This window comes from Pipistrellus kuhlii, unplaced genomic scaffold (genome assembly GCF_014108245.1).
Source record: "Pipistrellus kuhlii isolate mPipKuh1 unplaced genomic scaffold, mPipKuh1.p scaffold_m20_p_125, whole genome shotgun sequence".
NCBI classification, from domain to species: Eukaryota; Metazoa; Chordata; class Mammalia; order Chiroptera; family Vespertilionidae; genus Pipistrellus; species Pipistrellus kuhlii.
In genome coordinates this window covers 206123-273776 of record NW_023425433.1, presented here as the reverse complement: position 1 = coordinate 273776, position 67654 = coordinate 206123, and the positions used below count along the sequence as shown (strand labels likewise).

The 67654-nt window shown below is 56.1% G+C and overlaps 4 protein-coding genes and 1 pseudogene across 18 annotated transcripts; 3 read left to right on the top strand and 2 right to left on the bottom strand.

Moving 5' to 3' along the window:
* Window positions 1-6239: 6239 nt before the first annotated feature.
* LOC118716974 lies at window positions 6240-8434 on the bottom strand (annotated as a pseudogene).
* A 7840-nt stretch (window positions 8435-16274) lies between these two features.
* LOC118716976 (class I histocompatibility antigen, Gogo-C*0203 alpha chain) lies at window positions 16275-44110 on the top strand. 10 transcript variants are annotated; one of them, XM_045580409.1, is made up of 8 exons: window positions 16285-16399; window positions 18170-18454; window positions 18728-19003; window positions 19539-19814; window positions 19935-20039; window positions 20423-20455; window positions 20515-20610; window positions 20759-20967. In XM_045580409.1, exons 1-8 carry the CDS (start codon window positions 16342-16344, stop codon window positions 20761-20763), a joined length of 1134 nt encoding a protein of 377 aa, XP_045436365.1. In that variant the 5' UTR covers window positions 16285-16341; the 3' UTR covers window positions 20764-20967. The 10 variants fall into 10 exon arrangements, with proteins under 10 accessions (XP_045436370.1, XP_045436366.1, XP_045436368.1 ...); XM_036434509.2 differs by having other exon boundaries at window positions 16286-16399; window positions 20423-20459; window positions 20567-20610; window positions 20759-20966; XM_036434510.2 differs by having other exon boundaries at window positions 16286-16399; window positions 20563-20610; window positions 20759-20965.
* A 226-nt stretch (window positions 44111-44336) lies between these two features.
* On the top strand, window positions 44337-48712 carry POU5F1 (POU class 5 homeobox 1). Its single transcript, XM_036434517.2, has 5 exons — window positions 44337-44744; window positions 47152-47266; window positions 47556-47686; window positions 47964-48122; window positions 48262-48712. Exons 1-5 carry the CDS (start codon window positions 44337-44339, stop codon window positions 48523-48525), a joined length of 1077 nt encoding a protein of 358 aa, XP_036290410.1. The 3' UTR covers window positions 48526-48712.
* Window positions 48713-50321: 1609 nt separating this feature from the next.
* On the bottom strand, window positions 50322-53578 carry TCF19 (transcription factor 19). Its single transcript, XM_036434519.2, is given in 4 exon segments — window positions 50322-50776; window positions 50779-50813; window positions 51048-51600; window positions 52433-53578. Coding segments are annotated over 4 exon segments (1029 nt in total). The 5' UTR covers window positions 52671-53578; the 3' UTR covers window positions 50322-50573.
* Window positions 53579-53708: 130 nt separating this feature from the next.
* On the top strand, window positions 53709-67559 carry CCHCR1 (coiled-coil alpha-helical rod protein 1). 6 transcript variants are annotated; one of them, XM_036434503.2, is made up of 18 exons: window positions 53709-53790; window positions 54763-54829; window positions 54905-55106; window positions 56392-56692; window positions 59436-59599; window positions 59699-59834; window positions 59942-60052; window positions 60230-60379; window positions 60757-60867; window positions 60969-61075; window positions 64892-65004; window positions 65164-65209; window positions 65354-65490; window positions 65605-65793; window positions 65872-65973; window positions 66630-66781; window positions 66917-67037; window positions 67314-67559. In XM_036434503.2, exons 2-18 carry the CDS (start codon window positions 54814-54816, stop codon window positions 67478-67480), a joined length of 2325 nt encoding a protein of 774 aa, XP_036290396.1. In that variant the 5' UTR covers window positions 53709-53790; window positions 54763-54813; the 3' UTR covers window positions 67481-67559. The 6 variants fall into 6 exon arrangements, with proteins under 6 accessions (XP_036290396.1, XP_036290394.1, XP_045436362.1 ...); XM_036434501.2 differs by having other exon boundaries at window positions 66875-67037; XM_045580406.1 differs by lacking the exon at window positions 67314-67559 and adding an exon at window positions 67097-67176 and having other exon boundaries at window positions 66875-67063.
* The last annotated feature ends 95 nt before the right edge of the window (window positions 67560-67654 follow it).

Below are 67654 nucleotides of genomic sequence, written 5' to 3'. Positions count from 1 at the left end.
TTATTTATTTAATATATTTTATTGATTTTTTACAGAGAGGAAGGGAGAGAGATAGAGAGCTAGAAACATCAATGAGAGAGAAACATCGACCAGCTGCCTCTTGCACACCCCCTACCGGGGATGTGCCCGCAACCAAGGTACATGCCCTTGACCAGAATCGAACCTGGGACCTTTCAGTCCGCAGACCGACTCTCTACCACTGAGCCAAACCAGTTTAGGCTGTTCCTCAGATTTTTAATTCACTTAATCTCTTCTTCTTCTTAAAGAATATCTTTCAGCATTTCATATATTACTGGTTTGGTGGCGATGAACTCCTTTAACTTTTTATTATCTGTGAAGCTCTTTATCTGCCCTTCAATTCTGAATGATAACTTTGCTGGATACGGTAATCTTGGTTGTAGGTTCTCACTATTCATCACTTTGAATATTTCTTGCCACTCCCGTCTGGCCTGCATAGTTTCTGTTGAGAAATCAGCTGATAGTCTGGTGCTCCCTTATAGGTAACCAACTGTTTTTCTTTTTGCTTGTAAGATCCTCTTGTCTTTTGCCCTTGGCATTTTAATTATGATGTGTCTTGGTGTGGTCCTCTTTGGATTCCTCTTTTTTTGGGTTCTGTACGCTTCCTGTACTTGTAAGTCTATTTCTTTCACCAGATGGGGGAACTTTTCTGATATTATTTCTTCAAATATGTTTTCAGTATTTTGCACTCTCTCTTCTTCTGGCACCCCATAATTCTGTTGGTACGCTTGAAGTTGTCCCAGAGGCTCTTTACACTATCTTCTACTTTCTGGATTCTCTTTTCTTCTTGCTTCTCCAGAGTGAAATATGGTAGCACTCATACTTGGGTAAAAACTGCTGTTTGAATTTTAACCTTGCTATCTGACTTCGACCTTCGATTACTTGCTTGAACAATAGGGTAGTTGCAGGAGATTGACTCCCACTGACTCAGTAGCTTCAGGGGTAGAAACTGTAGATAACCTTTAGTTCTGCTTTTGTATTATGGGCAAGATAGGGCCACATTCCAATGTCAAGCAAGGTGTGACTGGGAACCGACCCTGCGGGCTGTCCCCAGTCTTTAGAATTTAGTCCTGAGGGGCCAATCAGGGTTAGCCGAGGCAGTGACATCACCGACCTGAGTAAAACCCCTGGACTGGGCGATATTTGCTCTCTTCCGCCATGCTGCCGGCATGAGTGGGATAGCCCATGCTAGCATGGAGATGGCTCTTTTGTTTATTGCTTCGGACTCGGCTCCCTGGTGGTCCTTGGGGATCATGACTGGAATCCCCAGCCAAGACCATGAGGGACCCCACTCCGGAGAGCCTGACTGGCCGCGGTAGGTGTGTGTTTGTCTGTGTTTTTGTGTGAGCGCTCTGGAGGGACTGCCCCTCCATCAGGGCTCTTACCTGGGTGTTTACCGGCTGCTGCGTCAGCCAAGGTTTGAGTCCAGATTCGAATCTGTAATAAATTCTAGCATGCTTAATCAAATTGGCTCCGGTGGTCCATCTCTTGGGGACTCGCTTCGTAACACAGAGGAGTGTCTTTTGGCTCTTTGACCTGATTCTTATGTTCCTTCATTCTGCTGTTGGATCTCTGCATAATATTTTCCAATTTAGTCAGTTTATGTTTAACTCATTTTTTATGTCTCATTAAATTTATCAGCCTTTTCTAGGATATTCTTGCATAACCTATAACCGTGGTTTTGAACTCTATATCCTTCATCTCTTTCGTATGAGATCTCTTTCCTTGTCTCAGCATTTTCGCTGCCTCCCTGAGTTGGTAGGATGGCTTTGTGTGCTTGGTGTCCTATATGGCCCAGTGGGTCAGCCTCCCCAGTTACCTGAGGTGGACACTCTTGGTGCTTCCCTTTGTGGACAGAATATACAGCCTTGTTGTAGCTAAGTTTATTGTTATTGGTATCAGCTTGGATGGGGCGGAGTCTCAGGGCTGAGCTGACAGTCTTGGCTTCCCGTCAGCCCTGCCCTTATGCATATGCCTCAGACCTCTGCCTTCCGTGGCTCCCGAGTTTCCGCCTGACTGTCTCAGCTTCCCAGAGCAAGAGCGTGGGTGCCTCAGGGGCTAGCCCGGAATTGGGTTGGGTCTCTGTAGTCTGGAGCTTCTGACTCCTTCCGCTATGGAGAGGCCACATCAACCGCCGCCGTCAGACCTCTGCATGACTGTAGACCCTGCCCGCTGTGGCTGCGGCTCCCGGCTCCCGGTCTCCCAGTCTCTGAGGCTCTGGGTGCCTTTCTCTACTGTCCAGACTCCACCCATATGCGCCTGGGTCCACGGGGTTTCGGCCGGGGTTGAGGTTCAGTGCAGTCGGAAAGGGTTCAGTGCAATCGGGGACTTCCTTTCCCCTCCCGCCAGCCAGGCATTCGGCCGCCCTTCCTCTCTGTGCAAGAGCGTCTCACTACCTCAGCGCTTTGCGGCTCCCAGTCCGATCCGTGAGCCTCTCTCCTTCTTTCTAGTTGTAGATTTCCCACTCCGCCAGCTTCCCTGTGTTTTTGGATGAAGTCCGTTCTGATTTTAGTTGTTTTTAAAATTGTTGTGTGAGGCGGCAGCTTAGGTGCTTACCTAGGCCGCCATCTTGGTTCTCCCTGAAATTTTCTTGTTTTTTATGAGATGGTATATACTGCTCTAACTATGGCCCATAGATTTTGTGTGTGTTTTTCATTTGTCTCAAGGTATCTTTTGATTTCTTCTTTGATCTCATTATTAACTCATTTGTTGTTTAGTAACAAGTTATTTAGCAATGATATGTTTGTGTTTTCTTGATTTTTTTAAATAAGTTTTTATTGTTCATATTATTACAAATGTTCCTTCCCCCCCCCCCCCCCCCGCCACCATTGCTCTCCTCCACCAGGTTCCCGCCCCACCCTCTGCCCTTTCCCCTCAGTATGTTCTCATCCATAGGTGCACAGTTTATGTTCAGTCTCTTCCCACGCCCCCCTCTCCCCTTTTCCCCAAGAATCGTCAGTTCACTCCACTTTCATACCTCTGATTCGATTATATTCAACATTTAATATTGTTCATCAGATTTTTTAAATTTCCTTGGTTTTTAGATTCACTTGTTGATAGTTACGTATTTGTTGTTCATAATTTTTATCTTTGTTTACTTTCTCTTCCGAAAGAACCCCCTTCAGCAATTCATATAATTCTGGTTTGGCAGTGATGAACTCCTTTAGCTTTTTTTTATTAGTGAAGCTCTTTATCTGGCCTTCGATTCTGAGTGATAGCTTTGCTGGGTAGATTATTTTTGGCTGTAGGTTCTTGCTATTCATCACCTTGAATATTTCTTGCCATTCCCTTCTGGCCTGCATGGTTTCTGTTGAGAAGTCAGCTGACAATCGTATAGGTGCTCCTTTATAGGTTACCTCCTTCTTTGCTCTTGCTTCTTTTAATATTCTCTCTTTGTCTTTTGCTCTTGGAATTTTAATAATGATGTGTCTCGGTGTGGTCCTCTTTGGATTCCTTTTGTTTGGAGTTCTGTGCGCTTCCTGGACTTGTAAGTCTAATTCTTTCACCAGGTGGGGGAAGTTTTCTGTCACTATTTCTTTCAGTATGTTTTCGATATCTTGCTCTCTCTCATCTTCTGGGACCCCCATAATTCTGATGTTGGTTCACTTGAAGTTGTCCCAGAGGTTTCTTACATTATCTTCAATTTTCTGGATTCTCTTCCTTCTAGCTTCTGTGGAGGAGTGTCTTCTGGCTCTTTATGTTCCAAATCTTTGACTTGATTCTTGCGATCTTCCCTTCTGTTTTTAGGACTCTGTAAAATATTTTTTATTTCAGACAATGTATTCTTTATTTCTTGTTGATCCCTTATCATTTCTTGTTGACTCCTTATTAATTCTAGTTGATCTCTTTTCATATCCTCATAGGCCTTATCCATGTTTTCTAGGAAATTCTTGAAAAACCTTATAAGCATAGATTTGAACTCTATATCCAGACACTTTTTGTCCTCCATTTCTTTCGTTTGTGATCTATTTTGTTGTCGCATTTTGCAGTTACAGATGGGACGGGGTTTCAGGGTGGAGCCTGCAGCTTTGGCTTCCGTCAGCCCCGCCCTATGCGGGTCCTTCAGTGCTCGCTGCCAGCGCCTCTGAGAGAAAGGTGCCCTCGATTTTCGCCTGCTGCCAAACAGTCTATGCTCTCCCCCAATGAGCCCGGTATTGGGGTTCAGTTCAGTTGGAAGTGGAGTTGGAGGTGGCGTTCAGAGCAGTCTGGAGCCCCAGTCTCCTTCCCGTCAGGGCAATCCTGCGGCACAGCCGACCGTCCCTTCTCTGCGTGCAATGTGTGCGCGTCGCCAGGACCTCCTTTCGCCACTTCCCCGGGGTTCCGCCTTACAGCCCGGCTCCCTATGGCTGAGCCTGAGTCCCCGGGGTCTGGCCCAGAACCAGGTTCAGAGCAGTTGGGGGCCCAGCACAGTAGGAGCTTTTCTCTCCTTTCCGCTAGGGAACGCCCGCCAGGCACTCGGCCTCCCTCCTCTCCGGCTCCGCCTCTCCACTCGCCGCGTCTCCGTACCTTGGGCTTTTCCAGCTCCTCCGCGCCTCCTTCTGGTTTTCTCCTTGCTTCTCGCTGTAGAATTTCCAGTCAACCTTCCTGTAGTTCTGGGCAATGTCCGTTTTATATTTTAGTTGTATTTTATTGAAATTGTTGTGTGCGGCTGCGGCTAGGTGTTCACCTGGGCACAGCCATCTTGGGTCTCTCTGGTTCATCTTGATTTTTTTTTTTAAATTCATTTCTAGTGTCATACCACTGTGGTCAAAGATGCTTGATATGACTTCAATCTCTCTATATAAAAGCCCAGCGACCAGAATGGTGGAATGACCAGAACACACACTGAAGCAGCCTACCAGCCTGATCCAGGCCCCCATTGGCCCCACCACCCCTGGCTGGCCCAGCCCCCAATCAGCCCCCCAAACCCCAGTTGGGGGCAGGGCTGGCCATACAACTGCCTGCGGCCCTTCTCTCCCCAGTGGCCCAGCCCAATGGGCCCCCAGTGAGGTGCAACCAGCTGGACCCCACCCATGCATGAATTTGTACACTGAGCCTCTAGTAATTTATAATTTATTGACACTAATGTTTTGTGTCCTAACATGTACACTTAAAAATAATGCATATTATGCTGCTTTGTGGTAAAATGCTCTGAAAATATCAATAAAAATCCATCTTGTCTAGTATGTCATTTAAGGCCATGATTTCCTTGTTGATTTTCTGTCTGGAAGATCTATACATGATGTCAGTGGGGCGATAAAATTCCCTAATCGGTCTGTATTACTGTTGATTTCTCCTTTTATGTCCAACAGAATTTGCTTTATTTATTTAGAAGCTCTTATGTTGGGTGCATAAATGTTTACAATCCTCTTGTTGATCCCTTTATCATCCTATAATATCCTCCTTTGTCTCTTAGCATAGCCCCTGCTATAAAGACTAGTTTTGTCTGATAGAAGTATTGCTACCCAGCTTTTTTTCCTGCTTCCATTTGCATGAAATATCTTTTCCCTTTCCTTTTGAGGAGGGTCTTTTGTTCTGTCTCAAACATTAAAAAATTATTTTTTATTTTATTAAAAAATATTTATTGTTGCCCTAACTAGGTTAGTTCAGTGGACAGAGCATTGGTTCGTGGTCAGAAAGGTCCTGGGTTCGATTCCAGTCAAGGGCACAAGCCCGAGTGGCGGGCTCGATCCCCAGTAGGCAGGAGGCAGCCAATCAATGATTGTCTCTCATTGATATTTCTATCTATCTCTCCCCTCGCTCCCTTCTTCTCTGCGATCAATAAAAATATAAAAACATATAGTATATTTGTTGTTGAAAGTATTTTTTTTTTGAGTGTGGAAGGTTTTATTTCTTTAAAAACATTGAAAAATAAACCCATGTCTGCATCTGTTCCTTTCTCTAAGCTTCCGGGTGGCGAGTGAAGTGGGCACTGAGCTCAGCACTTCCCTCGAGGCCTCTCGTGTGGCCAAAGCGGGGAGAGCTGCCCCTTAAGTCTCAGCTGCTGTCGAGGCCGAGGACCTCTGCCCCCGCCCCCTCCAGCCCCTCCCTACCTCACCCAGACTTATTGCTAAAAGAGGAAGAACCGCCAGCAGGCCAAATGTCCTCCCCCCGCCCCCCAAGCTACGATCAGGACCCCTCTACACCCTACACGGAGGGCGGGGTCTAAAGGCCACTCCCCAGACAGGAGGCAGCCACTGCAGGCCCGCTCAGAGGCCCCGGGCCCAGCCCCAGCTGGGAGGTGGCTCAGCTGCCAGAGGTGGCCAGGCCAGCAGCTGTGGGTCTTTGAAAGACCTTGCAAGAGCTCTAGTCCCTTCTGCCAGTGAAGCCAGGGTGCCCGCGCATCCAGCGAAGGCGTTCTGGAGCCACAGGGCTCAGAGCGACGGGGCTGGAGGCTCCAGGGGGGCTCCGATCAGGGTGGGCGGGGGCTGCGGGCCAGGGCGGGCACTGTGGCGGGAGGCAGCCACCGCCGGGCGGATAAGAGGTGGTGAGGCTGGTTGGGGGCCAGCCGGGGCTGGAGGAAGTGGCCCTGCTGTGGGGGGGAGGGGCGGCTGGCGAAGCAGGGTAGGAGCCGTGGGCAAAGGTGGCCTCAGCGGGGGGGCGGCTAGCACAGGGAGGAGGGGGGGGGCGCAGGGGGCACGGGTCGGAGCACAAGGTTGAGACAGATGTGATCTGGACCTCATCATCTTCCTCTAGGGCCTGGGCTGGCAAGGGAGCCCCTCTCCTAGCCTCCTCCATGGGGACCGGGGCTGCCGGGGCGCCATCCTGCTCAGCCTCCCATTCCTGCAGCACCTCCTCCAGATTGAAGCGGCGCCGGTAGCTCACAAAAAAGGTCTTCACCTGCGTCAGGGTCTTGTTCCCAATCACCTAGGCAATAGCCCCGAAGTCTTTGCCGTACCTGCGGATGGCTTGCACAGCCAGTAGCTGCTCATCCGTGGTCCAGCGGGGGTTGAACTTGGTGTTGACCTGGGGGGGGGGGGGCGCGGAGCGGGTCAATGCGGCCCTCCAAGGGCTTGGCGGAGGCTGCTGTTGGTCTGCTTCATGCTTTGCACCTGACGCTTGAGGGAGATGAGCTGGGCATCAAGGCCTCGGAGCGTGAGGTTGGCAAGGTCTGGGCTTCCTGACACGGCGGTGAGGCCCTCGGGGCTCAGGAACATGCCCTTGTGGGGGCGCCGGCGTGTCCTCAGCAGGTGGTGGCGATACTGAGGCGCCTGGGCCTCCTTCCCGGGGCCTGGACGGGCATTCAGGGGCCGAGAGGGCAGGGGCTCTCTCTCGGGGTCCCCGGCATCGGGCTCTCCCTCACTCACAGCCCCTCGTCCCTCTTCGAGCTCATCACTCTCCTCTTTGTCCTTGCGGCCCCCCAGCCGCCGAGCCTGTCTGTCCATCACGCTGGTGCGGCTCCGTGTCTTCTTCCAGGAGTAGTAATACTTCACCAGGCTGGGGATCAGCTTGTCGGGCAGCATCTGCTGGATCCGCTGGAAGCACTTGCCGTGGAAGCCGAAGGCCTGTTCGAACAGCACCTTGTCCTCCATGGTCCACTGGTCCGGGAACGGGGTGAAGTTGGCCAGGTCGGCCAGCGACTTCTCCACGTCGTGCTTGTGCCACAGGAGCATGCCCAGCGCCTGCTCGGTGTTGTAGCCATGCTTCTCCTTGGCCATCGCGATGTACTTGTCAAGCTTGGCATCCGACACGCAGTGGTTGGGCGAACACACGAGCATCCCCTTCAGCTCCTTGTTGCTGTAGCGCGCGGGGCTCTCAGGCTTGCACTCGGGGATTACGGCCTGGTAATTGTTTCCAACGCGGATCATGCTGCCGTGCGAGTGCTCCTCCTCGCTGCTGTCATCCTCCGAGTGCGGCTGCCCGCCGTTGGGCGCCGTCTTGGCCCGGCTGCGGGACAGGATCCCGGAGCCCGCGCTCGGCTTCTCCATCACCGAGGGCATCCCCCCGCCCGGCGGCCCCGGGGGGCGCGGGAGCCTCGGGAGAGCGGCCGGGGGCTGCGGCGCTCGCCTCGGGTGCCGCGGCGCTCGCCTCGGGTGCCGCGCGCGGCCCGGCCTGGAGAGGTCGCCACTGAGGCCGCGAGAGGCGGGAGGTCGGCGTGGCCCGGGTCCGGCGAGGCGGGGGCTCAGCGGGCAGCCCCGCGCTCCCCGCGACCCCCGCGGGCCAGGGCGTCGGAAAAGTTTGTGCGGAAGCGGGGTGCGCGGGGGAGGGAGCGCGGGGCCCGGGGCGGCGGCGGGGCGCGCTCACCCGGTGCGCTCCCCGGGCCGGGGGCTCCCCCGGGGGGAGGGAGGGCGCCCTGCCCTCGGGGCGCCCCGAGCCCCGCCGCCCTCCTACCCGCGCAGGTCCGCGCGCGGGCACGGCACAGCCACCGGCGCCCCCGCGGGCTCCGCGTCCCTCGGCTTCGCCGGGATGCCCCGGTGCCCGGCGGGCGCCCTGTCCCGGCGGGGCTCGGGGGCGGTGGGGCGCGCGGCGGGGGCGCGGGCAGAGCGGGCGGAGCGGAGCCGCGGGGCCGCCTGCACGCTCCCGGCGCTCGCTCCTCGGCTCGGCTGCCGCCCGCCCGCCCGCCGCCGCCGGTGGGCTCTCGCGCACACAATGTGTTGTTGAAAGTATTACATAGGTCCTCCTTTTCCCCCATTAACCTCTTCCAGCCCACTCCCGTCCCCTCTTGCCCCATCTCAAACTTCACTCATTTCTTCCCAAAGGTGAAACTTAAAGCATTAAAGAAAAATAATCAGATACAAAAGCCTTTGATTTCCAAAATTCTAAAACAATATTCAATTATCATTTCTGTCTTCACATTTATGTAAATTTTTATACTCCTCCCTTTAAGACAGGAGTAATTTTCTCCTCTTGCGTGTGGGCTGGATTTGTTGACTCACTAGATAGAGTAAGGCTGAGGTAATGGTATGTGGCATGGGCCACGAAGTTTCAGTCACACTGTCCGTGCACACCCGCACGTGGTATTTTGTGGAAGAGCCACACCAAGAGGCCAAAGAGCCCCATGTGGCTCCAGAGCTGCGGTTTTCGGACCACTGGTCTAGGGCAAGAGATTCAGTGCAGCTTCTGTCGTGGCTGCTCCCTCTCTGATCACTTGCTCTGTGGGAGGAAGCTCTGTATTCACTGCCTTCTGGCACGTCCACGTGGTCAGGGACTGAGGGTTCCTGGGACCAGCGGGAAGGAAACCGGGCCTCTTTCAACAATCTTGTGGGTGAGCCACGCTTCCTGCGAGTCCTCCGACCACGCAGCCGTGGCTGGCAACTTGATTGACGCCTTCAGAGACGCCTGAGCCAGAACCCGCCCTGGCTTCCGGACCCCGGAAAACACAAGCCCCTGTTTGCTGCTGTGTGCTGCTAAGTTTGGGGTAATCTGTTCGGCTGCAGTACAAACTAATACAGTATCCAAAGAGAGAATGAATGGTTGAATTTAACTTTTACTTGCTTTAAATTGGTTATAATATTAAACATGTAATTTGTATTTGAGATTTAGGAATTTGGGGAGCTAATAGGCAGGATATGAATTTTATTGTCATTCACAAAAATCTATTTCTTTGAATTTTAATTGACACCGTGACCTAAATAAACGTAAGAGGAAAAACAGGTGGTACTAGGCTGATCCTATGATGGCCCCCAATAACCACCCTAATTATTTATCTTTCCCAGTTATTCAAGCAAACACTAATGTAGTTAGGGATTTTATAGATATTACTACAGTCTCAAATCAGTGGACCTTAAGACTAGCTGGAGTGGGACTGTCCTATAGTTAGTGCTGACTGGGGTGCCTGCTGGGCAGAGAGGCTCCAATGAGAGAGGAGTTCAGTGTGAGGGGTTTTCTCCACTGGGGGCTTTGAGGATGGCAAAGACTATGGTGGGAACTTGGGCTTGGAGGCAGCTCTCCCACCCTCCAGCTCTTCCTTGTTGACTTGTCAAGGAAACAGGGACCTCATACCTACAACAGGAGAAAGCTCAATTCTGCCAACAATCTCTCTAAGCTCAGAGGAGGTCCTGAGCTTGGATGAGGACACAGCTTGTGGCCCTGACCAGACGACCCACCACACTGCACCTGCATCTCTCACTAAGCAACGGCGAGCAAATAAATGGGGGCTGTTTTCAGCCAGTAAGTTACAGTAATTTTTGTATAGAAACTAGAGGCCCGGTGCACGAATTCGTGCACCAGTGGGGTCCCTGGATCTGGCCTGTGGGATCGGGCTGAAACCGGCTCTCCAACATCCCCCGAGGGCGCAGGCCAGGCCACGGGACACCACCGTTCATGATTGGGACCGGGAGGGACACAGGAGGTTGGCCAGCTGGGGAGGGACTGCAGGAGGGCTCCAGGGTGTGTCCAGCCGGTCTTGCTCACTCCCAATCAGCCAGACCCCAGCAGCAAGTTAACCTACCAGTTGGATGTCTGCCCCCTGGTGGTTAGTGCACATTATAGCAATTGGTCAACTGTCTGCCCCTTGGTCATCAGTTCAAATCATAGCACAGCAGTTCTCAACCCACATGTGGGTCGTGACCCCTTTGGGGGTCAAATGACCCTTTCACAGGGGCCACCTAAGACCATTGGAAAACACACATATTTATATTATGATTCATAACAGTAGCAAAATTACAGATATGATGTAGCAATGAAAATAATTTTATGGGTGGGGGTCACCACCACATGAGGAACCATATTAAAGGGTTGTGGCATTAGCAAGGTTGAGAACAACTTCATAGCTAGTGGTTGAGTGGCCTTAGCATATCATTAACATATTAGTCTTTGATTGGTCGAATGGCCATCTGGTTGACTGGACACTTAGCATATTAGGCTTTATTATATAGGACAGAAAACTAATATACAGGCTCAACTGTGCAACAAGCACACACACATTTTTCCCACTGGAATAAATTTATGAACTGATGCCCTAACTGGTTTGGCTCGATGGATAGAGCATCGGCCTGTGGATAAACAAGGTCCCAGATTCCATTCCAGTTAAGGGCATGTACCTTGATTGTGGGCACAACCCCAGTAGGAGGTGTGCAGGAGGCAGCTAATCAATATTTCTCTCTCACCGATGTTTCTAACTCCCTATCCCTCTCCCTTTCTCTCTGTAAAAAAATCAATAAAATGTATTTTTAAAATTTTATGAACTGGGAGAATCTAAGATGGCTGCACAGGTAAACACCTAGCCGCAGCTGCACAGAACAATTTCAATAAAATACAACTAAAATATAAAATGGTCATTACCCAGAACTACAGGAAAGTCACGTGACTGGAAATTCTACAAGGAGAAGCAAGGAGAAAACCAGAAGGAAGAGCGGAGGAGCTGGAAAAGCCTAAGGTACGGAGACACATGGCGTGCGGAGAGGACGGCACCGGAGAGGAGGGGCGGCTGAGTGCCTGGCTGGCGTTCCCTAGCGGGAAGGAGATAAAAGCTCCGACTGTGCCGAACCCCAGACCCAACAGCACTGAATCCCAGTTCTAGGTCAGACCCTGGGGACCCAGGCTCAAACAGAAGGGGCCGGGGCTGTGAGGTAGAATCCCAGGGGAGCAGCGAAAGGCAGAGCCCCCGGAGGCGCACACATTACAGGCAGAGGACGGACTGTTGACTCTGCTGCTAGATTGCCCTGGTGGGAAGGAGACCAAGGCTCCGGACTGTGCTGGGCCCCAGTTCCGACTGCTCTGAACCCCAGTTCTAGGCCAGACCCCGGGGACCCAGGCTCACATAGAGGGAGCTGGGCTGTAAGGCGGAACCCCGGGGGAGCGGCAAAAGAAGGTCCCGGAGGTGCGCACATTACGTGCAGAGAAGGGACAGTTGGCTGTGCCCCTGGATTGCCCTGGCGGGAAGGAGACAAAAGCCCCTGTCTGCTCTGAACGCCACCTCCAACTCCACTTCCAAATGAACTGAACCCCAGTTCCGGGCTCATTGTGGGAGAGACTAGACTGTTTAGTAACAGGCTAAAATCGAGGGCACCTTTCTCTCAGAGGTGCTTGCAAGGAGTACTGAAGGACCCTGGGGATTACTGAGACTCAGGAGCCACATAGGGTGTGGCTGAAGGAAGCCAAGCCTCTAGGCTCCACCCTGAAACCCCGCCCCATCAGGGAAGCTGTGACAATGCCAAGACAAGAAAATATCAATAGATCACAAACGAAAGAAATGGAGGACAAAAAGCGACTGGATATAGAGTTCAAATCTATGCTTATAAGGTTTTTCAAGAATTTCCTAGAAAAGGTCCATAAGACCTATGAGGATATGAAAAGCTATCAACTAGAATTAATAAGGAATCAATGAAATAATAAGGGATCAACAAGAAATAATAAGGGATCAACAAGAAATAATAAAAGATCAACAAGAAATAAAGAATACATTGTCCTAAAAACAGAATGGAAGATTGCAAGAATCAAGTCAAAGAATTGGAACATAAAGAGCCAGAAGACACTCCTCCGCAGAAGCTAGAAGGCAAGAGAATCCAGAAAGTTGAAGATACTGTAAGAAATCTCTGGGACAACTTCAAGCGAACCAACATCAGAATTATGGGGGTCCCAGAAGATGAGAGAGAGCAAGATATCAAAAACATACTGAAAGAGCCGAAACCAGTTTGGCTCAATGGATAGAGCGTCGGCTTGGGGACTGAAAGGTCCCGGGTTTGATTCCGGTCAAGGGCATGTACCTTGGTTGCGGGCACATCCCCAGTAGGGGGTGTGCAAGAGGCAGTTGATCGATGACTCTCTCTCATCGATGTTTCTAACTCTCTATCTCTCTTCCTTCCTCTCTGTACAAAATCAATAAAATATATTTAAAAAACAAAACAAAAAAAAAACATACTGAAAGAAATAGTGACAGAAAACTTCCCCCACCTGGTGAAAGAATTAGACTTAACAAGTCCAGGAAGCGCACAGAACTCCAAACAAAAGGAATCCAAAGAAGACCAAACCAAGACACATCATAATTAAAATTCCAAGAGCAAAAGACAAAGAGAGAATATTAAAAGCAGCAAGAGAAAAGCAGGTGGTTACCTATAAAGGAGCACCCATACGAACGTCAGCTGATTTCTCAACAGAAACCATGCAGGCCAGACGGGAATGGCAAGAAATATTTAAGGTGATGAATAGCAAGAACTTACAGCCAAAAATAATCTACCCAGCGAAGCTATCACTCAGAATCGAAGGTCAGATAAAGAGCTTCACTAATAAAGGTAAAGGAGTTCATCACCGCCAAACCAGAATTATATGAATTGCTGAAGGGGGTTCTTTCGGAAGAGAAAGTAAATAAAGATAAAAATTATGAACAACAGATATGTAACTATCAACAAGTGAATCTAAAAACCAAGGAAATTAAAAAAGAAAAAAAGAAGAACTGATGAACAATATTAACTGTTGAATATAATAGAATCAGAGGTATGAAAGGGGAGTGAACTGCCAATTTGGGGGGAAAAGGGGAGAGAGGATGTGGGAAGAGACTGAACATAAACTGTGCACCTATGGATGAGGACAATGGGGGGTGGGGAAAGGGCAGAGGGTGGGGTGGGAACCTGGTGGAGGAGAGCAATGGAGGGGGGGGAAAAGAGGAACATTTGTAATAATGTGAACAATAAAAATTTATCTAAAAAAATAATTATGAACTGACATGTACAGTACTTATATGTAATAAAGTATTTCCTAACTTTTTTGTTTTTCTTCTATGGCTTTTAGGTAATGTAATTAAATTTTAACACAATTATCTTTCATTCATTCATTTGATAATAATTAATTTAATCCTTAGAATGTACCAGGAAATCGCTTCATGTGCTGGAGATACAGTTTTGATTTAAACAGTCCAAAGTCCCTGTGGTCACGTGCCTTACATTCTTCAGCGTTTATATGAATGACATGAGAGCCATTAGAGTTTTATACGTGAATAAATGACACAAGCTGACAAGTTAGCAGGATTGCTGACCCCTGTGGGGAGAACAGTCTCTGGGTGACAGGTGAGGTGGTGGCACTAGTGCCATAGTCGGAAGGTGATAGAGACAAAGCGGAGAAGAGGCCTGAGGGATGGAGAACTGGAGAAGCAGACAGGGAGGAAAGCAGCAGAGGTAGACATTCTAAAACAGTGGCACTCTCAGGTTTAAATATGTTGTTTTATAGACCTACTGGCGGTCTAGTGCACGAATTCATGCACGGGTGGGGTCTGGCCAGCCTGCCCCAACGGGGGCCGATCAAGTCGGGTAGTGGGGAGGAGGGCAGGGAAGGTCTGTGGGGGGCGATCGGCCCTGACCAGGCTGGTTGGCCACTGCAGTGTGCATCATTGGGACCCGTTGTTCTGGTCGCTTGGCTTTTATACATGTAGACGAGAGGCCCGGTGCATGAAATTCCTGCACGGTGCAGTCCCTGGGCCTGACCGCAATCAAAGCAGGAGGTCTGGAGTGGAAGGGCAGGTCCCAGCTGACCTCTGGGCCCTGGGCAGCACCTGGGCACCCACAGCCCCCTCCCCTGCCGGAGTCCCCATGCAGAGATGCAGTGAGCACGGCTGCACGCCATGGGCCGGGGCACAGTGTGGGCCTCTGGGCCACCCAGCCACACCGCACGGAAGCCGGGCGTGCAGCATGCTCTCACCAGCTGGCCTCACAGACCGGCTCCTATGGGAACCCACGGGGAGCCCCACCGGCCCTGTGGTCCCAGCGGCCGCCCAGGTGCAGGGCGGGCACCTGAGTGTGGGGCTTCCCTAGCACGTGTGTCCCGGGGAGGGAGCAGTGGGAGAGGGAGCTCGGTGGACACCCCACATTCTCACTGCACCTCCATCCCTGTCACCCCGCCCCCAGGTAGCCGGTGTGAGGTGGAAGAGCCACGGGAGGTTGGTGGCCACCACCCACCCCCAGATCCCCATCCCAGCCTGGGCCCAGCCCCAATCAGGTGGCCAGGGCCTGCCGGCCACTGGTTGCCATCTGCAGGGAGGTCAGTGGGGCCGCCCCTCCCCCTGCCCAGCTCCCTCAGTGCCCCAAGTGAAGTCTCATCCATCACCATTTCCCCCAATACTCTCCACGTCCTGTCCTCCTCCACTTCCACTGGTTCCCCTCCCCGGGTGGTTGGCGCACAGGTAACACCAACAGGAAACCCCGCTGTGGGGCACCGTGAAGACAGACTTTCAGCTCAGTTGTGACCATTGTGCAGCAGGAGGCTTCGCTGTGCTCTGGTGAAACTTCTGCTCCACGGGGAGGGAAGGGGATCCCAGAGCTAGGGCAGAGCTGGCTGGTGCACAGAAGGCCACATCCTGCAATCTCTACACGGTTGTCCAGTTCTCCCCCCTTTTTCCTTTTTGCTCAATCGCACCACATCACCGCCCTGCCAAACCCCTGCCCCACAGCTGTCCGAGAGCTCTCTAGGACAGTGTTTTTCAACTTTTTTTGGGCAAAGGCACACTTGTTTCATGAAAAAAATCACGAGGCACACCACCATTAGAAAATGTTAAAAAATTTAACTCTGTGCCTATATTGACTATATATAAAGTAATTCTCTTGAATAGGAATCAAATAAACACAAAGAAAGTATTTTATAATTACTTTATTATGAAATATTAAGTAAACAAAATAGTGAAAAATTATAAAATTCTTGTCTTGTCTGCACCTGCGGCACACCAGGCGGAACAGCGGTTGGAAAACGCTGCTCTAGGACTCCATCTGTCCTGCTCATTTGGCGCTGGAGCTGCCATCTCAGCCGACTCGGATCCCTTTTCGGCCAACAGGACTGACGCTTCCTCATCCACTAGGAGGCGCACACCCGGACCAACCAGAGTGGCCCTGTTCTGTTCACCCACAGCGGGGCTGGGAGTCCGCACACGAACCGGCTGCGCACAGCCAGCTCTGCCCGTGGAGAGGGGCTTCCGCGGAGCACAGCGGAGCCTCCTGCCCGGGCCAGAGCACAATGGTCACATCCAGCTGTTTGGAGCTGAAAGTCTGTCTTCGCGGTGCCCCACGGCGGGGTTTCCTGTTGGTGGAGCGGCGCGGTCTCCCGGGCTGGCTTCCTCACACTGACCCTGCGTCCGGCTCCGGAGCCAGGCGGCAGGAGCCCGTGCGCACGGGGTCAGGGCCAGTCCCCGGCGCTCTGCGCTCTCAGGGTGGAGGATGGGCTGGAAAGTCCTTGGTGTTTCACTTCCTCTCAACGCCCCAGTTTGAACTCCTGCCAGAACCCGTGAGCGTCCCAGCTCATTGGGTGTTCGTGTCTCAGCACGGCCCTCTCCCGACCAGAGCTGCTCCGGTTTGCGAGCCCGGCTTTGTGAGCCCGCCCAGCGGCGAGTCTCCCCGCCCGCCCTTCCCCTCAACTGTTCCACTTTCCGAACCCACCGCCGCCGTGCCACGGAGTCTCCCTCCGCCTCCCCCCACCCCCCGGAGAATGCGGGTCCAGAGGCCCCCAACCCTCCTCCTGCTGCTCCTGATGGAGGCCTGGGCCGGTGAGTGCGGGTGGGAGGGAGCCGCCTCTGCCAGGAGGCGCGGGGACTCGGCTGGGACCGGGCTAAGGCGCCCCTCCTGCCGCCGCCCCGCCCCGCCCCTTTCTTGCCACTCCCCCCCACCCCCACCCCATGCCTAGGACCGCACTCCCTGAGTATCCCCCCCCCCAGACCCCCACTTCCTGAGCTATTCACACCCCCCCCCAGGCCCCCACTCCCTGAGCTATTCCCCCGCAGGCCCCCACTCCCTGAGCTATTCCCCCCCCAGGCCCCCACTCCCTGAGCTATTCCCCCCCCCAGACCCCCACTCCCTGAGCTATTCGCCCCCCAGACCCCCACTCCCTGAGCTATTCACCCTCCCCAGGCCCCCACTCCCTGAGCTATTCCCCCGCAGGCCCCCACTCCCTGAGCTATTCCCCCGCAGGCCCCCACTCCCTGAGCTATTCCCCCCCCAGACCCCCACTCCCTGAGCTATTCCCCCCCCAGGCCCCCACTCCCTGAGCTATTCCCCCCCCCCAGGCCCCCACTCCCTGAGCTATTCCCCCCCCAGGCCCCACTCCCTGAGCTATTCCCCCCCAGGCCCCACTCCCTGAGCTATTCCCCCCCCAGGCCCCCCTCCCTGAGCTATTCCCCCCCCCCCCAGGCCCCACTCCCTGAGCTATTCCCCCCCCAGGCCCCACTCCCTGAGCTATTCCCCCGCAGGCCCCCACTCCCTGAGCTATTCCCCCCCCCCAGGCCCCCACCCCCTGAGCTATTCCCCCCCCCGGCCCCCACTCCCTGAGCTATTCCCCCCCCCAGACCCCCACTCCCTGAGCTATTCCCCCCCAGACCCCCACTCCCTGAGCTATTCACCCTCCCCAGGCCCACACTCCCTGAGCTATTCCCCCCCCCCCCAGGCCCCCACTCCCTGAGCTATTCACCCCCCCAGGCCCGCACTCCCTGAGCTATTCCCCCCCAGGCCCGCACTCCTTGAGCTATTCCCCCCCCCAGGTCCCCACTCCCTGAGCTATTCCCCCCCCAGGCCCCACTCCCTGAGCTATTCCCCCCCCAGGCCCCACTCCCTGAGCTATTTCCCCCCCAGGCCCCACTCCCTGAGCTATTTCCCCCCCAGGCCCCACTCCCTGAGCTATTCCCCCCCCCAGGCCCCACTCCCTGAGCTATTTCCCCCCCAGGCCCCACTCCCTGAGCTATTCCCCCCCAAGGCCCGCACTCCCTGAGCTATTACCCCCCAAGGCCCGCACTCCCTGAGCTATTCCCCCCCCAGACCCCCACTCCCTGAGCTATTCCCCCCCCAGGCCCGCACTCCTTGAGCTATTCCCCCCCAAGGCCCGCACTCCCTGAGCTATTCCCCCCCCAGGCCCCACTCCCTGAGCTATTCCCCCCCAAGGCCCGCACTCCCTGAGCTATTCCTCCCCCCAGACCCCACTCCCTGAGCTATTCCCCCCCCAGACCCCCACTCCCTGAGCTATTCTCCCCCCAGGCCCCCACTCCCTGAGCTATTCCCCCCCCAGGCCCCACTCCCTGAGCTATCCCCCCCCCAGACCCCCACTCCCTGAGCTATTCTCCCCCCAGGCCCCCACTCCCTGAGCTATTCCCCCCCCAGGCCCCACTCCCTGAGCTCTCCCCTCCCCCCAGGCCCGCACTCCTGAGCTATCCCCTCCCCCCCAGGCCCGCACTCCCTGAGCTATCCCCTCCCCCCCCCAGGCCCGCACTCCCTGAGCTATCCCCTCCCCCCCCAGGCCCGCACTCCCTGAGCTATCCCCTCCCCCCCAGGCCCGCACTCCCTGAGATATTTCTACACGGCGGTGTCCCGGCCCGGCCGCGTGGAGCCCCGCTTCATCGCCGTGGGCTACGTGGACGACACGCAGTTTGTGAGGTTTGACAGCGACTCCGCGAACCGGAGGATGGAGCCGCGGGAGCCGTGGATGCGGGAGCCGTGGGTGGAGCAGGAGGACCCGCGCTATTGGGACGTGGAGACCTGGAACATCAAGGAAACCGCACAGGCTTTCCGTGCGAACATGAGGAACCTGCGGGAATACTACAACCAGAGCTCGGACGGTGAGCCGCGGAGCCCCCCCATCCCCTCGGAGAGTCCGGGTGGAGCTCCCCCGCTGGTCCCTCCCCCTCCCGCTCCTCCCCCAGCCCCAGGGGAGGAGCCTTCCGGGAACTGTTTTGACTTCTCTTTCAGTTTACGTTTAATCCCCGCGGGGCGGGGCGGGGCGGGGGAGCGGAGCTGGGGCGAGGGGCGGGGCTGACCGCGGGGGCGGGGCGGGGCTGACCGCGGGGGCGGGGCGGGGCTGGAGGCGCGGCTGACCGCGGGGGCGGGGCCAGGGTCTCACACGTTCCAGTGGATGTACGGCTGCGAAATGGGGCCGGACAGGCGCTTCCTGCGCGGTTATGACCAGTTCGCTTACGACGGCGCCGACTACATCTACCTGAACGAGGACCTGAGCTCCTGGACCGCGGCCAGCGCGGCGGCTCAGTATTCCCGGCAAAGATACGAGGACGTGGATGAGGCGGAGGTGCAGAGGAACTACCTGGAGAGGGTGTGCATGGATTGGCTCCGCAAATACCTGGAGAAAGGGAAGGACATTCTGCTGCGCACAGGTGCCAGGGGCAAGCGCTGGGCCTGCGAAGGGGAGGTGGGGGGGAATGAGGTCAGCCTCAAAATAAGGCCCTCCTTGCGTGGAGAGACCGAAGCCCCGGTAGCAGAGTGCCCCCAGCTTTCTCTTCGGGAAAGGAGCTGGGACCACCCCTGAAATAATCGATCAGGCTCCCATGGGCCTGCGGTGGCTCTGGGACCCACAGGGACCCTCTCTCCCAGGCCTTGCTCGCTATCCCTCGCCCACTGGGTCCGAGGTCTGACTTCGGCTTTTCTGAGTCACGTGGCCTCCTCCCAGGTCAGGACCAGAAATCCCTTTTCTTCCCTCAGAGGCCCGCCTCCTGCCCTGGGCTGTATCTGTCTGATTCTAGAGCTTTCTGAAGCCTGGGAGGTCCTACCTGCTGCCTCAGTCCAGCCTGGTGTGTGGCTGTGTGCTCCTTCCCCTGCCACAGGGGTCCTGTCCAAGGATGGTCACGTGGGCACAGCTGGAATGGCCCATGATCGATGCCAAGTTCCTGAATATCCTCACCCTTCCCTCAGACCCTCCAAAGGCACACGTGAGCCACCACCCCGTCTCTGCCCATGAGGTCACCCTGAGGTGCTGGGCGCTGGGCTTCTACCCTGCGGACATCAGCCTGACCTGGCAGCGTGACGGGGAGGACCAGACCCAGGACATGGAGATGGTGGAGACCCGGCCTGCGGGGGACGGCACCTTCCAGAAGTGGGCGGCCGTGGGGGTGCCCCCTGGAGAGGAGCACAGATACACGTGCCATGTGCAGCACGAGGGGCTGCCCGAGCCCCTGACCCTGAGATGGGGTGAGGAGGGCCGTGGGCACAAAGCCTCCTCTCAGGGCAGCGGGGCTCTGGGGGACCTCAGTGGGGTGGGGCTGAGGCCTGGGGTCAGGGCCCTCACCCTCCCTTCCCTTCTCCTTCCAGAGCCGCCTCCTCAGACCTTCATCTTCATCATCCTGGGCATCGCTGGGGGCCTGGTCCTGCTGGGAGCTGTGGCTGGAGCTGTGATGTGGGGGAGGAGGCGCTCAGGTGGGCAGGGGTGGGGTCTGAGTGTCTGTCCCACTGGGGGTTCAAGCCCAGCAAGACGTGTGTCCCACTTCATCATGGGAAGCACCAGCCCCCCACTGTGCTGGCCCATGTGGGCCGTGTTTGCTCACTAACTCTCAGGCCCCTGTGAGAGTGAGGCACAGACTCATCACCTGGTGATGCTACTGATGGAGGCCAGGTCCGAGGGCGGTCCCTGCGGAGGGCAGACCAGGAGGGCAGTTGGTCCAGTCCCCACATGTACTTTCCTCAGGTTTCCTGATCCTGCCATGGTTCTGGAAACTTCTCTGGGCCCAGGACTAGGGCTTCCTTTAGGACCTCAAGGCCCTGCCTCCTCCCTGGTCTCACAGGGTGTTTGCTTCCCGCAGGTGGAAAAGGAGGGAGCTACGCGCAGGCTGCCAGTGAGTATGGAGGGGTGACCCCTGAGGCCTCTGACAATGCAGACGGGAGCCCGTGGCAGTCTCCTGTCTTGGGGGCTCTGACCACATCCTGTCTTGTTCTACCCCAGACAGTGACAGTTCCCTGGGCTCTGATGTGTCTCTCAAGGCTTCTAAAGGTGAGACCTGGTGTGGGGAGGGGGTGGGCAGCGGGGGCTCTGGGTAATGGAGTTTCTCTGGGACGTTTTGAGCATGAAGTAGACTTTGGAGAATGTCACCAGTTACAGGGACTGACTTGTATTTGTTCATGATTATTTTCTTCTACAGCCTGAGGCATGTGCCTTGTGAGGACTGAGTGATGAAAGATATGCTCAGGCCCCAACTTCCTGCCTCAAGAAGTAGATAGACCTGTGGACTGAAGGGTCCCAGGTTCCATTCTGGTCAAGGGCATGCACCTTGCTTGCGGGCACATCTCTAGAAGGAGATAGCTGATCGATGTTTCTAAGGCCTGCACTCCCTGATCTATACCCCCCCAGGCCCTCACTCCCTGATCTACCCCCCACCCCAGGCCCGCACTCCCCGAGATATTCATACACCTGCCCCCTGATCTATCCCCCCCCAGGCCCTCACATCGATCAGCTATCCCCCCCCCCCCCCCATCTATCCCCCTCACTCCCTGATCTATCCCCCCCAGGCCCGCACTCCCCAAGATATTCATATACCTGCCCCCAGGCACACACTCCCCGAGATATTCATACACCTGCCCCCCAGGCCCGCCCTTTGTGAAATATCCCCCCCTCACCCCCCGCCTCTGGGCCTGCACTCACTGAGATAATCACACACACACACCCAAGGCCCGAACTCCCTGAGATATTCTCCCCCAGGCCTACACTTCCTGAGCAATTTCTACACTGCAGTTCCCTTATCTATAAAAAAATAAAATAAAAATCAGAGGGAGGATCCAAGATGGCTGCTCGGGTAGACATCTAACCGCAGCAGCACACAACAATTTCAATGGAATACAACTAAAATGTAGAGTGGACATCGCCCAGAGCTACAGGTAGTTGACTGACAGAAAATTCTACAACAAGAAGGAAAGAGAAAACCAGAAGGAAAATCAGAGGAGCTGAAAAAAGCCTAAGGTACGGAGACATGCTGCGCGCCCGCACGCATGCGCGCGGAGAGGTCGCAGCCGGAGAGGAGGAGAGGGCTGGGGGCCTGCCTGGCGTTCCCTAGCAGGAAGGAAATAAAAGCCCCAGCCTGGGCTGAACCCCGGAACCAGCAGCGCTGAGCCCCAGTTATGGGCCAGACCCTGGGGACCCAGGCTCAGGCAGGGGAGACGGGGCTGTGAGGCGGAATCCCAGGGGAGTGGCAAAAAGCAGGGCCCCCGGAGTCGCGCACATTGCTCGCAGAGGACAGTCTGTTGACTCTGATGCTAGACTCCCCTAGCGGGAAGGAGAAAAAAGCTCCAAACTGGGAGGAACATGATGAGGAGCAGGAGCCCCTGCAGGACACTGGCCAGCCGGGTGCCAGCAAGGAGCCGGGCGACGGGGCCCCCGGGGGAGGGGGGTGCCCCTGGGCCTTCGACCTCTGAGCTCGGGCCACGGAGCCGAGGCCGGGGGCTGCTTCCTGGGCAGCGCCGACCCCGGCAACAGGCTGAAGCAGTGCAGGAGCCCGTGGAGAACAAAGGGGTGCCGCAGGCCAACCTGCTGAGCTTCCAGGACAAGGAGGAAGAAACCGAAGAAGTTTTCAATGCAAAGAAATCAAGGGAGAGCAAAAGATAGTAAAATTACTTAAGAAAGAATACAAAGAAGATCTTTAAAAATCAAAGACTAAGTCAGAACTCAATTCAGCAGCCAACATTGCAACATAAATGCGTTTAAAAAAAAAACAAAACAAAAAAAGGACAGAATGGTGGAACGGCGGCGGCCAGGCCTAGAGTGGCCAGGCACAAGGCAGTGGCAGCCAGACCCGGAGCTGTCAGACCTGGGGCAGTGGCAGCCAGGCCTGAGTCAGAGGCAGCCAGGCCCAGGATGGCCAGTCCAGGAACATTCAGGTCCGGAGTGGCCGGGCCCGGAGCAGCCAGGTCGGGAGCAGCTGGGCCCGGAGCAGCTGGTTCCTCACCTGCCTCCGCCCCAGGGCTGCCTCTCAGACATGGCTGGAAACTTTGGGGGGAACTTGAGGGTCTGCTGAATCAAGTGATGAAGGCTTAGATCTGGATGTGTTGAGTTAGTATGGTGCTGGGGTGTTGATCTGTGAGTGCCTTGTGTGGGGCCTGGATGAGGTTGTTTGATCTATTTGGAAATGTCTTTTGTGTGAAGTGTATCCTTGGGCATGTGGAGATATTATTGATTTGAGAAAATGCTAAGTAACTGATTTACTATCTGAAAAATTTAAAGTTCTGAAAGTTTAAGGTCTCTTGCCAAAAAGAGGTTTTAAAGCTAACACCTTAATTTTAATGGAGAAAGGGAATGACAAGCCCTTCCCACCCAGAACAGGTAATCCAATTCCAACCAGCAGCTATGTTTAAACAATGTGTCCATTTACACTTGAATGGCTACACCTTTTGATAGCCTAAGGGCAAGTTTACATGTAAACAAGTTTGCTCTCAATTCCCAGGGCAGAAAAAAAACAAGGTTTAAAATTATTAGATTTTAGCCAGAAACCGGTTTGGCTCAATGGATAGAGCGTCAGCTTGGGGACTGAAAGGTCCTGGGTTTGATTCCAGTCAAGGGCATGTACCTAGGTTGTGGGCATGTCCCCGGTAGGGGGTGTGCAAGAGGGGTGTGCAAGAGGCAGCTGATCAATGACTCTCTCTCATCGATGTTTCTAACTCTGTCTCTCTCCCTTCCTCTCTGTAAAAAATCAATAAAACATATTAGATTTTAAAATTTATTAGAAGTGTAAAAGTTTATTAATTAAAAACAACAACAACAAAGGAGATTGAAAAACCTGGTGAACAATAATAGCTGTTCATTGTAGTAGAGTCGGCGATATGGGAGGGGAGTGGACTGACTGTTCTCGGGGAAAGGGAGGGAGGAAGAGACTGAACATAAACTGTGCACCTATGGATGAGGACTATGGGGGGTGGGAACCTGGTGGAGGGGGGAAGAAATGAGGAACCTTTGTAATAATATGAATAAAGATAGATTTTTAAAAAATCAATAAAATAAGAAAAAAACCCTCTGCTTAGCCCTAGCCAGTTTGGCTCAGTAGTTGGAGCATCAACCTACAAACTGAAGGGTTCTGGGTTCCATTCCCGTCAAGCCCTTGGTTACATGCCTGAGTTACAGGCGCAATCCCCAGTATGGGGCATATAGGAAGCAGCCAGTCAATGATTCTCTCTCATCGATGTTTCTATCCCTCCCCCTTTTCCTTCCTCTCTGAAGTTAAAAAAAGTGTGTATACACACACACACACACACTGGAGGCCTGTTGCATGAACATTCGTGCAATAGGCCTTCCTTCCCCTGGCTGCTGGCACTGGTTTCCTCTGGCACCCAGCACCCAGGCCTTCACTCCGGCCACAACGGAGAAGCCCTGCCTCTTCAGTCTTCACTCAGGCCAGAGCCTTCAGTCTTTGCTCCATGCCTGCATATGCAAATTAGCCCACCATCTTTGTTGGGTTAATTTGCATAACCACTCCTGATTGGCTGATGGGTGTCATGGGGGTATGGTCAATTTCCATCTTTCTCTTATTAGTGTAAAGAACCTCTGCTTAGGCCCAACTGGTGTGGCTCAGTGGTTGAGCATCAACTTATGAACCAGGAGGTCAGGGTTCGATTCCTGGTCAGGGCACATGCCCATGTTACAGGCTTGGTCCTCAGTGGGGGGCCTGTAGGAGGCAGCAGATTAATGATTCTCATCATTGATTCTTCTATCTTACCTCCCTCTCCTTTCCTGTCTGAAATCTATATATAAAAGGCTAAGGTGCTAAGTGTCCTTCCCACTGTCTGTGCACTGACCACCAGGGGGCAGACGCTCAACACAGGAGCTGAAGTGACTTGGCAGATGGCTCAGGTGACGCACCAGAAACCAGAGAGGAGGGAGCCGGCTTCCTCCCCGGGCCGCTGGATTCCACCTTCGGCCATGGGTTATGTCGTTTCTGGGGCAGGTGTGCCCGAATCTGGTTACTGCACACGTGTGTTTGTGTTCCACACCCTGCATGATAGCAACTTTGCAGAGTGCCCTCTCGCACTCCGGGACCCCTCGGGTGATGTCGGAGAGCTGGTTTCAGCCTGATCCCCGCAGACCAAGCTGAGGGATTCCACCTGCCAGAGGGACCCCCTCACTCCACAGCTGCCTTTGGAGCCACGATGCTACCCCAGGTGTGGCTGGCCTAGGAGGGACCCTGGGAGTTTGGCTCCAGGGTGTGTCCCACCCATCTCTCCCAGGCTGCCCCACCAGCCACCTTCTAATTAATTTCCTTTCAATGTGCATGAATTGATGCACCGGGCCACTAGTAGCATATAAAGGAACTGATTGAGAGGCTGGCACACCTGTGCCCCCCACGCCTCCTCCCCACACTTTTCTCAGGGCGGGAAGTAGGAGAGGGGAAGGGAGGAATGGGAGATGGGATGAGATGACCCAACATGGGGACGGGTGCCACAGAGGGAGCCTGGGGACAGGGCCCCTGAGGCTGCAGCAGGAGGAAAGGAGAGCTTGCCAGCTGGGGCAAGGAGATCACGGTGAAGGGGTGGGGTGTGTGTGAAGAATCTGGGATGGGAGGGATCATGGCCAGAGGGCTGCAGTGCAGAGGCGGTGGTGGAGGAACGGGAAGAGGCTGCTGCCTGTGGCGGAGGGTCCTCAGGGCAGGGTGGGAGGGAGGGGGTGGCAGGAAGGCGAGGGCGCCAGGGGCTGTGCTGTGGCCTAAGGGGTTTAGGGCGGACAAGTCCCCCTGGGAGGTGGTGTCAGCCTGGGCCCAGGTGAAGAGCCGATGGACCTGCCAGTGTCCCCGGGGACAGGCAGGTGGAGGCGTCTCAGGGAGGCGCTGTGCCCAGGGTAGTTTAGGGCTAGAAAGTGGGAGGACAGCAAGGGAAACAACTCACACGCCCAAGCCAGGCAGGCTGGGTGCACCGTGGGGCAGTCCCCATGCAGAGGCTTAGGGTTGGCCCTCAGCACGGGAGGCCGAGTGTGGGGAGAGGCCTGCGCCAGGAAAGCCAGAGCTGACCAAGTGGCATAAGGAGGATTCTCAATACTTGGTGTAGGGAGTGAGGCCACCGGTCAAGGAGCCGATGGGTGAGAGGGGGAGGTTAGGGCCAAAGGAGCGTTGGACCGAGAAAGTAAGAACAGAGCTACTGATGCCTCATTATCCCTGTTCTGGGCATCTCCCCCAGGTTTGCAAACACTTACTTGGAAAGACATATGGACAGTACTGTGTTCACGTCAGCATTACTCCAATAGGAACACACGGAAACAACCCAGGTGTCCTAGCTAGCCTCCTTGAGAGCCACAGGGGGCTGGACAGACGCCCTGTCCTACGACGAGACCTCTGAGACCTCTAACCCAGTGTTTTTCAACCTTTTTTGGGCAAAGGCACACTTGTTTCATGAAAAAAATCACGAGGCACACCACCATTAGAAAATGTTAAAAAATTTAACTCTGTGCCTATATTGACTATATATAAAGTAATTCTCTTGAATAGGAATCAAATAAACACAAAGAAAGTATTTTATAATTACTTTATTATGAAATATTAAGTAAACAAAATAGTGAAAAATTATAAAATTCTTGTCTGCACCTACGGCACACCAGGCAACATCTCGCGGCACACTAGTGCCGGTTGAAAAACGCTGCTCTAACCGTCCTGGCCTGCTCCCCGTGGTGGCTGACAGAACCTTGTTCTGAAGAGCTGAGAAGGTGAGCTGGCCACCCAGCTAACGGATCCTCGGGCAGCGCCCTCAGGCCTGGGAGGAAGAGCTCACCGAATAGGCTCTCCTCTCGCCTAAGAAAGCCTGAGCCAGGGGAGGTGGGGAGGGAGTTGGACCACAACCTTCCTCTTTCCTCCAGGGGAGGAGCAAGAACAACACCCCAGATCTACCCACTTCCTGTGAGCACACTGCCTGGCTCATCTGGCTCCCCTTCCTGGTGCGGGGTGGGGTTGAGGCTGGGGCTGGCTGCAGGGAGGTGGGGCTATTTCTATGCACAGAGAATGGGCACACCCCTCCTACTTCCCCTCCCCCACATTTCTCACTGGGAGCAGGATGGACCTTTAGGAGCTTTAGGCGGAGTGCTGAGGAGCCAAGGTGGGCCTGAGGCACAGGAGAGAAGGGCGGTGGGAGGGAAGAGGGCAGGCTGGAATTGTTTCCTGCTAGCCCTCAGGTCAGGGTCTGGGCACCAGCAGGCCCCCTTTTGTCCTCTCATGGGCCTAGGATGGGTGTGAGCCAGGAATGCAAGGACTGAGGACCGAGGATCCTTTCTGCCCCATGGCTCAAACCCAACAGGGCGCCCAGCACGAGGCCTTCCCCTCCTCCCCCGCCACAGACGCCCCTGTGCGCGGGCGCCCACTGAGCAGGAGGCAGCCGAGGGGCAGAGGGCCCTTTCCACTTCTTTGCTAGTCAGATGAGCCGAGGCAGGTGGGGAGCAATGAGATCCTTAGGTCTTAACTCCAGTTCTGCTCCCACCAATAAGGTCCCGAGTGGTTACTGTAGGCAGCCTCCCGCTCTCCCTGGCCTGGGACCCAAGCCTGAAAAGGGAGAGGCTAAGTGCAGTGTTTTCCTTTGCACTGCTCCCTGGGTCCATCAGGAGGTGCTTGGTGACCCCTCTCCCTCAGTATCCTGTGCCTCAGGCTCTCGAAGGCCACCTGGCCAAGGCCCTCGAGTGCCTGGACCCCAGCCTCCCAAGACCAAGATGCCCCTCCCCACTCTGCCGCCACTCTCCCACTATGTGCTATATGCACAGGCATTCCACATGTACACCGATGGGCCTCCCTTCCTTGTGGGATCTGGCTAGGCCAGAGCAGGGTAGCATGGAAGTGAAATTGTTCCATAGTCAAAAGAAAGCTTTCCAGGCAAGGCACATGCCTGGGGTTTGGGCTCGATCCCCATTAGGGGGTGTGCAGGAGGCAGCCGATCAATGATTCTCTCTCATCATTGATGTTTCTGTTTCTCTCTCCCTCCCCCTTTCTGTCTGAAATCAATCTATATATATAAAAAGCCAGTAACCAGAGCGCAGTAACAACCAGTCACTATGACACCCACTGCAGCTAGTGAACAGGCTGATGAGGGGGGGCCGGCCACAGCTCCTCCCCCTTGGCCAGCCTGCCCCTTATAGGCCCCCACCACCCCAATTGGCCTGTGGCCCCTCCCCACCACCAGCTCTGCCCCGGATCAGCCCCCCACTCTGATCAGGGTCAGAGCCAACCAGCCAACCACCCATGACCCCTTCCCCAGGCCGCTTGCTGCTGATCGGCCCCCCAATCCCATTTGGGGGCGGGGCCAGCCAGTACACCCTCCCTGCCCCTCCCCATGGCTGTCCCCACCCCCAATGGACCCCCTATTGCAATGGGGGTTAGGGCCTGTGACCAATTGGACATGGCCCCTCCTCCCAGCCAGCCCTGTCTTGATTGGGCCTTGATTGGGGTGGGCTGGCCAGCCAACCTCCCACCATCTCCTCCTGACAGGCCCAACCTAATTGGTAGAACTTGTGCGCTGAGCCTCTAGTAAGAATATATTTTAAAGTAAATAATATATAAACAATTAAGAAATCTAATGAACAAAATAAACTGGTGAGTAAAATAGAATCAGAAGCGTGGAAGCATGGAACAAACTGACTAATCTCAGAGGGAAGAGGGGAGGTGGGTGGGAAGATATTAACCAAAGATCTTACTTGTGGATATAGGCAGTAGTATTACTGGATATAGGCAGAGAGTATTACAGATGTCCCCCTTTTTCCACCCAGTTTCTGCCTGGGTGGAAAAAGGGGGACATCTGTAATACGCTCAACAATAAAGATTTTTAAAGAAGTTTCACTCAGTGGATAGAGTGTTGGCCTGTGGACTTAAAGGTCCCAGGTTTGATTCCAGTCAAGGGCAAGTACCTTGGTTGTGGGCACATCCCCAGTGGGGGGTCTGAAGGAGGCAGCTCATCACTGTTTCTCTCTGTCTCTCTCCCTTCCCCTGTAAAAAGAAAAAAAAAAAAAGAAAAAAAAAAAATATATATATATATATATATATATAGTGTGTGTGTGTGTGTGTGTGTGTGTATATTTGTTTAAGTTTGTGATGGTTGTATAATGTGAATGTACTTAATACCACTGGGTGGTACACTTAAAAATGGTTAAAATGGTTTTATGTTCTATGTATTTCCCACAAGTTTTAGAAAGCATACATCTGTTTTGATGTGAGAGAGGGAGGGAGGGAGAGAAACATCAATGATGAGAGAATCGACTGCTTTTGCACGCCCACACTAGGGATGGAGCCTGCAGCTCGCGCCGGGGCCCAGACCGGGAATCCAACCCCCAGGGTCACAGGTCGGCGCTCAACCAGAGCCACGTCAGCGGGCTATTTTACCACAACTTTTTTTCTTTTTACCACAACTTTTAAAACACAAAACAGAAACAACTTCTGATGCACCCCCAAATTATTCTATGGTGAAAATGGATGTTGGGGTCCGTCAGAAGTCGGAAATTACTTAAAAACATTTTTAGACACACCATTTAATTGTGAGGCTGCGTCTGAATTCCTGTCCGACTAGACAGTGTCCAATGAGATCCCAGGGAAGGAGGAAGTCCCGCCTCTCAGGCCGCCGCTCCCAATGGGAGCCCCTCTGGTCGGCGCAGGGCGGGACGGCGCAGGCGCGGAGCTGGACTGTGACGTGCGTGGGGCGCCCCCGCCTCTCGCGCTTCTGCGCTCGCGGGCGGCTGGTCGGAAGCTCGGCCAGTGAGTGCGGGGCGCGGGAGGCCGGGGTGCGGAGCCCCCCCGCCTTCCCGGTGGTCTTTCGCCCCCAGCCCCGCTGCGAGAGGATGCTCAGCCCCACCGCCGGGGCTGACGGTGCGGGGCGCGGGCGCCGGACGGTGTAGCACCCTCCGGAGCCCCCGGTGGCCGCTCCCGGAGCCCAGCGGGAGGCCGCGCGAGGGCCTGTTTCCTCTGATGCTGGCTGCCTCCCCAGCAGGTCCCAGGCCCCCAGCCCCGCCCGTGGCCCGAGCGGAGAAAACCGATACCGAGTCACCTCCGGCGCCCCGCGCTGCTCCTGCTCCTGCTCCTGCTCGGCGCGAGGGCCGAGACCTCACCGCCGGGGGCAGCCTGCGCCGCAGCGAGCCGGGCGGGCCGTCTCATGCCCCAGTGCTGCCCGCAGAGTGGGCCCGGGCTGGGGTGGCCACTAGGTGCGTGGGGAGAGGGGCAGTCCCCTAACCCTCCAGGATTGGCATCTCAGAAGAATTTCCGATGAGGTTCTTGTTAGATTCCTGGGTCCGGCGGGGCTGCTCAGTAGTGAGCGCTGACTGCACCAGGAGTTCCGCCTCGGCGTTCAGAAGGAGGTGAGGGTGGCGGATGAGGGCACCGGCATATATATTACTGATTTCAAAGAGGGTGAGGGAGAGAGCATTAGAAACATCAGTGTTGTGTTTTTTGTTTTTTGTTTTTAATTATTGCTTTTTTACAGAGAAGAGGAGAGAGGGATAGAGAGCTAGAAACGTCGATGAGAAACATCCACCAGCTGCCTCTTGCACACCCCCTACTGGGGATGTGCCCGCAACCAATGTACATGCCCTTGACCGGAAACAACCCGGGACCTTTCAGTCCGCAGACCGTCGCTCTACCTCTGAGCCAAACCGGTTTTGGCAAAACATCAGTGTTTCTAACCAGCCCCAGATCCAACCATGACCTCCTGGCTCATGGGTCAGCTCAACCACTGAGCCACACTGGCTGGGCAGGATGTTACTTTGTCTAGCCTTCCTGGTTCCAAATCCTAGGCAGGCAGGTCCCCTTTCCCACTGGCGCCAGGCCAGGAAGCTGGGTTTGAAGGCAGCAGGGGGGGGGGGGGGCCTCAAGGAAGGACCCCGGGCTGGCAGGCGGGTGGTCCAAGTGGTGTGGGGAGAGATCCGTGGGCTGTGGTGTGCGTTGGGGGGAGAGGAGAGGGGAGTGGGCTCCTCGGGCAGCGCCGGAAAAGGAGCCGAGGGTGGGCCGGGAAGTCTCTGGGAAACCCACTGGGCTGCTCAGGCCCTGCGGCCTAGGAGAGGCCAGGAGAAGCGTGAGCTTCCAGGCCCAGGGCGAGCGGAGAAGTCCGAGCTCAGCTGCGGAGACAGGGCACTAGGCTGGAGTCTGGACTGGGCAGGTCGACGTCTTGCTGAGGTGGAGGCATTAGCAAGAGGTGATGAGACATTGTCTGAGTGAGCTACAGCAGTAGCTGTTTAAAAAGCACGTTACTAAATAAAATAAAGTAAATAAAATAAAAAGCACGTTACTGCTGACACCGCTTCAGCTCAATGGATAGAGCGTCGGCTTGGGGACCGAAGGGTCCCGGGTTTGATTCCGGTCAAGGGCATGTACCTTGGTTGCGGGCGTATCCCCAGTAGGGGATGTGCAAGAGGCAGCTGATCGATGACTCTCATGGATGTTTCTAACTATCTCTCTCCCTTCCTCTACAAAATCAATAAAAATATATTATAAAAAAAAGCACGTTACTATATTCATGGAAAGTTCCTGGGAGATGCCCTAACCGGTTTGGCTCAGTGGATAGAGCGTCTGCCGGCGGACTCAAGGGTCCCAGGGTTGGGTTGGATTCTGGTCAAGGGCATGTACCTTGGTTGCGGGCACATCTCGCAGTAGATTTCTCATCAGTGTTTCTAACTCTATCCTTCTCCCTTCCTCCCTGTAAAAATCAATAAACTATATATACCCTGTTTCCCCCAAAATAAGACAGTGTCATATTAATTTTTGCTCCCAAAGATGCACTAGGTCTTATTTTCAGGGGATGCCTTATTTTTCCATTGAAGAAGAATACAGTACGCATTTATTGTTAAATGAAAATAAAGGAAATTTATTACCTGTATACGGTACGGTAGTATGGTAGTTGTCAACACAAACCACACAAACTGTGAATCCTACAGTATCAAGAATTTACTCATTTATTCAATGACAATCATGTCATCATCTTTTGGAACATCATCATAACAATCCAATTTTTGAATTTCCTGGTGAATTTCTTGTGACTCCATTTCTTTCAGAATCAGTGGACCAAATCTCTCATGTTTAGCCTAGGAGGACCTTATTTTTTGGGGGATGCCTTATATTTCACTCAGAAGGAAATAAGTAGGTCTTATTTTCGGAGGGTGTCTTATTTTCGGGGAAACACGGTGTATATATATATATATATAAAACAAAAGTATTTTGTTTTGCCAAGCTGATAATGCTAGGAAGAAGGGGTGGGGGCCCTATCACTTCATAACATTGTTCTGAGATAGTTGATGTTACTTTTTTATTAGGGAAAAATCAGGTAAAATATCTCGTTAATTAAAAGTGAAGGGGGGGGGCTGGCTGGCGTGGCTCAGTGGTGGAGCATGGACCTATGAACTAGGCGGTCATGGTTCTATTCCTAGTCAGGGCACAGGCCCGGGTGCTGGCTAGTTCCTGGTAGCGGTCATGTAGGAGGCAGCCAATCAATGATTCTCTCTCACTGATGTTTCTATCTCTCCCTCTCCTTTCCTCTCTGAAATCAATAAAATATTGCTTTTAAATATATTTTATTGATTTTTTTACAGAGAGGAAGGGAGAGGGATAGAGGGTTAGAAACATTGATGAGAGAGAAATATCGACCAGCTGCCTCGTGCACACCCCCTACCGGGGATGTGCCCGAAACCAATGTCCATGCCCTTGATTGGAATCGAACCTGGGACCTTTCAGTCCACAGACGGACGCTCTATCCACTGAGCCAAACCAGTTTTGGCTCAATAAAATATTTTTTAAAATTTAATTCTTTAAACAAAAAAAGTGTGTGAGGGGGGCAGGGGCGTTGCTAAGGAAGGAGAGGACAGTTTATTCCAGGAGCTTGTTTGGGGAAGGAGTGGTGCGTCTAGAGGAAGACATTTCTGGAAAAGAAGCCAATGATAGCCGAAACCGGGAGTTCCTCCCCTCCCGCCAGCCAGGCATTCGGCCGCGCTTTCTCTCTGCGCAGGAGCGTCTCCCTACCTCAGCAGTTTGCGGCTCCCAGTCCAATCTGTGAGCCTCTCTCCTTCTTTCTAGTTGTAGATTTTCCACTCCGCCAGCTTCCCTGTGGTTTTGTATGAAGTCCGTTCTGATTTTAGTTGTTGTTTTTTTTTAATTGTTGTGTGAGGTGGCAGCTTAGGTGCTTACCTAGACAGCCATTTTGGTTCTTCTCCCTGTTCCTCATTCCCCCCCCCCCCCCATTGCTCCCCTTCACCAGGTTCCCACCCCACCCTCTGTCCTTTCCCCACCCCCCATTGTCCTCATCCATAGGTGCACAGGTTTTGTTCAGTCTCTTCCCGCACCCCCCACTCCCCTTTTCCCCCGAGAATCGTCAGTCCACTCCCCTTCCATACCTCTGATTCTATTATATTCACCAGTTAATATTGTTCACCAGGTTTTTTAATTCCCTTGGGTTTTAGTTTCACTTGTTGACAGCTACATATTTGTTGATCATAATTTTTATCTATATCTTCTTCCTCTTCCTAAAAGAACCCCTTTCAGCAATTCATATAATTCTGGTTTGGCTGTGATGAACTCCTTTAGCTTTTTTTTATTAGTGGAGCTCTTTATCTGGCCTTCGATTCTGAGTGATAGCTTTGCTGGGTAGAGTATTTTTGCCTGTAGGTTCTTGCTATTTATAGGTGAGATGTATTTTAAAAAATGTTTTAAAATACGTACTAGGTGCTTGGGGGGAGGAGCAGTCCCCTAATCCTCTAAGATTGACATTACTTCCTCATTTTATAGTCATTATTGTTGTTTGTCTCCCTCTTCCTCCCTCTCTCTGAAATCAATAACAAACAAAAACCTAGATTCTTGGGCCCCACCCAAACCTCCCAGGTCGGGCTCTGGAGAGGAAAGGGCCTAGGTGATACTTAGGCTCTTGGCCCCCCCCCCCCTCCAGCTGGTGTTCAGGGGAGGGTTTCCCTGCTGGGTGGAGGGGACTAACGCAGGGAGACTGAGGAATGAACTTTGAACTAGAAAGGGTGGCTCCTGAGGGAGTGCAGTCAGCCCACCCGCCTCTGAAATGGGGTGCAGCAGCGGGGGGAGGTCTGAGGCGGGAAAGGCCTAAGGTGGCTGCCTATGGAGCAGGAAGGGGCACAGTCCAGGCAGACATGGCATGCAGCAGCAGGGGAACCGAGGAGTGCAGACAGTCCGCCCCAGAGGGGTGAAGGCAGGGAGTGGGGACCTGAGCTGGAGAAGCCAGCTTTCGGGGGGCCTTTAGCTGCCAAGGAGCCGGGACGTCACCCCAAGCTCACAGGGAGCCTGGGAGGAGCAGCAGGGTGTGTGCAAGCAGCCACGCTTCCAGGTGAGTCACTGGCGCCGAGGACACTGTCGCGGTCTGGACAGGAGGAAGGAGGCCAGCTGGAAAGGCTGGCTGTGGTGGCAGGAAGGCCAGATCCGGGCGGGCGGGAGACGCAGGAGGCGCTCCCTGCTGGGCGGAGCCAGTTCTGCTACAGAAAGGCCCTGGGGTGGGTGGCGGACTGCTGTGCGCTGCAGTGGTGAGAGGGGGCCCTGGGCGGCTGCCAGACGTGGCAGGAACGTGCCCTGGGCGGGAAGGGAGCAAGCTCCCAGTAGGCACTAAAGCCAGGAGAGTCGGAGGACTCCCCACTGAGCAGCCTTAGTTTGAGGGACAGTGCCCGAGGCCTAAGCCTGGCCCTAAACAGGCTAGCTTCCCGCCACTGTGTCATACATTTGCTGAATACACCATGAGATTTGATGGTAATTTGGTCTGGGAGCCTTTAGTTCAGCCTCCTGCCCGCTGTGGCATCAGGTGCTTCTGCGTCACACAGCCGCTCTTGACTGAGCAATCTGGTGGATCTGGGGAGACAACTCCCAGGCCAAAGGGAGGGGCAGGGGGTTCCGCGGTGGGGGTTCAGGGTGCGCTTGGTTTGGAACTTGGGGCAAGGTGTCCCGCAGCTGTTTGGATGCGCCGTGCCAAGAGCAGGAATTTAGAGTAGGGGTGTCGAACTCAATCAGAGAAGGGGCCAAAATCTAAAATCCAGCCTAAATCGCGGGCCGAATGGTTTACTGAACAGTCATAAACTGTCATTGTGATGGAAACACAGCGGAGTGCAGTGATGACAGCGAGGTGCGGGCCACATTGCAAGGCCTGGCGGGACGGATTTGGCCCGCGGGCCTTGTGTTTGACACATGTGATTTAGAGCTTGGCAGTCATTGCTCTAAAACCATGGGCCTGGATGAGATCCTGAAGGGAGGCAAGAGTTCCCTTCCCGAGTTCACTCCCACCCCCTTCCCCACTCCCTTAGACCACTCCCACCCCCTCAGAAAACTCCCACCCCTCAGAGCACTCCCCCTCCCTCAGACCACTGCCTCTCCCTCAGACCACTGCCCTCTCCCTCAGAACACTCCCCTCCCCCTCAGAACACTCCCCTCCCTCAGACACTCCCCCTCCCTCAGACTACTCCCCCTCCCTCAGACACTCCCCCTCCCTCAGACACTCCCCCTCCCTCAGACTACTCCCCCTCCCTCAGACACTCCTCCTCCCTCAGACACTCCCCCTCCCTCAGACCACTCCCTCTCCCTCAGACCAATGCCCTCTCTCTCAGACACTCCCCCTCCCTCAGACACTCCCCCTCCCTCAGACCACTCCCCTCCCTCAGACCAATGCCCCCTCCCTCAGACACTCCCCTCCCTCAGACACTCCCCCCCCTCAGACACTTCCCTCCCTCAGACACTCCCCCTCCTTCAGAACACTCCCCCTCCCTCAGACACTCCCCTCCCTCAGAACACTCCCCCTCCCTCAGACACTCCACTCCCTCAGACACTCCCCCCCCCCAGAACACTCCCCCTCCCTCAGACACTCCCCCCCACAGACCACTCCCCCTCCCTCAGACACTCCCCCTCCCACAGACACTCCCCCTCCCTCAGACACTCCCCTCCCTAAGACACTCCCCCTCCTTCAGAACACTCCCCCTCCTTCAGAACACCCCCCCTCCCTCAGACACTCCCCTCCCTCAGACCACTCCCCTCCCTCAGACACTCCCCCTCCTTCAGACACCCCCCCTCCCTCAGAACACTCCCCTCCCTCAGACCACTCCCCTCCCTCAGACACTCCCCCTCCCTCAGACCACTCCCCTCCCTCAGACACTCCCCCTCCCTCAGACACTCCCCTCCCTCAGACACTCCCCCCTCAGAACACTCCCCCTCCTTCAGACACTCCCCCTCCTTCAGACACTCACCTCCCTCAGAACACTCCCCCTCCTTCAGACACTCCCCTCCCTCAGACACTCCCCTCCCTCAGAACACTCCCCCTCCTTCAGACACTCCCCTCCCTCAGACACTCCCCTCCCTCAGACACTCCCCCTCCTTCAGACACTCCCCCTCCCTCAGAACACTCCCCTCCCTCAGACACTCCCCCCCTCAGACACTCCCCCTCCTTCAGAACACTCCCCCTCCCTCAGACACTTCCCTCCCTCAGACACTCCCCCTCCTTCAGAACACTCCCCCTCCCTCAGACACTCCCCTTCCTCAGAACACTCCCCCTCCCTCAGACACTCCCCTCCCTCAGACACTCCCCCCCCTCAGAACACTCCCCCTCCTTCAGACACTCCCCGCCCTCAGACACTTCCCCCCCTCAGACACTCCCCCTCCTTCAGACACTCCCCCTCCCTCAGACTACTCCCCCTCACTCAGAACACTCCCCTCCCTCAGACACTCCCCCCCTCAGAACACTCCCCTCCCTCAGAACACTCCCCTCCCTCAGACACTTCCCCCCTCAGAACACTCCCCCTCCCTCAGACACTCCCCTCCCTCAGACACTCCCCCCCTCAGAACACTCCCCCTCCTTCAGACACTCCCCACCCTCAGACACTTCCCTCCCTCAGACACTCCCCCTCCTTCAGACACTCCCCCTCCCTCAGACTACTCCCCCTCACTCAGAACACTCCCCTCCCTCAGACACTCCCCCTCCTTCAGAACACTCCCCCTCCCTCAGACACTCCCCTCCCTCAGACCACTCCCCTCCCTCAGACACTCCCCCTCCCTCAGACACTCCCCCTCCTTCAGACACTCCCCTCCCTCAGAACACTCCCCCTCCTTCAGACACTCCCCTCCCTCAGACACTCCCCCCCCTCAGACACTCCCCCTCCTTCAGACACTCCCCCTCCCTCAGACTACTCCCCCTCCCTCAGAACACTCCCCTCCCTCAGACACTCCCCCCCTCAGAACACTCCCCCTCCCTCAGACACTCCCCTCCCTCAGACCACTCCCCTCCCTCAGACACTCCCCCTCCTTCAGAACACTTCCTCCCTCAGACCACTCCCCTCCCTCAGAACACTCCCCCTCCCTCAGACACTCCCCCTCCCTCAGACACTCCCCCTCCCTCAGACACTCCCCCTCCCTCAGACCACACCCTCTCCCTCAGTCCACGCCCCCTCAGACCACACCCTCTCAGTCCACGCCCCTTCCCTCAGACCACACCCTCTCCCTCAGTCCACGCCCCTTCCCTCAGACCACTCTTCACTGCTGCACCCCATGTGATGCCCTGAAAGCCTCACCTCAGGGGAGCCTGTGGGACCAGCCCTGAGCATTGAAACCTACCAGCGATGACCCTTTCCCACACCGTCCCCCTCAGCAGCCCATCCTCAGTGCTGAGACTCCTTTGCTCTTTCCAGTCTTGGGTAGCCCCATGGGAATTCCAGGCTGCTTAAATGACCAGCCTTTCCTGCGCTGCTGCAAGGAAGGCAAGTGGTCCCTGGTCCCCGCCCCGGACCCAGGAGCTTGGGAGAATCAGAGCCTGGCACCTTGTCGTCACCCTAAGGCCCATCACTAGTGGGAGTGGGGAAGGGAGGCCAGGCCAGGGCTCAGCGTGGTCCTCAAGACATAGGCCTGTGCACGCATTGTGCAAGGAGTATGTCTTAGGTTCACTGCCAGCCCCGAGGTGGCGCTCTAGACGCACACTTTCCACTGACAATGAGGGCTAGGCCTCATCTGGCAGACTTCGTCCCTGACTCCAGACCCTATTATGTACCCAGTGGTGCCAGGACTGGATATTGTCATTGGCTACTGGAAAGGGTGGGACATAACTATATGATTCCCACCCTTCCCCAGGCAGGAAACAGGGCTAGAGAGTCGCTGTGGTGGGGAAAAAAGTTATATTTAACTTTTCAAATCCAGCGCCTGGGAAATAACTGGCCACCTTCTAACTCAGCTGCCTCCCCCATGCCCCCACACACAGGTATAGCAACCCTGGAAACCTGGTCAGCGTCCCAAACTGAGAGTATTTCTTTTTATTTTCTTTCTTTTAAAAAAATATATTTTATTGAATTTTTACAGAGAGGAAGGGAGAGGGATAAAGAGTTAGAAACATCAATGAGAGAGAATCATCTACCAGCTGCCTCCTGCACACCCCCTACTGGGGATGTGCCCACAACCACGGTACATGCCCTTGACCGGAATCGAACCTGGGACCCTTGAGTCCACAGGCCGACACTTTATCTACTGAGCCAAACAGGTTAGGGCCTAAGCTGAGAGTATTTCTTTCTTTCTTTCTTTTTCTTTTTTTTTTTTTTTTACACAGGTTTTTTTTTTTAATTAATATATTTTATTTATTTTTTTTTACAGAGAGGAAGAGAGAGTGATAGAGAGTTAGAAACACTGATCAGCTGCCTCTTGCACACCCCCTACTGGGGATGTGCCTGCAACCAAGGTACATTCCCTTGACCGGAATCGAACCTAGTACCTTTCAGTCCACAGGCCAATACTCTATCCAGAGCCAAACCGGTTTTGGCGCTGAGAGTATTTCTAACCTGCATTTCCTTTCCATCTAGCAAACATCTGAGGGTCTAGTACTAGCTGTTCACAGTGCTATTACCAGTCATAAACATTGCAAGAGCAGCTGCCAGTTTTGGATTCTTAGTGGCAGGTTTTGCATTAGCACTGGCATGCACTCTCTCATTTTGGCCTTTCCTTGTGAAGGAGGGACCATTATTGCTGCCATCCCAGAGGAGGAGAGGCCCAGAGAGGGTCAGTTACATTTGCTACGGCAATGTAGCCACTGGTGACCTTCACATCACCCAGGGCGCTGTGCTGGGCACAGGACGGGGGCCCTGCCTTCAGGAGGGCCTGGTGTGGTGGGTCAGCTCAGTGCCATAACTGTGCCATGAGCGATGCATGCTGGGAACGCAGCAGGGCCACTGGGGCTCCGGATAGAGGGCTGCTGGGCATGTGGCAGCAGAGGTGTGCTGTGGAGAGCGAGTGCCAGCTGCAGGAGGGGCTGCCAGGCGTTTCGGACTGGCGGGAGTGGGGCTGGGGAGGCCACGCTGGCTGGCCTGGGACTAGGCAGTTCTGGGGCTTCGGCATTCCAGGCACACTCCAGGCCTTTGGTCTGGGCGTTGCTGGGGAACCAGAGCTGCTGGGGCGGCTGCAGATGAGAAGGGAGAGGAGCAGCCCTTTGTGACCAAGAGCTAAGGCTACCCTCCTGGGAACAGGGGTGGGGAAGGGGGAAGGGCTGAAGGACGGGACAGCCCCTCAAACGCCATCGCACTTCCTGTGTCCCTGTGCGTTCAGCTCTGTCGCTGACAGCCCAGCCATGGTGCTCCCTCTGTCACACATACCTGGTCAGCCCTCTCCACGTGCCGCTCAAGGTCGGACCCAGGGCTTACACCACAGGGCTCCGGAATGCAGGGAGTGGCTGGGGGCGGGGGGCGGGGGGAGCCGCTGTGCCTGGGGTCATGCAGTTTGTCTTCAGGGCTCCTCCCTGTCCTGCTAGCGCCTCAGTGCATGTGACTCTGCAAAGGCCCTGGAGGGGAACCAACACTTGGGGCCCATGACTTCCCGTCCGGCATAGTCAAGCCATTTAGTTCAGGGCTAGGCCTCCTAGTGCCCTGGATCTCAGCCACTGCACCCAGGAGGGTGGGGCTGCTTTGAGCCTGGGTCCAGGAGATGCCCTTCGACATGCTCAGAGGACCTCCTGTCGGTGCAGCAGCAGGCCGACCTTGTGAGCAGCCAGAATGGCCCAGGGAAAGGCAGGGGAGGGGGGACTGGCTGTTCTGTCTGAGTCTCCCCATTCTAAGCAACCCCTGCCTGGATCCACTGTGGGCTCCGGCTTCTGCAGAGTCCTGGAAGAAGTGGGAAAAGGGCAGGGCAGCAGGTATGCTCAGAATTGTAGAGCTGAAGGGACCTTAGGGACCATCTGGTGTCCCTCTCCGGGAGGGTGAGGCCCCGAGTGCAACGTAGAGAGCAGTGGATGGAAAAGGGGAGGAGGGAGAGGGTGTAGGTTAGTATTCCTGTTGGTGTCTAGCCTTTGGCCTGGGTGGTCTCCTTTACAACACATCCCTGTTTTCCATGAGAAGTTTTACCTCCTGAAATGTTTCTTTTTTTTTTTTAATATATATATTTTTATTGATTTTTTTATAGAGAGGAAGAGAGAGGGATAGAGAGTTAGAAACATCGATGAGAGAGAATCATCAATCAGCTGCCTCTTGCACACCCCCTACTGGGGATGTGCCCGCAACCAAGGTACATGCCCTGGACTGGAATCGAACCTGGGACCTTTCAGGCCACAGGCAGACGCTCTATCCACTGAGCCAAACTGGTTTTGGCTGAAATGTTTCTTGTAAGCACCCAGGCATGGAAACCCAAATCAAAACTGGCCTCCCAAGCTCCTCAGACTTATCTTAACCAAACTTGAGCCAGACTTTCCAGGAAGAGAAATAGCTGGCTCACTATCTGAGGTAAGAGTGTCTGGATTTGGGAAAAGAAGACTTCGTTTGCAGACTCCTGGGAGAGACCAGAGGGTCAGCTACTGTGAAGAGGATGGCTGACTGGCTGGAGCAGTGGAATATGTGTAAATTGAATAAAGGGAGATAATCAACCAAAGTGGGCAAACCTTTGTCAACCAAACTTAGTTTTAGACTGTGATAAGGAATGAAGTCATTTATTGAATATTTGTGGGGGGGAAAAAAAACACTGCAACTCCAAGAAACAGATTCAGATGGCAGCATATAATGGTTCCATCAAGACAAAGGGAAAGTCACCTTTTGTATGGAATTTTCCTGCCCACAGTGCCCATTTGGGTCCGTTTAGGTAAATGAGGTTTCCAAATTGGGCAATCTGATTGGTTGGTGTAGATGCAAATGAGGATATAATTCATGCAGTTCTGATTGGACGGGGCAGGTCCCAGGGTTCCCTGCAGTGATTGACCAGAGGGTGTAAAAGTGAGGCACAGCTCTAGCGGGTTAGACCGGCAGCCCATCCACTGAAGGGTTTCAAGTTCGATTCCAGTCAAGGGCACATACCTCAGTTGCGGCTCAATCCCTGGTCCTGGTCAGGGCACGTGCAGGAGGTGACCAATCAATGTTTCTCTCACAATCGCGATGTTTCTCTGTCTCTAACCCCACCTTTCCTCTCCTGCTAAAAATAAATGGAAAAAAATACCCTCAGGTGAGGATTAACACAAAACAGAACATAAACCTGGAGGCACAGGTGGAAGCTGCATTCAGCAGATGGTCACAGGCTCCTATTATTCATAAAATTTGCCGAAACCGGTTTGGCTCAGTGGATAGAGCTTCGGTCTGCTGAGTGAAAGGTCCCAGGTTCGATTCCGGTCAGGGGCATGTACGTTGGTTGTGGGCACATCCACGGTAGGGGGTGTGCAAGAGGCAGCTGGTCAATGTTTCTCATCGACATTTCTAGCTCTCTTATCTTTCTCTCTTCCTCTCCGTAAAAAAATCAATAAAATATATAAAAAAAAATATCTCCCAGGATAACTTCTTGGGGTTCACAAATGAGTCTTGTTGGGCCACAGCCTGAATCTGCTCTCCTCAGCCCTCCATTCTTTCCCTTTCTTCTGCCTTCACCTAACGGAACCCAGAAGGCAGACAGTGGTTTGCTGCCTGCTAGAGCAAGTCTCTGCTAGTCCCTCTCTGAGCCCCATCAGTTGTTTTTAAAAATGTATATATTTTATTGATTTTGTACAGAGAGGAAGGGAGAGAGATAGTTAGAAACATCGATGGGAGAGAAATATTTTTCAGCTGCCTCCTGCACACCTCCTACTGGGGATGTGCCTGCAACCAAGGTACATGCCCTTGACTGGAATCGAACCTGGGACCTTTCAGTTCTCGGGCCAATGCTCTATCCTAGGGGTGTCGAACTCAATCAGAGAAGGGGCCAAAATCTAAAATCCAGCCTAAATCGCGGGCCGAATGGTTTACTGAACAGTCATAAACTGTCATTGTGATGGAAATGCAGCGGAGTGCAGTGATGACAGCGTGGTGCGGGCCACATTGCAAGGCCTGGCGGGATGGATTTGGCCCGCGGGCCTTGTGTTTGACACATGTGCAGTCTATCCACTGAGCCACACCAGTTAGGACATTCAGTTGGTTTTCTCATCCAAGTAGCACCCACTTGCCCCCTCAGGGGGGCGGCTGACGGCAGCCCTGCCCGTCACGGCTCAGCTGCCCTCGCTGGTCCTTCTGCAGTGAAGTGTATGTGGCGAGTGTGCGAGCCAGCCCACACTGGTTTTAGTGGAAAATCTGAGCAGGAAGGCCCGCACCGGCAGCGCCTACCCCGCAGGCCCGGGAGGCTGGGCGGGAGCGGGCGTGTCTCAGCCCGTCCCCTGGGAGCGTTGCCGTTGCCGGAGGCCGGCTAGGGCTCCAGCCAGAACCAGGCAGCACAGGGCTGACCCCACTCAGATGTCAGGCCACAAGCCATCGGGGACCCAGGACCTAGGGACCTGCCCCCTCTGGCTCTCTCTGGCATGGCCGGCGCCCAGGCCGGAAACATACCAAACAGGAGGGGTAACCGGGGAGGTGTTTGGGGAGCGCTGGGAAGACGGGGCAGCGGGACCTCTGGCCTGGCCAGGGGTGGTGGTCTGAGGGCCTGGGTGTGGAGGGCGGGTGAGCCCAGGCCTTCCCTGCCCCTCCCCGAGGCGTCTCCGGAGACAGCTGCGCAGGCCTAGGTGCTGTGAGGGCTCTGCCTTGGGGATGGGAGATGGCTGGGGAGGGGCTCCTCCTGCTCCAAGCAGTTTCTCCACCCGCACTGGCCCTTACATCCACCCTCTGGGCAGTTGGTGGCTTCGAAGTGAGTGCAGCTCCGGGCCTCCGGAAGGAGTTGAAAAGCATGAATCGTTGTCCAGAAAGTACTTAAGATGGCACAGCAGCAGGACCTGTGCGATACCGGCTCCGAGGGCGGACAGGCTCACGCACCTCAGGGCACCGCCGAGGCGAAGACGGCGGCCAGCCAGGACGGCCCGCCGGCCCGGCCCCCCGAAGGCAGGCGCCGCGCCGGCCGCGGACCCAGCCGGCATCGCCGACGCGGCCGAGGTGCAGTGCCCGAAGGTGTCCAGGCTCCGGTGCTGCTGGCCTAGCAAGCTGAAGGGAGCCCCCTGGCTTCCTGGGGCCTCCGTTTAGGCCAAGTTTTGAGAGCAGACAGACAAACTTCATACCCGTGTCCGACGCCGCCCGAGGGCCACGCTCTGGGCCGGCAGCCAGCCCTGAGGACCCGCAGAAACACCCTGAGGGTGCGCTGGGGCCGGCGTCCTGCACCCCTCCCTGCATCTGTCCGCCAAGCCCCCCACCCAACAAAGAGCCTCCAGGGCCCGGAGGGGGTGGGGTGGATGGCAGCCTTGCCGCCTGCGCCTCCAGAGGAAGGGGCAGGATACCTGGCCCCAGCAGGGGCCTGTCTGAGGCTCAGGCTTGGAGGGGGTTTGGGGTGAGTTCCCGCAGCTCTTTTAGTCGCTCTGAGGGGTTTTCCGTGTGAGGGGACTGGGGCTGGGGGGTGGCAGGAAGCTGTCCGCAGGGGAGCCATCCAGGCCCATTCAAGGGTTGAGCACTTGTTTAGGGTTAGAGCTGCCCCCTCTGGGGACCTGGATTGTCCAGCCAAGGCCATTGTCCTGCCCCTCCCCCCGTCCCTCCCAAGCCTCTTTGAACCTGAAGTCAGATATTTTCTCTTCCCCTCCCTCTGGGCGCTCCCCACCCAGGGCCTCGGGCTGGAGGCTGGGGCTGGGGTGGGGGGGAGGGAGAAGGCCAGCTAGGTACTGGATATCCGGGTCCCACCGCGAGGGGTGTCGGATCCCTCTGTCTGGACAAAGGTTGGGGGACTCGGGCAGTCAGCCCAGAGCCTGGCCCTGGAAGGGGCAGTGGGTCAGCCCGAGTCCAGCAGCGAGGGCTGTGGAGTGGAAGCCTGGGGTGGAAGGGGGGCTTGCCTGGCAGTCTGCCCTGGAGATGGGGTTTAGCAGGCTGGGCAGAGGGCAGCAGCCGCCCGCAGCTTTGGGTAACGGAGTTGGGCCAGTAATCCGGATGAATGCCTGGTCTCCGGCCTGGGGGTGGGGGAGGGCCCAGGGTGGCCGATGAGGAATCGGGGGTAGCCAGCAGTGCTTGGTTGGTGTGCACACAGGAACGCGGGACGAGCTGGGCCCGGGGGCAGGCGGTGCCAGGGCCTTTGAAGAGGGGTCAGGCACCTGGCTCCTGGAGGTCCTGGAGATGGTGAGGGGTCCCAGGCGGCTTGGGGGTGCAGAGCCGAGGGAGGGCCGGGCAGTGGCAGGGTCGGAAGAGACCGTCCTAACGAGGGCTGTACCGAGGGCCCTGGGCTCCCAGACACTCCACTGCCACAGACACCACCGCTCCCAGCCGGCAAACACCGTTCGCCTCAGTTTCTCTCACCTCCATGGCCCTCGCCTCCCCCCACCCAGGGGGCGGGGCCAGAGGTCAAGGCTAGTGGGTGGGGTTGGGGAGGGGGCGAGCGGCGAGCAGTGCCTAGGAGAGCCCTCCTCCACCGGCCCCCGGCTTGGGGCGCCGTCCTTCCCATGGCGGGACACCTGGCTTCCGACTTTGCCTTCTCGCCCCCCCCAGGTGGTGGAGGCGATGGGCCTGGGGGGCCGGAGTCGGGCTGGGTTGACCCTCGGACCTGGCTGGGCTTCCAGGGCCCTCCCGGAGGGTCTGCCATCGGGCCGGGGCTTGCGCCCGGGACCGAGGTGTGGGGGGTTTCCCCATGCCCGCCGCCGTATGAGTTCTGCGGGGGGATGGCCTACTGTGGGCCACAGGCTGGAGTGGGGCTGGCACCCCCAGGCGGCCTGGAGGCCCCCCAGCTGGAGGGCGAGGCAGGAGCCAGGGTGGAGAGCAACTCTGACGGGGCCTCCCCCGAGCCCTGCGCCGCCCTGCCCGGGGCCCTGAAGCTGGAGAAGGAGAAGCTGGAGCCCAGCGCCCAGGAGGAGGTGAGCGAGGTGCGGGGGGCTGGGTGGTGGCGGGACCGGCGGGGGCGGCCAGGGAGGGGAGGGGCAGTGCTGGCCTGCAGCCTTCTTGGCCTGGAACCCGAGGGGAGCTGTATAGGCCGGGCGGGAACCGGGGCCAGAACTCCGGCGGAGCCACCGGGCGGCCGGGACGGTGGCCTCGGGAGTCGGAAGCTGGCCGGGGATGGCCTTGCTTTGCTTCGCGCCTGGCCTTCTGGCCAAGTACGTGCCCTCCACCCCCGAGGCCTGGCTGGGGTCTGGTCACTACAGCCAGCGTCTGGCCCTGCTTGGGTGTGAGCCCTGCTCCACTGGAGCCTCTGGATAACTAGACCCTTATCTTCCCAAAGGCCCGGGTAAAGCCCGGGGGTATTGTTCGGAGGCTGGAGGGTGTGGCTGGTTTCCGTCGGGCTCCTGTTTGGGCTGTGTGGCCGGGTGCGCGGGCTCACCTCCCGCCCACTTCAGGCCTGGTCCCCCACGGCTTCTGCCTGGGCCCAGAGCCCCCTGGTGCGGAGGGCACCCCCCGGAAGCCGTTCAGTCCTGCCGACCGCTCGGGGAATGGTCCAGCCGAGGCCTCTGGCCCGCCGAGGGGGGGCGGGCGGCTTCCGCGGGCCGGAGCCCGGCCTCTAGGCCCGAGGCACAGCCTTGAATAATAATGGCTGCCAATTGCGGCCCATTCCCTAAGTGCCTGGCCGTGTGCTCCGTTTCTACCTCATTATCTCATTAACTGCCCCAAACTCTCCCAGGGAGGTGTCGTTAGCCTGTTTCACGGCTCTTAAGCTGCTAAGTGATAAAGCCAGGAATTGAGCTGGGGTTTACCGTACTTCAAACTCCCAAAGTGGGATTTGGAAGAGCCCTGATGGGGACAGCTGCGGGTTTGAAATTGGCTGAGCAGGATTGGGGTTGGGTAGCGGGTGTGAAGTTGATGTGACTGATTACCCTCGAAATACTTCCTCAAGGCTTCCTGGGCGCACAAGGCCTAACTCTTCCCTGGAGTGCCCTGGGCTCAGCACACCCACCCCTCCCGTCTACCTTTCCTTGCTGTCCACCCTCAAGGTTCAAGGGCCTCGTAGACTTGACTGCTGCGTTTGCCGTCTGCTGGGATGGCTCAGCAGCTGCACCTCGCCCAGGAGCCCGAGGCCCAGACCAGGCATCATTTCCCCAGTCTCCCTATGACCACTCCTTTGGAAAACCACAGCTTTACCTTGGAAATACGCCCCAAACCAATACTTGCTGCCACCCTGTCCCAGCCACCACCATCTGTGCTTGGATAATGCAGCGGCCTCCCTAGTGACCCCCTCACTTCCTCCTTAGTCTCTGGTCACCATTCAACTGGACTGAACACCTTGCCATGTGGGAGTCAGATCATTTCAACTCAATGCAACTTCGGCCCTGCTCACCCCTCTGATCTCCTGGCTCCTCGCCCTTCCCTTCCTCTGCCCACTCATCCCACTCACCTGCGGGCCTCGTGCTGCCCGCCTCGCCCCCCGCCCGCCTCAGGGCGTCCCACTTGGCTGGGTCCCTTCGCTCGGTGCACCACCTCCGTCTATTGACATTGTTACATTGTCTCCTAATGCCCACCCTGCTGCGCTCTGTGAGCCTCTTCCTGGCTTCGCTTTTCCCCATGCTGACACCCGATAGCAATGATTGTCTCCACACCAGCATGGAAACTCCTGAGGCCAGGGTTTTTGGTCTGTTTTGTGTAGCCACTGGCTTAGAGAAGGTATAGAATAAATCAGTTGAATTAATCATTGAGGATGCTTCCATATTGCAAAAAAAAGACATAAAAACAAGGGATAGTTGGCTTTTTTGGGGAGTTCAATTACCACACACCCAGGTTTCAGGTTCAACACCACCACCACCTCCTCCCCCTCCTCCCCTTCCCCCTTCCCCCTTCCCCTTTTCCCTCCTCCTCTCCCCCCTCGGGAGTCTGGAGCCTGCAGGAGGCAGCGGATATATGTTTCTCTCTCCCCACACCCACACCTCACTAACATCAATTGAAGAAGGGGACAGTGAACCTTTTAAATTCACCAGCTATATGCAAAGCACTTTGTCATGCCTCTTAGGGCACCTGTAGCTTTCTGTGTTGTGCGCAGGCCGGGTCCAGCCTGGGACCCCACAAGCATCTGGGAGATTGCATCTGGGATGAGAATTCGCGCTGGTGCCCTTGATTTCTCTAGGCTGTTCCTCCAGCCTGAAGCCTCGTGGGTGGCAGAGCCGCCCAGCAGGGCTCCCCGTGAGCCGCCCGCAGCTCTGCGTGTGCTGCTCGGGGTGAATGCGGCTGTGGATGGGTTGTTTCAGCGTTGGGTGGGTGGCCTGGACGCAGAGGCATTCCTGCAGCCCGGTGGGCAGGGGGGACAGAGGTGTGCTGTTCTCACACGCCCTCCCGCCGCAGAACATGCGAGCTCTGCAGAAAGACCTCGAGCAGTTCGCCAAGCTCCTGAAGCAGAAGAGGATCACCCTGGGGTACACCCAGGCCGACGTGGGGCTCACCCTGGGCGTCCTCTTCGGTGGGTCCTCTCCGCATGTTCTGTTCTGTCCAGTCCCATAGAACACAGCCCCCGCCCCCCCCCCCCCCCCCCCCCCCGCAGTCCTGAACCTGGGCCTCTGCTACCGAGGGAGGGAGGGGCGGGTGCTGGGGCAGCCTCTGTCCTTGCCCAGGACGAGGCTGCAGAGGGAGGAAAAGATGTTTGGGCCTTGAGCTCCGTCTGGGAAGTGGGTCCTGGTGTGGGACCCTGGGTCTTGGGGTCACGAGGGCCTTTCTTGTTGCCTTATCTTCTCTTTCAACCCACCTCCCAGGCAAGGTGTTCAGCCAGACGACCATCTGCCGCTTCGAGGCTCTGCAGCTCAGCTTGAAGAACATGTGTAAGCTGCGGCCCCTGCTGCAGAAGTGGGTGGAGGAAGCTGACAACAATGAGAACCTGCAGGAGGTGAGGGAGGGCGGGTGCCCGGGGCCTGTGGTGACACCCCTCCCTCCACTGCTCCCCCGGCCGGCAGCCCTCCCTGGGGGGAGGTGATGGCTCAGTGCTGCCGGGCTGGGGCAGCTGCTGGTCTAAGCCTGCCCTTGCAGGGTCCTTCTTTCTCATCTTCCGCTCTGGTGACACCTCCACCAATGCCCTTAGCAACTTGCTCTTGAATCAGACCTCGTGGGTTCTGGGTTCGAAGTCTGTCCTCCTAGCTCTTTGTCACCCCTTCCCCCGTGCCTAGATATGCAAAGCGGAGACCCTGATGCAGGCCCGAAAGAGAAAGCGGACGAGTATCGAGAACCGAGTGAAGGGCAACCTGGAGAGCATGTTCCTGCAGTGCCCGAAGCCCACCCTGCAGCAGATCAGCCACATCGCCCAGCAGCTCGGGCTGGCGAAGGACGTGAGTGCCCCCCACGCTCCCTGCCCCCGCCCCCTGGCCCGAGCTCCCGTGCCTGCCCTTCAGCCTCTCTGGGTCTGTTGGGTTTGTGGTAAGTGATCCACCGGAGTTTATAAACAAGTCACCCCCCTCTCCCCCCCAGGTGGTCCGAGTGTGGTTCTGCAACCGGCGCCAGAAGGGCAAACGATCAAGCAGTGACTATTCTCAGCGGGAGGATTTTGAGGCTCCGAGGCCTCCTTTCCCAGGGGCACCGGTATCCTTTCCTGTGGCCCCAGGGACCCACTTTGGCCCGGGCTATCCAGGCCCTCACTTCACCGCGCTGTACTCCGCCGTCCCGTTCCCTGAGGGGGAGGCCTTCCCCGCAGTGCCGGTCACCCCTCTGGGCTCCCCCATGCACTCCAGCTGAGCCGCCTCCTTCCCAGGGAGCCAGGGAGAGAGCCCGAGTCCCAGGGCTCTGGGGCCGAGTTCTTCTCACTGAGTTGGGAGCACAAACGGTGTGGGGGCAGGAGTTTGGGGAGCTGGTGGGCGGGAAGGTGAAGTTCAGTGATGCTCTTGATTTTAATCCCCTATCACTTTGATTTTAATAAAGAAACCCGGGACACAGTGGTGGATACTTGTGTCTTTGGTTACTGAAGGGAGGGGCAGTACACAGATGACCCTGAAGCCCAAGCGCGGAGCCCGCTGAGTCACACAGTGGCCCTCAGAGGCAGAGCCAGTTCTTAGGAGCTTGAGACACAGGGTCCCAGGGGATTGGACTTACTTCTGCCACAGATGTGGTCACTCAGACCACTCCCCACTAGGAGCTGTCTTCTGCTTTCCCCTCTCTGCTTCGGAAGACCTCGGTGCATTGTGCTAAGAAGTCCAGTCTTTAGGTCCTTATTTCCTCTGCCTGGAGCCCCGGCTGGAAACTCTTTGGTGCCAGGGCCCCTGAGGTTTCCCTTCATTTTGCCTGTCCTGTCCGAGTGACTCAGCAGACCCTCCGCGCGTTGCTGCTACCACATAGGGGTCCTTGCTCCTTCCTCTGGAAACAGGTTGGTAAGCCGTGGTAGGAGCGGAAAGGGGTGGACCTGCATCCGGGTAAGGCAATGCCCACATGGGCTGAGCTGACACGGGTCCAGGCAGCGGCTGCTCTAGCGGGTCCTCTGCCCTGCAGTGCAGGCACGCCTTCACAGGTAGCTTTGTCAGATGGAGGGCAAGACCCCACGAGGGAAAGATGGCTCACTTTGTGCAGTGGTCTGGAGCCGAACCCGCAGTGTCAGGTCCGCCTGCACAGGTTTTGCCTTCTACGTGAAACCGGCCAAACCCAGTACCTAGCTGTAAGGGCAGTGGATGTTTTCTTTAAACCAAACCCTTCATTACCTGGGTTTCTTTTTTTCAGGCTCCAAGTTCATCCCATATATTTGCACTTCTTCTTTTTTAAATTTTTTTGTTCTTATTTATGCAATCATTAGTTAATTCTTATATGTGCCCTGACTGGGGATCAAACCCAGATCCTTGGGGTATCAGGAAGATACTCTAATCAACTGAGCTATTCAGTCAGGGCCTATTTGCACTTTTTCTTTCTTTCTTTTTTAGATATATTTTATTAATTTTTTTTACAGAGAGGAAGAGAGTTAGAAACGTCGATGAGAGAATCATCGATCAGCTGCCTCTTGCACACCCCTTACTGGGGATGTGCCTGCAACTAAGGTACATGCCCTTGACTGGAATTGAACCCGGGACCTTTCAGTCCGCAGGCTGACGCTCTATCCACTGAGCCAAATCAGTTTCGGCTATTTGCACTTTTTCAATGACCAGGTCTGTATTTGTTTACCTTTTCCTCTCATCTCCTCTTCCCCTAAGAATTCACGTTTTCTAAACCTTTCCAAGTACATTCTACCAAGAATTGGAAAGCAATGTGTATCAGATCCATAAAGAAGTAACTACCTAGCAGCAAATTATTAATATTTTCATTCTTTATTTGGAAATGGAAACAAACCTCTGAAAAGCCAGGCCACAGGCTACAAACATGGTCTGCCGTAGGATTAGAGTTTGGGAACTGTGCCCTAGGTTTTCCCAGAATGCCTTAGGTGGCGCCATCCAAGTTGGGAACTCACTTGTCTGGGTCTGGGGCTTGATCATCAGGCACAGGTGGTCTCTGTAGTTGATGATCAGACACTGAGGGTGAGACCTTTCCCGCTGTGCCCGTCACCACTGGGCTCTCTAGTGTCCATGAAGTAAGGATCTATGACTTGTAACGGAATTTACAGCTCATGGCAATTCCTGAAGGCATTGTCTTTGGCAGGAAGCCATCTCTGTCCCCTTGTCCGGAAGGGCCTGTTCCAGGCCTGGGATCCATAGCAACGGGCCCTGTTCTGTAGTCATTCCCTCCTGGGGAGGCAAGAGAAGAAGCATCTCTTAGGACCCACTGTGTCCACCCATGGCCAGCTCTATCTGGCTCCTTGGTGGTGGGCCTTAGGTCTGGATGCCCATGTGACACCCTGGGCACCGGAAGTCAGCCTCCCTGGCAGCCTGGATACTGCAGCCAGCACAGGCCACATGGAACCAGAGGTCACATCCATCACACTGAACCCAGGCCACCGTTTCTTCTTGGGGCAGGCAGCAACAAGGGGCTGCACAGGGCTCCCCGCCCCCAACCACAGGAGGAGTCACGGGGTGCTCACGGGGTGCTTTGGAGGACGCCCACGTTGATTTCTGAAGAAAAAAAACGCCTGGTCACCGAGAACCTGTAGGAGAAGCCTAGAACTTTTCCTTGTGAAAATAGTGGGTCCAGATAGACCCAGTAGTGGTCAGCCTGGTTGCTAGAGCTCGCCTGGTTGCCATTCCAACCTATTGTCTGCCCACTGCCCACCTCCTCCCCAGCCAGGGCCACTTCCCAACCTGAGGAATGGAAAGGCAGGGGAGTCAGACAGTGATCTCACCACTTACCCACTGGGTGTCGGTGGCGTCTCTACACAGAGTCTCTTCCTGGGCTCTCTAAGGACTGGGGGGCTCTCGGGAGCCTCTCCCTCATCATCCAATTCTGCCAACACCCGGTGAGCTGATTTCCTTCGGTTTCTTGGGGTCGGGGCAGAAGGGGTGGTCCCCTCTTTCCCAAGGGGAGTGCGGGCAGGCAGGCTCGGTGGCCCACCCCCGCTCCTGGAGAAGGTGAGGGGCTGCGGCTGGAGCTTGCTGAGGCTGCCGATGGAGTTGAGGATCAGCGTGGCTTTTGGTGCAGGGGACAGGGTGCTGAGGGGCCGCTGCGGAGCCCCCTGGGGAGGCAGCATGGGCTGGAAGCCAAGCCCGGTTCCCTCTTCTACCCTAGACCGTGGGATGGTAATGGCAGCGAAATCCTGAGGTTTGACTCGGACTTGCTGAAACATGAAGTAGAACTCCGAGGGGCCGGTTTCTGGGGGCCTTTCAGGGCCAAAGGTCAGAAGGTCACCATCGCTCAGCTCCAGCCTGTGACCCCTAGGGAGTCGGACATTGTTGACCAAAGTCCCTGTTGATGGTGGGTCACCAGACAAACAGGAAATGACAAAAGCAAAGACCAGTTAGGAGTGGAGAAAATGGCCCTGACTTTCTGGGGAGCAAATCCTCACATTCTCCTGAGCCTCTCGGCAGGTGGCATCAGGTCCTAAGCTCTTTCTGAGCTGGCCATAGGACCTGGGAGGGAACATTCCATTGAGGTCCAGTGTCAGACATCCTCACCTTCAACCAGCTGCCACTCAGCATAGCTCAGACTGGGTTCCAATCCTGACGCCATCTCTTACCAGCTCTGACCCTGGACAAGTTAACCTCTGTGCCTCATTTCCCTGTATGTAAAGTGGGGATCTTAATGCCCATTTACATTCAATGAATTTAAAACAGTGCCTGGCTTAATAGTAAGCACTAAATGGAGGTGCTACCATAGTTACCCCCACACGCTCCTCAAACGGACTTGACAGTCCTTCCATTTCACCCAGAGATGAAGTGACGGCCTGAGGCTGGCTGTGACTACCTCCACGGAAGGGAGTAAGACATGCCCATGTCATTAAAACAGACATCCTAACTGCCTAAGACAGGAACTAGCGTCCCAGCAAGGCGGGAATCTGAGCTCAGCACCCCAACCCCCAACTCCGCCCTCCCTGTGGCCACACAACACCCCACGGATATTTCCCTGATGCTGCCCCAGGCTCTGGAACCACCTCCCAGCCTGTCTGAGCTAAACGGAGACCAACAAGAGTCAACGTGGATGACTGCCTTGCCCACCATCCATCCATCCTGACAGGGAGGCAGGCAGGGCCCCTGTGGAACCCCTTAATCATTCCATCCCTGAACTGCTTACTGCTCACCTTGGCTGCTGTGGTCCTCCAAGCTGACCCTCCAGTCATCACCCTGGCGCTCAGCGTGCAACTCTGCATGGACTCCCGAGATGAAGCCGGGCTCCTGTTGGGGCCGCAGGGCCACATCACACAGGTCGGCCCTGCAGCCCAAACGATAGGTGCAGCCAGTTCCGCTTGGGGGGTGGAAAGTGTAGAGGTCGCCGCCCCTGCCGCCCCCAATGCGCAGCAGCTGGAAGCAGGGCAGCATAGGCGGTGCGCTGCACACCTCTTCCACTTCAGAGATCCATGCACGGTAGGCTAGGCTCACTTTCTGTCTGGTGCAAGCTTGAGTTATGCTTTGTGCATTTCCAACTTTGAGCCAATCCAGAATGCAATGGTCCTAGGCACGCGATGCAAAATGGCTGGCAAGCAGCTCCAAAAGCGGAAAAATTCGGGGCACTGTGACACCTTGGATGAGCCGGATCCTTGGGCCGCAGAATTTCCGGGAGCCTTCAATCTGTTGGAAGCAACATACCATTAGGCAGCTTCCGGGGAACTGTAAACTGGTGTGCTCCTAATTCTGCAATGCTAACTTATCGCCGCAATGACATTTGGAGAAAATAGCTTTTTCCTGTCAGACCCGCTTATCCAAAGGGAGTAGCCAGCCCTCCAGCTCGCCCGCGCCTCGCTCTTCTGGCCAACCCCTCACTCATGGCTAGTTAGGTTGAAACCCAGTGGGAAGTGACTCTACTGTCACCCCCAAAAGGCAGAGAAAAAGGGTCCCTACGTTTCCAAGACCCTGGACCTAAACGCTATCTGCCCAGCTTCTCGGGGTGGGGTGGAGAGAAACAGCTCCCCGAGACGATGCAAGGCAAACCTAGCCTTCTGCCCACCCCAGCCCAGCTCAGGGTCGGATCTACCGCGTGGTACGGTCTCTGCAGGCAGTGCCGACCGGTGCGGCGTCCGGGACACTCGGGCTCCGGCCCGGCGGGCGCTCCGCAGCTGTTTGACAGCAAGGGCGCGGGGCCCGGGGGGGCGCGGCCTCTGCGCGCGGGCAGCGCGGACCCGCCTTCGGAATTCCCGGGTCCGAACTCGGCTCCCGCAAGCCTGCCTCGTGCCGTTCCTGATTGGCCAGCTTCGGGTCTCCTCCGTTCCATTGGTCAGGGTCAAACGCAGGTCCCGCCTCAGCCTTTTCTGATTGGTTTACAAGTTTTCCCGGGTCCCCGGAGTTGGGAGGAGCCGCCAGGGCGCGGAGACAGCAGCGCCGGCTTCCGGCCCGGCTTTAGACACTACCGCGCCTGCGTGCACCTCCGGCCCGCCACCGGCCGCTCTGCGCAGGCGCGGTCAGGCCGAGGCCGGCCGGAGCTCGGTGCAGGCTCTCGCGCTAAGTGAGGGCCTCGGGAGCGGCGGTTGGGGGAGGGAAGGGGCGGAACGGGGCCTCGAGGGTGGTCCCGGGGCTGGTCGGGGTAGAGGGGACAGGGGCGGTGCCGGAACGGACGAGGTGCAGAACAGCCTTAGCGCTCAGGGTCCAGCGGGGCGAAGCTCCATGTCCCGGGAGGGGTGGGGCTGAGAGCCCGTGGGGGGCGGGGGGCGGGAGCGGGCTGTGGAGGAGCTGAGGGAGCCGGGCAATGCCCTCAGGAGGAAAGCAGATTAGAGGGCAGGGCGGGCGGTAGGACTCGCAGATTGGGGGGACAGGGGAATTTGGGTGGGAGGGTGGGAGGCTTTGAGCCTCGGTGCCCAGGCTCTGGCGGGAGCAGGGTGGGCGGCCGGGTGGGCAGCCGACGGGCTAGTGGACAGGAACCGGAAGCTGCTGGGAGGTTTGTGAGATGTCCGGAAGCTGGCTTTTCTGCCCGGGGCTCTAGGCAGCCTGGACCCCGCGGGGTCCTGGGGAGCCGAGCTGCCGGGCATACGGTCACATCCCTCCGGGGCCAGGCCTTGGGCCAGCCCTTTAGTCGGGAGGGACCCGGGGGTCCTGGCTTGGTGTGTGGATGGGCTTCCCCCAGGCCTTGCCGAGCCTTGGAGGGGTCTCTGGAGCCTGGGCTCGCAGCCCCTGCACTGCACACCGTTCTCACGCGCGACCAGGAATGGCAGAGTCGGTAGAAACTTGAGGAGGAGGGTAAAGGCGCGCCCGGACCCTGAACCCCCTCAGCCTCTCAGTAGAGTCCCCCGACCCTGGCTGTGGCCGTGGTTCTGCCAGGGGCCAGGCTGGGTCCAGCGTGGTCTGTGGGCGTCTCTTCTGGGAAGTAGGAAGAGGAGCTCGGCGGGGCCTGGCTCTGTCTGAGGACGGAGACTTTGTCTCAGGGGCTTTCTCTTTGGAAGGAGCATTGAATTGCAGTGTCCTTGTTTCTCCTCCTGTCCAGGGGAAGGTAGATGGCTGGACACAGAATCTAGAGGCTTCATATAATGTGGAGATGTTTCGACCTTCAGGTCAGTGGGACCGGGCAGGGGACCAGTGTTGTCTCTCCCCGGAAACTGACCATCTTTGTCCTTGTGATTCCTCAGGTTCCACTGGGCTCATCCCTCCATCCCACTTCCAAGCTCGGCCCCTTCCAACCCTGCCAAGAATGGCCCCCACCTGGGTCTCAGACATTCCCCTGGCCCATCGAGGTGTCTCAGAGAGGCGGCCAGACATCCAGAGGCCTCAAGAGATCATGTGGGAACAGGACGTGTCTGGCGATGGGCAGGAGCCGGGGTGGAGGGGCAGGTAGGGGTCCATTGCCACTTCTCAGGCTTGCTTGCCAGTGACCATTCTTCACTGAAATAGGTTCCTTACCCTAGTCCAGACCTTAGTTCCATAATTTGTTCATTTATCCATAGCAATTATTGGTGCCTACAATCCATAAATAGTAAGAAGAACATGCTAGAGGCTAGCGGTGGGGATAACAAATAGGAGAAATCCTGGTATCAGTGATTTCCTTAAAATTCCAAGGGAGGAGACATTGACCAACAGCTGACCATAATAAGGCAGAGGATGAAGTTCAGACTGCTAGTATGGGCTCATTCTGGTGGGTAGTGCTGTCGGAGCGGGCCCTGCTGTTTGTTGACGTGTTGTCCGTAGAGCTGCGTATTGGTGGTTCCTGCGTGTCTTTCCCTGATAAACCAGCAGGCCGTTACGCATTGTGCTCTGGAGTGGAATTGCGGGTGGGTCTCCCTGGGCCCCACCAGTGGGCAAGGAGCATGATGACCACACAGAGCTGATCAGGACACAGGCTCTCAGTTCCTAGCTTGGCTACAGTCCTATGGCCATTCACTTAGTTTCTGTAGGCTGTCGTTTCTGCTGAAGTCCTGCCTCAGATCTGGGCCTCAGTCAGAAGCTGCGCCAAGAGCTGGGTCCCAGGCGCTTTCAGCCAGCGGTTGCCAACCCATGGTCCCTGAGGTCCGAAAGGTTGGCGACTGCTGTTTTAAGCTGTATGGGCACCAGGAGACTTCGCTGAAGGCTGGGACTGCGTAGTTTATTGACGTGCAGTCAATCAACTATTCTCTCTCACTATTGATATTCTATCTCTCCATCTCCCATTCTGAAAACAATGAAAACATTTTATAAAAAGTTAGGTGCCTATACTTGTATATAAGGATTTCTGATAGCAAGAATGAACTAATCAGATGCAACCTTATTCGATGTGACCAATAAGGTACAACTCTCGTGATTTATATATTTATGGTCCAAAACCAAGTGCTCACACCCCACAGCTATTGTGTTAGCTGTTGTCATCTTTTTTACTTGGCAATCTAAGGAAAAAGAGGTCAGTTATTGTAGGTTTTAAGAATTGTGGGACACAGTTGATGCTCACTGCTAGAGAGCCATGAGCCCAGAGACTAGACCTGATATGCTTAGCAGGGCCTTGGTGAATGGCGATGGTGATGGAAATGCAGAGACTCCTAAGTCCAGCTTCATTCCCCCATCTCCCCACGTGAGCAGAGGGATCTCTTCTGGGGTCACCTTCCCAGCCTCCGAGACAGGTCTCACCTGTGCCACCCTGTCTTTCAAGGTCTGTGGAGCAGGGGTCACAGGCCTTGCGCCAGCAGGCAGAGCTGATCTCTCGGCAGCTGCAGGAGCTGCGACGGCTTGAGGAGGAAGTCCGGGTCCTTCGGGAAACCTCGCTACAGCAAAAGATGAAGCTGGAGACCCAGGCCATGGAGCTGGAGGCCCTGGCCCGGGCAGAGAAGGCTGGCCGAGCTGAGGCCGAGGGCCTGCGAGCCGCCCTGGCGGGGGCTGAAGTTGTCCGGAAGAACCTGGAAGAGGGGAGCCAGCGGGAGCTGGAGGAGGTTCAAAGGCTGCACCAGGAGCAGGTGAATGTGGGGATGGGAAGGCCTCACCTTCTCAGTGGGATCTGGGCAGGGCTTCCCTGCAGAGAGCAGATGTGGAAAAAGATGCCCTGGAAAGAGCATCTTCAGATGGCTCTTGGACTTCAGATGGCTTTGTTCCCAGAACTCAGCTGACCACCCACCACCTGAAGCTCTCCTTCCCCTTCAGTAGGCAGTAATCTGTCTTCCTACCTCACTCTGGGTACCCAGTTAATTTGGGAGCACCGCGGGGTGGGCCCGAGCTGAGCTAGGAAGGAGACTGTTCAGTTGGTAAGCATTATCAGTGCTGCTCTTCCATCCCTGAGACAGGAGCTGGGCCTCTGGTGAACACACCAGCCAGTCCCTGCCCGCCTGGGTGCAGCTGGCGGCCTAGAGGCCGACATGCATTCAACACTGATTTAATCCTAAGTAGTTGCCTGCTGTGGGAGAAGCGCCGTGAAGAAGGACAGGGAAGCCATAGCTGGTGGGAAGCTAGGAAGGTCACCTAATAAGTCCGCATATTAAGAAATGGAACCATAAAGATACCGGAAGAAAACCTGGGTGAATTCATGGTAACCTTGAGTGGAGAAGGGTTTTTTTGTGTGTTTTTTTTTTAACTTTAAAAAATGTATTACTTCATTTAAAAACTCCATTACATAATCACTTTATATAAAATTTAAAAATCAAACTTCCTAAAACAAAAGCAGTGAGTGGAAGAGTGGCATTGGTCTGCATCTCTGCGAAGCTCCAGTGTCTGGCTGGCTGACGGGTTGCACTCGTCTGCCGTGTCCTCGTCCTGCCGCGGAGTGTGGCCTTGGTTGGGGAATACAAAGAAAGTCAGCTCCTGCCAGAGCGTGATTGGGGGAGGACTTTAACTCCCGGGTGAGTGGGGAAGGTCTTTCCATATGAATCAAGAGCCTGAGCCACAAAAGATTGGAATGTTGACTTTATAATACTACTAGTAAACTTAGGAATGGCAATAAAAGCAAAGTTAAAGGACAACTGGTAGCCCTAGCTGGTTTGGCTCAGTGGGTAGAGCGTCGGCCTGTAGATTGAGGGGTCCTGGGTTCGCTTCCAGTCAAGGGCACATGCCTGGGGTTGCAAGCTTGATCCCCAGGGTGTGCAGGAGGCAGCCAATTAACAATTCTCATCACTGGTTTATCTCTCTTTTTCCCCTCCCTCCTTCTCTGAAACCAATAAAAAAAAATATAAAAAAGGACAACAGGTAAATTAGGAACAATATTTACAGCTCATATCACAGAAAGCTAATATCCCTACTCGATAATTGTGTAAAAATTGATACAAGGAAGTCAACAATCCAGCCAGTGATAGAGAAAAATATAAATGGCCTTTAGAGTCACCAAAGATGCATAAAGAGAAGAGGAGAATTATATATATATAATTGGTTTCAGAGAAAAAGGGAGAGGGAGAGAGAGAAACATCAATGATGAGAGAGAACTATTGATTGGCTGTCTCCTGCAGGCCCCCTACTGGGCCTGTGCCCTTGACCAGGTTGGAACCTGGGACCTTTCAGTCCACAGGCTGATGCTCTCTCCATTGAGCCAAACTGGCCAGAACAAGAGGTGACTTTTGTTCTGAGAAGTTGGCTTGTTGGGCATGGGCGGTGGAGGTGGGAGCTGCTGTGACGGGGGGCAGCATGTGGGACAGGAGGCGGCCAGAGGGGTTTGAGTGCAGGAGCTGGGGGGCTCCGGGTGGTCCTGGGACTGTGAGGCTTCAGGCCCATCCAGAACTTTATCTTAAGAACAATGAACGCCCAGTTTAGTGGCAAGGCTCAGTGGTTGGGTGTCCACCCGTGAACCAGGAGGTCACAGTTCGATTCTGGGTCAGGGCATCTGCCTGGATTTCAAGCTCAGATCCCAGTAGGAGCCGTGCAGGAGGCAGCCAGTGGATGTCTCTCTCATTGATATTTCTCCTCTCTGAAATTAATAAAAAAAATATTTTTTTCAAAAAAAGGACAATGAGCAACCAGTGAAAGGTTTAAAACAAGGAAATGACATGATTGTAATTTATGTCCAAAAAGTTCACTCTAAATGTGGCGTGGAAATCGGGTGACGGGAGACGGACTGGAGATGAGGACAGCCGTGTTCCCACGTCCTTGTCTGTCCCATGACCCCCGCAGTGTCCCTGACACCACTGAGATACAGTGAGGAAAGGGCGAGCCGCCCGCCTTCCAGAGCTTCCTTTTGTGTGGGCTGTGGGACTGCAAGGTCCATCAGACGGCAGCGAGTGCTGGGGGCCAGGAGCAGGCAGCAGGACCGAGCGGTGGTGGTGGGGATTGGAGGGGCCAGGGAGGCCCCGAGGAGGTGGCGGTGACATGTGGAATCAGGAGATGGGCTCAGCGCGGTGGGCAGGGGTCCCTGCAGGGGCTTTGCAGCCGAGGGAAGGAGCTGGGTTTTGCTCAGAATGCCAGCCGCTGGAGCCCCTCAAGACTGGTCGGGAGGTGGTTGCTGAGGTGAGGGTGGCCCACCCCAGGCTGCTGGCCAGAGGAGAGAAGTGAAGATGTGATTTGGGGGAAGTCCAGGCAGGCGCTGCTGATGAGTTGGGGTGCGATGGGGAGTTAAAGGCTCCAGGGTCGGCCCCATTTGCCAGGCCCTTGAGGCCCGTGGGCCATGTGTTGGGCTGCTGCCTAAGGTTACAGGAAGTGGGAGACAAGGCCAGAGCCAGGGGAGATTTGGAAAGCCCAGGTGTGGGGGTGAGCCAGTCCCTGCTGAGACCCCTCTCTCTACAGCTGTCCTCCTTGACACGGGCTCACCAGGAGGCTCTTTCCAGTTTGACCAGCAAAGCCGAGGGCCTGGAGAAGTCTCTGACCGGTCTGGAAACCAGCAGGGCCGGGGAAGCCAAGGAGCTGGCCTTGGCCCAGAGGGAGGCTGAGCTGCTGAGGGAGCAGCTGAGGTAAGTGGGTGGGTGGCCAAGGGGGCCCCAGCAGGTGGTGGGTGGGGTGAGTCTCCTAGGTGCCCCCTGATGGCTGCCCCATCCCCACACTAATCCTAGCAAGACCCAAGAAGACTTGGAGGCTCAGGTGACCTTGGTTGGGAACCTACGGAGATATGTGGGGGAACAAGTTCCCCCCGAGATTAACAGCCAGGCATGGGAATCAGAGCGACTGGAGCTTCTGGAGGCTGTGCAGGTGAGGTGCAGGGCACGTCTGTGCAGGTGGGTGGCCCAGGACGGGGAGGGTGTACGGGCCCCGGGAGAGTGGGTGCAGACGGTGCGCTCTGCCCTGCTCCCTGGCAGCACTTGCAGGAGGACCGGGATGGCCTGCACACAACTGCGGAGCTGTTGCAGGTGCGCGTGCAGAGCCTCATGCACATCCTGTCCATGCAGGAAGAGGAGCTGGCCAGGAAGGTAGGCCCCTCGCCCCGCGCCTCCCTGTGGGCGGGACCCTGCTGAGAGCTCCCCTCCCTGCACACACACCTCTGCCTCTGTGGCTCCTGTCACCTGCAGCCCAGAGAGAAACCAAGATGCAGCTTCCTCTGCTCCCTCAGGAGCCACACTGACACCCCCTCACCCCCCGCCATGCAGGTGCAACCGTCAGATGCCCTGGAGCCCGAGTTCTCCAGGAAGAGCCAGGCCCTGCTGAAGTGCTGGCGGGAGAAGGTGTTCGCCCTCATGGTGCAGCTGAAGACCCAGGAACTGGAGCACAGAGCGTGCACGCAGCAGCTGAAGGGACAGGTCTTGGCGCTCTTCCTCCCATGGTTCCCTGTCTTCTTTACATAAGGGGTGGCATCTAACCAGTGTTACCGAGTGGCTGCCGCGTGCTGGGAACAGCCCTAGACAAAGACAGCTAAAGTCCTGGAGAGACGCAACAGGCCAGCAGACGGCTAGATAACGTCAAGAAGTCATGTGTGCTGTGAAGAGTGGGGACTAGGGGTGTGTGTGGGGGCAGCCTTGGGTAGGATGGTGAGGAACGGCCCTCAAGGTGCAGGGCACATGCTTTGTGTGGAGACCTGGACTCAGGCTCCATTCTGAGGAACCCAAGCTTCTGTCTCCCTGAGTGGAGTTCTTTCTGAGACCTTTGCTCCAGTGTCTGCCTGCCTCTCCTCCCCCAGGTGGCAGAGTTCCAGGAAAGAGTGGCCGCCCAGAGCCAGGAGCACGCCATCCTGCAGCGCTCTCTGGAGGACAAAGCTGCGCAGGTGGAGGTGGAGCGGATGGGCGCCAAGGTCAGAGCCTGCCACAGTCAGGGGCTAAGGGAGGCCTGGGAGCCTGTCCATGGGCCAGGGCCCCGGAGAAGGGACCTTTCCCTTTATTGTCTCCTTCACAGTCCCTGCAGGTGGAGCTGGGCCGGGCCCAGGAAGCCCGGCGCCGGGAGCAGCAGCAGACCACCTCGGCTGAGGAGCAGCTGAAGCGTGTGGCCAAGGCTATCAGCAGGTGTCTGGGATAGAGGTGGTGTGCTGGGGGGGGGGGGGGATTTCTGCTTCCCCAGCCTCCCAGACACCTTGGAGTTTAAGAGCCTTAGGCCACTGGAGGGTGCAGGCTGGAGGACTTAGCCTCTGGAGGATGTGGGCTGGAGGACTTAGCTGCTGGGGTGCAGGGCTGGAGGACTTAGCCTCTGGAGGATGCGGGCTGGAGTACTTAGCTGCTGGGGTGCAGGGCTGGAGGACTTAGCTGCTGGGGTGCAGGGCTGGAGGACTTAGCTGCTGGGGTGCAGGGCTGGAGGACTTAGCCTCTGAGGGATGCGGGCTGGAGGACTTAGCCTCTGGGGGATGCGGGCTGGAGGACTTAGCCTCTGAGGGATGCGGGCTGGAGGACTTAGCCTCTGGGGGATGCGGGCTGGAGGACTTAGCTGCTGGGGTGCAGGGCTGGAGGACTTAGCCTCTGGGGGATGCGGGCTGGAGGACTTAGCCTCTGAGGGATGCGGGCTGGAGGACTTAGCTGCTGGGGTGCAGGGCTGGAGGACTTAGCCTCTGAGGGATGCGGGCTGGAGGACTTAGCTGCTGGGGTGCAGGGCTGGAGGACTTAGCCTCTGGGGGATGCGGGCTGGAGGACTTAGCTGCTGGGGTGCAGGGCTGGAGGACTTAGCTGCTGGGGTGCGGGCTGGAGGACTTAGCTGCTGGGGTGCGGGCTGGAGGACTTAGCCTCTGGGGGATGCGGGCTGGAGGACTTAGCTGCTGGGGTGCAGGGCTGGAGGACTTAGCTGCTGGGGTGCAGGGCTGGAGGACTTAGCCTCTGGGGGATGCGGGCTGGAGGACTTAGCTGCTGGGGTGCAGGGCTGGAGGACTTAGCCTCTGGGGATGCGGGCTGGAGGACTTAGCTGCTGGGGTGCAGGCTGGAGGACTTAGCTGCTGGGGTGCGGGCTGGAGGACTTAGCCTCTGGGGGATGCGGGCTGGAGGACTTAGCTGCTGGGGTGCAGAGCTGGAGGACTTAGCTGCTGGGGTGCAGGCTGGAGGACTTAGCTGCTGGGGTGCGGGCTGGAGGACTTAGCCGTGTAAAAGCTCCTGGGTTCATCTTACGGGGCAGCCCCTCTGCGTTCACACCAGGGTCACTCTGGCTGCCATTGCCTGTGTGGCTGGAGGTGAGCAAGCGTCCTCCTGCATTTGATGCAGCAACAGCCTGAGCTAAATGGAGCCCTGGGAGGGTCCCACCTGCACAGCTGTTCTCAGATGGGGCGTGTGGAGACTTGTTCTTACTTCCTCTCACAGATTTTATTAATACAGGCATGCCCTGAGTAGTTGGGAAAAATTCGTGTAGGTAGTTCATTTAAAATGCATGACAACTTCTTCTTAACCAATTGCAAGTCCCGCTGCATTTCCTTCCTGACTCCGTATAAAGCCTTCAAAAGGGCCTCTAAGGAGAAGCGAAGCTTCTGGTGCTGGGAAGCACCCCCCTCGCCTTGCACATTGGGGTACCTGGTCTGCATGGAGCTCTTTTTTTCCCCCCCCAATATTTTTTTTTATTTTTTATTGATTTCAGAGAGGAAGGGAGAGGAGGGAGAGATAGAAACATCAGTGAGCGATGAGAGAGGATCATTGATTGGCTGCACACCCCCTACCAGGGATGGAGCCTGTAACCCCGGGCATGTGCCCTAACTGGGAATTGGTTTATAGTTCGACACTGAACCACAGAGCCACACTGGCCAGGCCTGTGTGGGCCTGGGCTCTGCAAAGGCTTACTGCTACCTCCTCTCAAAATTGCGTTGCAGGATGGACTTTGCCCACCAGCCCCTTCTGTTGAATCTGTACCTTGTGGACTAATGAACTTTAAAAAATGATGGAAGGCCAAAACCGGTTTGGCTCAATGGATGGAGCGTCAGCCTGAGGACTGAAGGGTCCCAGGTTCCATTCCGGTCAAGGGCATGTACCTTGGTTGCGGGCACATCCCCAGTAGGGGGTGTGCAAGAGGCAGCTGATCGATGATTCTCTCTCATCGATGTTTCTAACTCTCTATCCCCCTCTCTTCCTCTCTGTAAAAATAAATAAATAAATAAAATCAATAAGATATATATTAAAAAAAATTATGGAAGGTTTCACGCACACAGGGAAACAGAGCAGGTATTGATAGTTCCGGTAAACCACCACCCGAGCTCAGTCTGTCGCATGTGCTCCCACCTGCAGGAGAGCAGAAAGACTGCTGTGGGCAGGGTTTTCCTTCGGTGTGAGGACATACTGAATGGGCCTTGCTAAAAGATGCGCTAGGTCTTATTTTCAGGGGCTGTCTTATTTTTCCATGAAGAAGAATACGGTACACATTTATTGTTAAATGAAAATAAAGGAAATTTATTACCTGTATACGGTACGGTAGTATGGTAGTTGTCAACACAAACCAGACAAACTGAATCCTACGTATCAAGAATTTACTCATTTATTCAATGACAATCATGTCATCATCTTCTGGAACATCATCATAACAATCCAATTCCTGAATTTCCTGGTGAATTTCTTGTAACGCCATTTCTTTCAGAATAAGTGGACCAAATCTCTCATGTTTAGCAATAGCATTCTGAGACAGAACCTCAGAATAAGGGGGGGGCCTTATTTTTGGGGGATGCATTATATTTCACTCAGAAGGAAACCTGTAAGTAGGTCTTATTTTCGGAGGATGTCTTATTTTCGGGGAAACACAGAAGCTAGTTGTAGACGGTATGGAGGCCGGATCAGAAAATGGCCTTAATAAGCCACGGAGGGCTTGGCATCGCAGTGCAGTTTCCGTGAAGTGGCCTCTGCTTGCCGAGGGACCCGCAGGCAGCCTGTGTCTGCCTGCTTTTCTGTTGGCAGAGACTTGACTGCCCCGAGTTCCAGCCCTGCCCCTGGATGCTGCCGTGCCCCCCACCGGGCCTGTTTAGGCTTCTGGGTCTTCATTTATTTATTTACTTATTTTTATTGACTTATTTATTTTTTTATTTTTTAGAGAGGAAGGGAGAGGGATAGAGAGCTAGAAACATTGATGAGAGAGAAACATCAATCAGCTGCCTCCTGCACACCTCCCACTAGGGATGTGCCTGCAATCAGTGCATGTGCCCTTGACCGGAATCAAACCCGGGAACCCCCAGTTCGCAGGCCAACTCTCCATCCACTGAGCCAAACCGGCCTCAGCGAGGCTTCTGGTCTTTGGAGCCACGTTGGTTCTGGTGGGGGCACAGCCAGCCAATAGGGATGCACCTGGCCTTCACTGGGGTCGGGACCCTGAGGGGTGACCGTGATCTCCGATGGTAGATACACAGGCACTTACTGCTTCTTGGGAACGGGTCCCTTAGAAAACCGACGGAGCCATGGCTCTGTTCCTTAGAAAGAGGCACCTGAGTGCACCCCCCCTGAGTGTGGCACAAGTGCGGGGGGAGGCCCTGACCTGCAGAGGCACCAGGGCCTGGGTGGCTCCAGATGAGCCAGCCTGTGGCACTCGCCAGAGCCATGCCTGCTCCCGCTGCCTTCAGCCGCACCTGGGCCCAGATAGGTGTTCCCATGAACCTGGCGGCTTTACTGCTGGGACCAGGAGCAGCGTGCTTCTCTGATGAGCAGCCGGGCCCCTCCATGTGGCAGTCATTCCAGGGCTCAGGCCCCAGGTTTTCCTGTCTTATTGGCCGAGGAGTCCGGGCACGACTTGACTTCAGCTTTTCTTTTCCCAACTCCCGATTTCCCTTCCCTGCCGCCCGCAGGCCCGCCTCAGAGCAGGCTAGAGGGAGGTGCCTACAGCAGGGCAAGTCCTGGGATGAGGAGGGTGGAAGGTGAGCGGCCTTGTACCTTGTCCAGCTTTCAGATCTGGCTCCAGAACAGCATGGCCGAGGTGGAGCAGGCTGCAGCCCGGCTGCCCAGCCTCAGTAGCCGAGTCAGCTATGCCGTCCGCAAGGTCCACACTATTCAGGGTGGGTAGAAGCTGCCAGACCAGATCTGCCCTGCCCCACCCCACCCGCCAGCTGTCTGTTGCCCGTGTCCATCCTCCTGCCTTCTCAGCTGGAGCCCTTTCCTCTTTCTTCCCACCTCCCTTTCCGTTCCAAACCTGCTGCTGTCTGCCTTCCTCCCAGGTCTGATGGCTCGCAAACTGGTCCTTGCTCAGCTGCGCCAGGAGAGGTAAATTTGGGGCACTTGGAAGTGGATTGGAGGATGGTGGGGGGCTTTCAGGTGTTAGTTGTTGGGACCCAAAACAATAGGAATGAGGAGGGATGGGGTGAAGGAGTTAGGCAGCTGGGTGACCCCTCTCCCACTCTGTCTCAGCCACCTCCCAGCCCCGCCGACCAAGGAGGTGAGCCTTGAGTTGGAGCAGCTGCGGGAAGAGCGGAACCGCCTGGATGCAGAGGTGCAGCTCAGTGCCCACATCATCCAGCAGGAGGTGGGCCGGGCCCGGGAGCAAGGTACGCTTGGCCTGGGTCCCTGTCCAGCTGGGACAGAGGCAGCGCGCTGGGGGCTGCGGGCTGGGGCCGAGGACATGGAGAGGACGGAGGAATCCTGAGCCCACCCCTTTCCAGGGGAGGCGGAGAGGCAGCAGCTGAGTGAGGTGGCCCAGCAGCTGGAGCAGGAGCTGCGGCGGACCCAGGAGTCCCTGGCCAGCGTGGGGCTGCAGCTGGAAGCGGCTCGCCAGGGCCAGCAGGAGAGCACGGAGGAGGCTGCCAGTCTGCGGCAGGAGCTGACCCAGCAGCAGCAGGTCTACGGGCAAGGTGAGCAGCAGGGAAATGGGCGTGGAGGGGGGTCCATGAGCCCCAGCTCCCCGACGCCCCATGTGCACCTTCACCCAGCTCTGCAAGAGAAGGTGGCGGAAGTGGAATCCCGGCTGCGGGAACAGCTCTCGGAAGCAGAAAGGAGACTGAACGAGGCCCGGAGGGAGCACGCCAAGGCTGGTGAGGCTCGTGGGCTGGACGTGGGTGTCCAGGAAGACGGAGGTGTGCAGACAGGTTATTTTAGAAGCTTTCTGTGAAGCTCCTTGGAAGTATGCGGGTGATGGAGTTACTAGGGAACGGTCAGCTGAGTTCTCCGGGAAAGCACCCCGATAGCCAGCACCCTCCTCAAAGGCGGCGCCCCTCCACGCCTCCCACCGAGGAACCCCAGCTCTTCATTAGGAAAAATAAGGGAGGACAGTCCTGGGACGAGCGCCTGCATCGTCCTGCGCCTCCACCCCGCCCTCACTCACCTGCCACACTGGTCTGCACACACCACCAGACTCACTTCTGGGGAGCCTGTGAACTACAAGCATCATGGTGTTGACCTGCCTCCTACAGAGAGGAAAGTGTCCCACAGAGGCTCAGCGCCATCACGACACTGGTGAAAATGTACATTTGTTGGACAAAATGTCATACTCAGCTCATATCCAGACTTCCCCTCGGTTCCGGAAGGTTCTGGTGGGGAGCAGATTCACAGGGTCCTGGAGCGACAACCGCTCTCCCTGTACTGAAGGGGCGGTCACCAGGCTGCGACCAGGCTCCTGCCCATCATCCCAGGCTGGTTTCCATGGTGCCTCGCGCCCTCCGGGAGCCCACACCTGTCCCCTGTCCCCCAGTGGTCTCCCTGCGCCAGATGCAGCGCAGAGCCACCCGGGAGAAGGAGCGCAACCAGGAGCTCCGGCGCCTGCAGGAAGAGGCCCGGAAGGAGGAGGGGCTGCGGCTGGCCCAGCGCCTGCAGGAGCTGCAGAGGGACAAGAACCTCCTGCTGGTAGGGGAGCGGGCCGGCTGGTCGGGAGCAGAGGCCTGGAGAGAAGAGGGGGAGGCTGCCCTGCTAGGCGGTGTTGAACCCTCTCCTTCCCAGGCCACCTTGCAGCAGGAGGGTCTCCTCTCCCATTACAAGCAGCAGCGGCTGTTGGCAGTTCTTCCTCCCCTGGATAAGGAGGGGTCTGTGCAGCCCAGCCCTCTGCCGGCAGGGCCGCAGGCACCTCCAGCAGCAGCGCCTGGCCCCAGGGCAGCCACTAAAGGTAGTGTCTAAATGGGAAGAGATAGACGGGGTGTGTGTGTGTGTGTGTGTGTGTGTGTGTGTGTGTGTGTGCGCTTCTGGAATCTCCACCCCACACACTCCCGTGCATGAGCCTTGTTCTCTGACACTTTATTCACATCTGCCATGGACCTGAGCAGTTCCTCCCTCAACCCCCTGCCCGCCCCCCCCCCCCCCCCCCCCCAGGGGCAGCCCTGCTCCTCTGCACAGGACCTCATGACCTTCTCTTGTCTGGCTCCCATCCCCTGGTCTTTCCCAGAATCCCTCTCCATCCTGCTGGATGACCTGCAGAGTCTGAGTGAGGCCATTTCCGAAGAGGAGTCCGCTTCTCAAGGAGACAGCCAGAACTCTCCCGCAGCCAGGCCCGCGGAGTGCCTGGGTGCTCAGAGGGGCCCAGCGGGCCGGGAGGAGCGTGAAATGGGGTGAGGTTTGCGGGCCTGCCCTCGGGGATACCAGCCACCAAGGTGTCTGGATTCTGTGCCTCAATAAAGATGACTAAATAGCCTAGCCGGTTTGGCTCAGTGGATAGAGCATCTGCCTGCAGACTGAAGGGTCCCAGGTTCAATTCCAGTCAGGGCACAAGCCTGGGTTGCAGACTCG

Excerpts from the sequence above, each read along its gene's own strand:
- LOC118716976 (XM_045580409.1), top strand. The coding sequence starts at position 16,342 with ATGCGGGTCCAGAGGCCCCCAACCCTCCTCCTGCTGCTCCTGATGGAG. Across the intron at positions 19,815-19,934 it reads GCCCCTGACCCTGAGATGGG|AGCCGCCTCCTCAGACCTTC; the intron begins GTGAGGAGGGCC and ends TTCTCCTTCCAG. Across the intron at positions 20,040-20,422 it reads GTGGGGGAGGAGGCGCTCAG|GTGGAAAAGGAGGGAGCTAC; the intron begins GTGGGCAGGGGT and ends TGCTTCCCGCAG.
- POU5F1 (XM_036434517.2), top strand. The coding sequence starts at position 44,337 with ATGGCGGGACACCTGGCTTCCGACTTTGCCTTCTCGCCCCCCCCAGGT. Across the intron at positions 44,745-47,151 it reads AGCCCAGCGCCCAGGAGGAG|AACATGCGAGCTCTGCAGAA; the intron begins GTGAGCGAGGTG and ends CTCCCGCCGCAG. Across the intron at positions 47,687-47,963 it reads ACAATGAGAACCTGCAGGAG|ATATGCAAAGCGGAGACCCT; the intron begins GTGAGGGAGGGC and ends CCCCGTGCCTAG.
- CCHCR1 (XM_036434501.2), top strand. Across the intron at positions 55,107-56,391 it reads GAGCCGGGGTGGAGGGGCAG|GTCTGTGGAGCAGGGGTCAC; the intron begins GTAGGGGTCCAT and ends CTGTCTTTCAAG. Across the intron at positions 65,491-65,604 it reads GGGCCGGGCCCGGGAGCAAG|GGGAGGCGGAGAGGCAGCAG; the intron begins GTACGCTTGGCC and ends ACCCCTTTCCAG.